The 66,615-nt window shown below is 41.1% G+C and overlaps 2 protein-coding genes across 5 annotated transcripts in view; both read left to right on the top strand.

Annotated features, from left to right (window-relative positions):
* Positions 1-8,011: 8,011 nt before the first annotated feature.
* MOV10L1 (Mov10 like RISC complex RNA helicase 1) lies at positions 8,012-39,280 on the top strand. Its single transcript, XM_042791872.1, has 26 exons — positions 8,012-8,152; positions 9,761-9,917; positions 10,332-10,444; positions 11,297-11,487; positions 13,641-13,781; positions 14,636-14,877; positions 15,011-15,206; positions 17,754-17,948; positions 18,642-18,750; positions 20,274-20,451; positions 21,081-21,151; positions 21,523-21,614; positions 22,355-22,413; positions 22,948-23,063; positions 26,008-26,104; positions 27,198-27,376; positions 27,884-28,030; positions 28,704-28,825; positions 29,656-29,755; positions 30,193-30,357; positions 31,306-31,479; positions 32,236-32,385; positions 33,974-34,081; positions 37,002-37,139; positions 37,919-38,010; positions 38,509-39,280. Exons 1-26 carry the CDS (start codon positions 8,027-8,029, stop codon positions 38,516-38,518), a joined length of 3,468 nt encoding a protein of 1,155 aa, XP_042647806.1. The 5' UTR covers positions 8,012-8,026; the 3' UTR covers positions 38,519-39,280.
* A 26,313-nt stretch (positions 39,281-65,593) lies between these two features.
* Positions 65,594-66,615, top strand: part of PANX2 (pannexin 2) — a 24,081-nt gene continuing 23,059 nt past the window's right edge. For 3 of the 4 annotated variants that reach the window (XM_042793092.1, XM_042793095.1, XM_042793094.1), the window contains exon 1: positions 65,594-66,615. This exon is cut by the window's right edge and continues 245 nt beyond it. The gene's annotated coding sequence lies outside the window, so the exon portion shown is untranslated. The other variant, XM_042793093.1, reaches the window with a different exon arrangement.

Here is a 66,615-nt window from a genome sequence, read left to right as displayed (position 1 = left end):
AAGAAACAGATCGACAATTGTAACTGATCTGCCAAGGGACAATATGAGAAAAAGGTACATAAGCTTGTCATAGTCTTACTTTTGTATCAGTAATTAATTAAAAAGCATACTGTCCTGGACCAGTATCCCTAGCACTGAACCCAGGCTCATGCCCATGTTCCCAAATCTAAACACAAAAATGCACACCACCTGAAGCTCTGGTGAAATTTGTGTTTACCATGCTGACCAACTCTTTCTGAGGACTTTTTATTAGCTACACTACCTATGCGTTCTTTCACACAGTATTTAATTACACTATTTAACTCATTACCTGTATTTCTTGTTCAATATTTCCAGCTCTTTTAAAATCAGCTCTTTGATCTATTTTGTTTCTCTAGAGCTGATTCCTCAGTAGTTGTTTCCCAGCTCATGTCTTGGGGCATGTACTGAACCAAGAGCAAAATGTAGGCCCAACAGCTTCAAAGGGATGACTTGCTCCCCCAGTGTAATATAAACTTCTTTGGATTTAGTCTTTTATGTTGTCGTGGTTCAGGCTGGAATCAAGTTCCTGTTGGTTTGGCAGCGGGAGGAGCTGCAGCACCCTGAGACCCCAGGGGCTCCCCAGGCCCGAGAGCCCTTGCCTGTGTGCAGGGGCGGGGGGAGCACAGCTGGAGGGCTGGGCCCCGATTGGCCGATAGTCCATGTCATGTGATGTTATGCTCACTATATAAAGGCAGGAGTGGGCCAGGAGGGGGTCTCACTTCTGGGAGTGTGGCTGTGGGGCCTCTGTGTTTGGGATCGCCAGCTGGGAGCAGGTGGGTGTCGGGTGGTGAGCAGCTGTATTGTACATTACCCGTTGATACTGCTGTCAGGGTGTTGTTCTGTTACTGTTATTAAACTGTTTTTCTCTCAACCCACGAGTCTCCTTTTGCCCCTCCGATTCCCTCCCCATTCCCAAGTGGGGGGAGGGTGGGTGAGCGACTGCGGGGCGTTTAGCTGCTGACCAGGCTCAAACTATGACACATGTAAACCATCATCTGAAAATTTCGAACAGGTTCAATCAGTATGTGTATTATCGATTGTGTGCTATTAAAATACAAGATACTTATAGTTTTCTGCATTTTAAAGAACATCTACATTAAATATTGGTCTTTTCTGCCTAGCTCATTTTCTTGCAATAAGACTTATGAGCAGCGCAGTCTCGGAAGGCTGTTATAAACTACAGGATTTTCAGGCAGGAATTTATGCATGTATAACTACTCCCCTCCTCCATAAAAAACATGTCTTCACCTGTCACATTTTTGCCAACTACCATTCCTCTGCCTGCACTCCACAGGAATCTTAGTGAAAGAAAACAGTAGTTAAAATGGTTTAAATCACAGTATCTAAAAGTGGAAGCTATCACTCCCTCAGCACTTTTCTAAAAAGATCACATAATATAGTCACTCATACATGTTTCTTGTCCCAGTAGTATCAGCTCAGTTTCTTCAGAGAACAACACTGGAACCTGTATGTAATTGCTGGCAACCAGAATTTCTTCTGGTCTAGGAACAGTATAGAACTCTATAAAAATGTTAAATGATCTGCAATGAACTTCTAGCCCTTCTTTGTCTAAATAATGCTGAGTTAACTGTACAAATAGAAAATAAAAGGTTGCCAAAGACAACTGCTACTGTAGTCTCAGAATCCAATCACAGACTACACTGCACTCCTACAACAGCCATAAAGCAGCATCCCACAAAAGTTTACACTGCTCGCCCCAACTTCCTGACACCATCTCCTCTAAGTCTTACATGACAGTTCCCATTGAAATTACTGGGATGCTGAACTCATCAACGCAAAATCTAGGCTTTGTGAACACTGTTTGTTAACAAAAAATTAAAGGGGGTTTATACAAGATACCTAAAGTGCATTGCATGAAAAGAACTCATAAAAATATCAACAATGGAATGGGAAGCAACAGTTTGTAAAATTTTATCTCCTCTAGAGCCACATCAGTTCCTACATCAACACTATTAAAACAAACATACTTCTTTATTCTGTTAACCAAGCTTATAATGTTCTAGAGCTTATTCTATCATTCTGAAACTGGCTGCTATTAAGATTATAGCAATCCAACAATATGCTGTTTGCATGTGCATACTGTCCCATGCACTCCATTTTACCACGATGGACAGGCTCCAGGTCTGACTTATTTCCAGTGCCACACAAGCACTGGGAGCCCTCAGCCCAGGTGAGATGATGGCAGCCTGCCTGGGGGTTTTGCCAACCGAGGACTCCTTGCTTACAGAAACCAGAAAACCTGTCATACACTACGGCCACAATTCCAGTCAGCACCACCAGCAACCAACATGCTGCACACACCCATTTTGCTTTAAGCTTTTTGTAGCAACCACGCGTGACACTACCTTTAATGCCTCCTCAACCCCTGACACCCTTAAGCCCCACTGGAGGAGGCCCCCTCACCCTCCTTTCCGTCAAGGCTCCCACCACTCGGCCCTGCCAGGAGAGGAGAGGTGACAACACCCCACCGCCACGGTCCCCTCGGAGCCGGGGGCAGGGCCGCTCCCTCGCGGCGGGCAGCCGGGAAAGCGGCCCCCTCACGGGGAGGGGAGCGGGCAGTGCCTCAGCTCGCACGTACCGCCCCCTGAGAGCAGCCGAGAGACAGCCGAGAACGAGGGAAAGGGGGCTGACGTCACGCCGCATCACGTTACATCACGTCACGTCACGACCTGCCCTCCAACCTGAGCGCCCCCAGCGGGAAAAGCCGCATCGCACCACACACCTTCCCCCACACCCCCCATGGCACGCGGCGTGGGCGCATTCACGTGACCAGGAGCGAGTAGCGTGATTGGCCGGCGGCGTCGCGGGGACTTGGAAGGCGGTGATAGGAGCGAGAGCTGAGGGGGCGCCTGGGACGGGGTGTTTGCTTGTTTGTTTGCTTGTTTGTTTGCTTGTGGGGGGGTGTCGGGCTGCTCCGGGATGTTCGGTCTCTTTTCGAAGGCGCTCTCCTACTTCTGGAGACGGGCGGGCGATGAGGAAGCAGAAGGCGAGCGGTGGGCGTCCTCAGGTAGGAGCTCCTGGGCCCGCTGTGGGTTTGCAGGGCCTCTGTGCGGCTTCTGCAGCCGGGAGGGCGTTGGTCTCGTCCCCCACGTGAGTGGGGCTGAGTGAAGACCTGTTTCCTTAAGAAAGGAAATCGGGAAAAGAAGACAGCATTTTGACTCCAGAGCATTTGAGTGTTCCTAGCAGTGCTTTTTTGTTACGCTTCCTGAGTGGGACAGGTAACTTGCTGCGTAGCATATGGAGTGAGGAGTAAGAGAAGCGTTGTGGTGGAGGATGCTTTGGGCTTTCCCTTGTGCTACTGTCTTAACAAACTTTCTTCATCGTTCTTGATCAATAGAATCGAGATGATAGTGTAGCTTTGGTGTTTTGAGGCTCCAAAATGGTGTACATTTAAGATAATTTTAGTAGCATTATTCAGTGTATCAAAAAGTGCTTTTTCATATTTATGAATACAGAAAACAAAAAGGGTTACTTACTGTATTAATAGTCTTGATTGTGAATGTAGCTAATAATATGTTAGAAATCTAAACTACCATTCTTCAGTCTATCTTTAAGCCTGATACTGGAGTGCAAAGTTGTTAAGTGGAAGTTTCTGTGATATGTAAGTAGATACTACTAATCCAAAAGACTTCAAACTCCATGGTCTCCGGAGAAACAGCACTACATCTCAGTTCAGAAGTGTATTAACTGTAATATTATATAAACAAGTTTGAGGAATTAATTTGTATGGCTTGTTTACTTTTCCTGCTTTTTCAGAATAGAAGTCTTAAATGTGTTGGATTCCCCATGCAAACAATGCTGAGAACTTTCTTTTGCTATGGAAAAACTTGAAAATAGTTGTTGGCCCAGAGCTTTTGGGAGAAGCTCTTTAGGTTGCAGGTATTTTTTTTATCTCAAGTTTTTCAGTAATATATGAGATATATATATATATATATATATATATATATATATATATATATATATATATATATATATATATATAATATCTATGAAATACGTCTATGATATATATATAAACCTATATCACGTATCTATGGTATAGATAATGTGATATATCTTCAAGCACTGGATTCTGCACCTGAAATGGGGTAATTCTGGCCTGGCTGAACAGAGATCTTTGGCTGGAACTCAGGAAAAAAAAAAAATGTTTATGACCTTTGGAAGAAGGGGCAGGCAAGGTAGGAGGACTACAAGGATGTCATGCAGGGAGAAAATTAGAAGGACCAAAGCCCAACTAGAACTTAATATGGCTACTGCCATAAACAGTAAGAAAAATATATTTCTATAAATGCACTGGCAACAGAAGGAGGGTTAAGGAGAATCTTTATCCTTTATTGGATGCAGGGGTGAGAAACAGTGACAAAGGATGAAGAAAAGGCTGAGGTACTTAATGCCTTCTTTGCCTCAGTCTTTCATAGTAAAACCAGTTGTTCTTGGGGTACCATCCCCCTGAACTGAAAGACAGGGACAGGGAGCAGAATGAAGCCCCCATAATCCAAAGAGAAATGATTAGTGACCTGATACACCACTTTGACACACACAAGTCTATGAGGCCAGATGGGATCCACCCAAGGGTACTGAGGGAGCTGGCAGAAGTGCTCACCAAGTATTAAAGTAAGTATTAATTAATTATTTAATTATTTCAATCATCAATCAGCAGTCCTGGCTAACCAAGGAGGTCCCAGGTGTCTGGAGGTTAGCAAATGTGGCATTCATCTACAAGAAGGGCCAGAAGGAGGATCTGGGGAATTACAGGCCTGTCAGTCTGACCCTGGTGCTGGGGAAGGTTATGGAGCAGATCATCTTGAGTGCCATCATGTGGCATGTACAGGATGATGAGGTGATCAGGCCTAGTCAGCATGGGTTTATGAAAGGCAGGTCCTGCTTGACTAATTTGATCTTCTCCTACAACAAGGTGAGCCACTTAGTGCATGAGGGAAAGGCTGTGGATGTCGCTTACCTGGACTTCAGTAAAGCCCTTGACGCCACTGCCCACAGCATTCTCCTGAAGAAACTGGATGCTCATGGCTTGGATGGGCATACGCTTCACTGGCTAAAAAAACTGGTTGGATGGCCAGGCCCAAAGAGTGGTGGTGAATAGAGTTAAATCCAGTTGGCATTCGGTCACAAGTGGTGTCCCCCAGGGCTCAGTAGAGGGACCAGTTCTGTTTAATACGTTCATCAGTGGTCTGGATGAGGGGATCAAGTGTACTCTCAGTAAGTTTGCAAACAGCACCAAGTTGGGTGGGAGCGTTGATCTGCCTGAGGAAAGGAAGGCTTCACAGAGGCATCTAGTCAGGCTGGATTGATGGGCTGACGGCCAATTGTATGAGGTTCAACAAGGCTCAGTGTTTGGTCCTGCACTGGGATTACAGCAACTCCATGCAACATTACAGGCTTGGGGAAGAGTGGCTGGAAAGGTGCCCGGTGGAAAAGGTCCTGGTGGTATTGGTGGACAGCTGGCTGAACATGAGCCAGCAGTGTGCCTGAGTGGCCAAGAAGGCCAACAACATCCTGGCTTTTATCAGAAGTAGTGTGGCCAACAGGACTAGGGAAGTGATTGTCCCACTGTACTCGGCACTGGTGACGGCACACCTTGAATACTGTGTTCAGTTTTGTGCCCCTCACTGCAAGAACGACATTGAGATGCTGGAGAGTGTCCAAAGAAGGATGAGAAAGCTTGTGAAGGGTCCAGAGCACAAGTCCTGTGAGGAGTGGCTGAGGGAATGGGGGTTGTTTAGTCTGGAGAAAAGGAGGCTTAGGGGAGACCTTATCACTCTTTACAACTACCTGAAAGGAGGTTGTGGTGAAGTGCGTGCTGATCTCTTTTTCCAAAGTAACAAGTGACAGGAGGAGAGGAAACAGCCTCAAGTTGCACTAAGGGAGGTTTAGATTGAATGTTAGGAAATATTTCTTCACTGAAATGGTTGTCAAGCATTGGAGCAGGCTGCCCCGGGGAAGTAGTTGAGTCACCATCCCTGGAGGTATTGAAAAGATGTGTAGATGTGGCACTTAGGGATGTGGTTTAGGGAGACTTCAGCTGTGTTAGGTTTACAGTTGGACTGTAATCCAGATGATTTTAAAGGTCTTTTCCAGTGTAAATGATTCTGTGGTGTCACATCCCAGTTTCTTGGGACAACAACTCAGATTTGTTGATACACAGGTAAGGATTAAGGTGAAATGATACCAGGGATTCTTCAGCTCAAAAACCTAGATTTATTTGTTCATAACAGATGTTGGCGTGAAACTTTAGCAGTAAGCCTTGCTACACCTGCAACAAGTGGTAAAACCCCACAATTTACACTGACAAATCGCAAAGTAAACATGCCCTGACAAGCCCTAAGCATACCTCGATAAGCATTGCCATATATGCAGGGATATAGGGATAAAGAATGGGAGAGAAAAGGAGAGAGAGAGAGAAAAGAGGGCAAGAGAGTAAGGAAGAGACAAAAAGTAAAGATTTCACCAGTCCTGGTTCCAGCATGGTCCAGTTCCAGAGGGGTGCTGCCATTTGCAGCTTCAATTCCTGTCCTTTTATAATCCCTTGCCCCTTCTATGGGCAGGTACCCAGACTCATTAGGCTAATTAAGCAGTCTGCTTCTAGAGTTCTCTTGGTTTTGGGGCATGAGTAGTTTGTACCTTCATAGTCTTCTGGAAATGGGTCAGTGGGCTTGGGCATTGTTGGGCAGTTACTGCCCCCCTCCCTGCAGGTATGACCAGTGCCTGACCTTTCTTCTTAGCAAGTTTGTTGTGGAAATGGCTTCTCTAGTGGCTCTTTGTGGAGTCACTCAAGGTAGGGAATTGCAGGCTCTGAAGAGTGCAGTCCCACCTCTGTGGCACCCACCGCATCTTCCCATCACAGCCCCAGCATTTTTATAGAGACCGTTCCTTTTACCAAAGTCCTTTACTGGATACTTGAGATACTAGTTGTGATTCTGTTGGCCCATCACATATGGTTATACATACAAAATGGGGGACAAGAGGCTGTAGAGCAGCCCCATGGAAGGAGATCTGGGGATTTGGGTTGATGGCAAGTTGAATACCAGTCAACAGTGTGTCCTGGCAGCCAAAAGGGCCAGCCATGTCCTGGGGTGCATCAAGCACAGCACAGCTCGCCAGTCGAGGGAGGTGATTGTCCCACTCTGCACTGCACCGGGGCAGCCTCATCTTGAGTACTCTAAGTGCAGTTTTGAGTGCCTCAGTATAAGAAGGACATCAACCTATTAGAGTGTGTCCAAGTAGGGTGACCAAGATGGTGAAAGGCCTCAAGGGCAAGACTTAGAAGAAGTAGCTGAGGTCACTTGGTTTGCTCAGCTTGGAGAAGAGAAGGCTGAGGGGTGACGCAGTCTACACCTCCCTCAAAGGGGGCACTGTAACGGAGGTGCTGATCTCCTTTCTTGGGACCAGCAGTAGGACATGAGGAAATGGAATGAAGCTGCATCAGGGGAAGTTCAGATTGGACGTTAGGAAAAGGTTCTCCACTGGGAGGGTTGTTGGTCACTGGAACAGGCTCCCCCAGGAAGTAGTCATGGCACCAAGCCTGTCAGAGTTCAAGGAGCATCTGGATGATGCTCTTAGTCATATGGTTTAGTTCTAGGTAGTCCTGCAAGGAGCAGGGAGTTGGACTTGATTCTTACGAGTGCCTTCCAGCTTCAGATATGTTTTGTTTCATGCAGCTTAAATAATGTTGTTTTTATAATGTAGTTTGTATTTAACTAGCATTCTTAATTGATTGAAACCATAACTTGCCATAAGACTTCAAGACTTAAATGTGAAACTAATTAGTTGGCAACTGTATTTTTAGTAGAATATGAGAATGACATTTTCATAGCAGGAATAGCACTTTCGATAGTATTCATTACTTGTTGCAAAGTTCTGTAAACAAGTGATTTGGTTTTATGTGAACATTTTTCTTCTGGATACAGGTGATAAAGAATTAAAAACAGTACAAGGAGTAGTGACAAGATTTTGCCATGATTATGGGATGATAGATGACATGATAATCTTCACAAAGGGTGCTGTTACAAAAAATATGCTGCTGTCTGTTGGACAGGAAGTTACTGCCACTGTTGAAGAGGATAAAACATCGGGTGGCTTGAAGGCCATTAGGGTAAGAAGTAGAGATAAGTACTAGTCTCACTTTCTCTGTAAATCCCTTGAGACTTTCTTTTGGAGATTACTATAGTTTTAGCCTCTAGAATTCTGCAAAATAAGAGAAATTCATCTAGTGGGGATAAGTTGTTTTGTTTGTTTATTATTTAATTCCATCTCCTTTAAAATGTTGTTCCTTTAATACTGACTTTCTGAATATAGATCTAGATGTAGTGAATGTTAAACTATTGGTTGAGATAATTGCATCAGAATTTGTTTAATCTTACCTAGTTCAAACCTGTGTGTGTTAACTTACTTTGAGCTTCAAAGTCAACTTGATGTCATTGTTATATGAATGGATAAGAAAATAGAAACAGGGGCTGCAAGTTTACTTTTTTTTTGCACAGAAGTGAATAGGAACATAAATTTCAAAATTTCCCATTGTAAAAAAATCACGATGTCATGGAGAGTTTTAAAACTGGATCTTTCATTACCTTTCTTGCTTTACACTTCATTTGTAAACCTACTTCAAGCTTGATTATACATTGTCATAACTTTAAACTACTGTAATTTTTTAATTATATAGGCTGAACTCAGGTGTCTGATGATCTAGCCGAGAAACTGAGTCAAGTGGCCCTTCTCCATTTAGATCTTAGATAAATATGGCTGGTGCTTCAAAGACTGACAGCAGTGCAGAAGCAGTTGATAACTGCATAGTACAGAACCCATCTCATCTTATATCTGCTTGGCTTAGCTGCATTATACTTTTAAGTACAGCACTAGATTATTGCAGTTCATCTGTTAAACTCATGCTGACCAAAACTCTGAGTCAAAGCTTAAGTTGCTTGTACAGAGGAAATCACACTAACTAGTTGAAAAGTTAACTTGAGTTTGCTAGTAAAGGGATGGCTTATGATTAAGCATCTTATAAGATCATGCTGTCTGTGAAGAATGTAATCAGCAAACAGTGGCTTCAAGGATCATGTTTCACATAATAGGAAGGTAATGATTAGCCAAAGTATTCTAGTGTGTCTAGTAATCCTATTAGTAAGGTTCTGATATGCAGGTTTAATAAGAGCGTAAGTTACCAGATAGGAGGCTTACACTTCAGGTGGTGATATGGAGAGTCTGTAAGCAGCAGCTTTTTAGGTTTTTTTTTAATTCAAATTATTAAAGAATGACTGAGAGGCAGTCTGAAATACATAATGTTTATGTATAGCGTCTTGAAAGCTTTTTTTTTTCTTTCTGAAATAGTGATGTTCCAGTTCCACTTGTGCACAGTCAGATTGCTGGGGGGTGAGGCAGGACAGTCCTCTTGTCAATATGAAGAAAATGCTTAAGTAGACCTAAAGCAAGGGAAGCATGAGAAGGATTTGACAAATTAACATGTAATTATAATAGTTGTCAGTGCAGCATACAGCAGACTTCTTAAAAGAGAATTTCCTTGCTGTTTATTGCTCATGGTTTTTGTGTACAAAAATGAACAGCTACAGTGAATATAGAATTATCTACTAAGGAGCTTGACTTCCATAAGCAGTTGAAATTCTAATACTTATTGTAGGAATATATGTTTAACATATAATTCTACGTATCAGCTGTTTGAATGTTTTGGTTTTTTGTATTATAGGTAGATGCTGTCCAGAATACATGGGGAGACTCTGATCCTACTTGTGATTCTTCTGAACTAAATATGAAAATATTAATTGGCAATATTACCTCTCTCTCTAAGGATGGTGGCTATATTAATCAGAATACTTTTTTTGCAATGGAAGATGTCTGTGAAGGTGTGTAAAGGCTCTCTTGTTTGCTCTTCCTTTTTTTTTATATGTACAATAGAAATATCTTCTGATAAACTTGCAGTCAACATCCCAAATGAGTTCTGATACAGTGTATGTAGTGAAACAAAGGTAGGGATTTGGGTGAAGAGAGCTACCTGTTTGTTTTCACTGAGCATAACTTTCATGAAGTCATTTAAGCATAAATTACATGTAAGCCAGTGTATTTTTCTGCTTGCATCTCTTACGTAGCTTGTCGTAACCTACTGTGGGAAGAACTGCAAAGAGAAGTTTGAACTCAGGGGATCTGAATAATGTGTTTTTCTGGCTGGTCGTTTGATTTAACTGAAACTAATTCTGTATGAGAGTAATACAAATGTCATCAGTACCAATTAAACTTAACAGATGTTCTGTTTTACATAGGTTTCATACCTTGTGAAGGTGATTGGGTGCAAGCAAAATATTTCATTAACCCGACAACATGGAACAGTGAAGCAGTTGCTGTAAAGCCTTTGAGATATAAGCAAGTAGACAAAGTAAGTGTTCTACATATTGTTTTTGGCAAGAGGAATTTTGTGTAAAGTAGGGTTTTGAAGATGATTTGAAGTTGCTAATATTGGTAGATCTTCCATAACACATCTTTAATTAAAAGATAAAACATATCAACTCATCCATTTATAGAATTATTTCTAAAATAACAAAGCTTTTTGAAAAGGCATACGCATTTTGGTTAGAACAAGAAGAGTAACTAACCTATTTACTGGATATAAATTGTTGATTTTTATGCTTACTGTTGTTTTAGTTACATTGGTTGCAATGAGGATGTGTGGATTGCCAGACTTTTTTTAAGTAGTAATGACTGTGGAATATATTATGTTTACTTTAATTTATCCAAATGTTTAGGCTTAAAAACAACCATTGTCCCTTTTTTATTTTAATGAAAATATTTGTTCCCTCTAGGAATACATATATTAGGTTTATGATTTATTGTATTAGCCTTAACTGTATATATTGAATAATTTTGCATATCAAGCATAGGAAAAAATTTCTTCTGTTGTGACTGCTGGTATTAAAGTATATATTAGGTAAGTTGGTAAGTCACGAGACAGGAGTCATGATTAAGTTAAAAGTATGTACTGTAGTGTGCACTTAAATGGAACCTAGTGCTTCTCTGATGTACATGTGTTTCATTATACTTTTAAATCTAAAGACAAGCACAGTGATTCTAGGTTAGAGCTGTGCATTTACCTCTCATGAATAACTGAAACTTTAGAATGCAGCTCTGTTAATGCTAGAATGAGCACTGCAGGAAAAAAATATGTGATGGTAGTATGCCTGTTAGCTGAAGCAGATAATATCAAGTGACACTGAATAACAAACTGTTACAGGTTCGCATCTCCAGCATCTGTGGAAGAAGTGGTACAGTAGATGAGAGTATATTTTTCACTTTGGATTCATTGAGACTTCCCGATGGCTATTCACCTTGTAGACATGATCTAGTGAACACGATTGTGGTGGAGAGCAATCAGTCATGTTATATTTGGAGAGCTCTCTGCTTGGTGCCAGTCAGTCAGGATGGGTAATATTCATTCTTTCATTCTCTTTCCATTTAATAACAACTAGAGATAAAATGTAATTACACAGCTTAAATTTTGTTGCATCTGTTAAGTGAGAAATACTGTGAATTCTTCACTAGTTGACTAGAAGACATGATAGATGATTGGGAAGATCAGTGTGATATGCCTGGGCCCTTGCTGTTTGTTCTTCCTTTCCAGAAGGTGGGGACATCTATGCTTAATCTGTGCTTACTACAGGTACAAAACTGGTAGGAGCTGAACTCGGAGATATTGCTAGGCAAGGAAGAAATTTTGCATGGCTTTGTTAGAAAAATGCCAAGCTCATGCTCTTGCCTTTTGTTTCCTCTATTCTGCATTCTTCTAGTGAGGACTTCACTGTTTGAAAACCATTCTCAGTGAAACTGATGTAAAATGGATGTTTCTTTAATCCATTTTGCTTAAGTTGTAATGATTCTTCAGATATCTGGCCTAAATAAAATAGGTTAATCATCTCATAATAGAGATTCATTAGGCTTGCAAATGTCAAACTGAGAGGGTCTGCAGGCACTTTAGATGGCATATGCAGTGTGAGGAAGATCTGGACAGATGGCATGTGCAAAGTGAGGAAGATCTGGACAGGTTGTGGAAAAGGTTGGAAAAAGTAGATGATATTCGGTATGGAGGAAAAGCAAAATTTTGTGAAATAATCAACTACACAAATGCAGAATGGGCAATAACTAGTCAGTAGCAGTTAAGTAGCAGCAAAGGTCTGGAATTTTATTTGAATCCAAGCATCTGTCCTGTGAAAAACACAGATACTGCCCAAATGTATATAAATAGGGCTATCACTTGTAAAATCTGTTACTCTCAGTGCTAACAAGACCTTGGTAGGCTTACCGAGTCTGATACTGCAAGCCAAAAACAAGCTATCAACAAATTGGAAAGTCCAAAGGAGAGCAAAACAGATATTTGAAAATACCTCTCAAGCATAGTCTGGGAGAACTTACCTTCTTTGGTCTCTAAGAAATATAGTAGTACATATGTCTTCAAAGGAACTATGAAGAATGGAATAAGCTGATTATTTTCACTGACAATAATGGATATAATAGATTTAAATTGTACCTAGATGGAGCTTGAAGTGTTTACATCACTTTGCACAACAGCACAATTTGTGCGTTTATTTATTTTTTCACTTGATTCTATTTTTAATGATGGATTTTATACAAAAAATTCTTACTAAAGCCAAATTATAAAAGTAGCCCTTAGGGCTGATTTCTCAGTTTTAGTTTATTTCCTGCCATATCAAAAAATTGAGAGAGCTTAAGCTGCAATGGGAGACATCTAGTGGGCTTTGCTAGTAAATTGATAGCTATTGAACAGCTGCAGTCAGTTTCTACTTTGTGTTAGATAACTAAGGAAAAATTAGGGTGTATAAATATTGGCAAGATTATTAAAATATTTCCAGATTATTTTAGTGCCAATTTATCTAACTGAATAGTTTCTTAATTGTAGAATAGGAACAGGGCTTTTTAGTGGTTTCTACAGTTAGCTGAGACTGAGAGGTCAGAGTTATGGTCCCTGTCTCAGACAGGGAAGAACATGTGACCTTGTTTTCACAGGCATTTTTCATCAGTGGTATGTGTGATGGTATTTTATTTTAAGAGTGCTTCTTGGTTTTCAGCTTTTTCCAATTTCTTCTTCAGTTTGCTGCTTTCAGATTGTAGCAGTAAGCAGAAGATGTAAGTGCTCAGGGTATATGTTGAAACACTTAGTCTAGTTATTTTACCTCTTGAACTCCAGTGCTAATCAGCTTGCTAAGGAGCTACTTTTTATTGTGTCTTGGTTCAGCTCCCAGAGAGATTCATAACAGCTTCAGTCACCATTTGATTCTGCTCTTCAGCAAAGATTAGCTAGCTATCTTAATCATTTAAGCCTTGTATCCAAACTTTTATGCTAGTCTATTACACTGCTGACAAAAGGCTTCTTGTTTTTAATTTGCTGCTTAAATTAGTAATCTCATTGTTTTGGAAGTCTAAGTAGCTGAGGAAAAAGTGAACCCTCTCACCTTGCTAGGTACTGTGACTATGCTTTGTTATAGTGATTCTTAAACATAGGCTGAATCAAAGATATTTGCTGAGTCTGTGTTTCAAAATCACTAGCTAAAATTACTTTACAGACAGTCACACTCTAATGGAGTCAATCTGGATGAGCCTTATGAAGACTTAATGAGAGACAAAGGAGGGTTGGAAGTATCAAGAATGACTAATTTTGGAACTCTGAAGCAGGGGGAATCTAAAAGAATGATCATTTGGATAGAGTAAGTCTTTCTGATTGTTCTAAGCTTTCTTACATTCCATCGTTCTGTAGTCTGTAAACCTGTCTTTCATACAGATAACTCTCACAGTTGAGCCTTATGGTTTATGGTCTTCAAGTAACCCCCAAATACTATGGAGTTAAAGAGAATTTCATACTGAATTTGATGGCTTTAGAATAGTCTTTTTATTGAACATATATCTTGCAGATAGTGCTTTGAGATGCCTCAATCCTACGTCTCCTTTCAATCCTAATAAAATCCTTTCTGGAATGATGATTAAAGTAAATGCTTTTACTTGTTAAGCGTGTTTAATTTAAACTGCAGATACACTTCCATCTTCAAATTTCAGAACAAGAGGACTGTTGCATGCTCATGTGTTAAAAGCAGACTAGATTTTTTTTCCTAATTATTTGGTTGGGTTTTTTTAACCTGGATGCTGAAGAACTGTGTTGGTATATCCTTGAGGGTTTTTTGGTTTGCTGTTTTTCTTTTGTTTTATGGTTTGGTTGGGGTTTTTCTTCACATCTGGGCATAGAGGCTCAAGTGAAGACACACCTAAATATCCTCTATTTGCTGCACTATGCTTTTTCCTAACAGTTAGTTGCCCAATTGTAAATTTTATGTTACCATAACTTTTTTTTATGTACAGTATTTCTGTATGCTTCATATGGTAGTTGATATGACCTAGAGATATTAACGTTTAGCAGAGTTAGAAACAGCAGTGCAATTTCTTTCTGATAGCAGTTATGAAATAATGGTGAAATAACCAGCTACAGACAATTATATTTGACTTCAGGTAGAATTAAGAACATTAGCTATGCATTTAATTGTGTAATTAATTACATAACTACTTCTAGGAATAAAGGGAGTGTACCACAGTCCTTAATCAGCTGCAGATTAGCTGGATGGGTGAAAGACAAGCAATTCAGTTTTCAGATACCTCAAAAATGTGAGAACAGTCCAGAAGTATATCTGTCATCTTTTCCAATAAATCAAGAAAACGTCTCAAAAGCTGCAATTAATTCATATAACAACAGTGGAGGAACAGCGTATGAGTCACTGAATAATACATTCATTATGAAGAATGGAGACGTTCCAGGTACAGTGAATTACTAATATTTGAATGCTGAGTGTTAATTCCTCAGAAGACCTTTAGGTTTGTTTGAGAAGACTTGCCTATGCTAGCCATAGTAATTGTGGTAACAGAATTTATTGTAATCTGTTTACTATAGAAGAAATTAATTCTCAGGATACAAATATATCTAAGACAAAAGAAAACTTTTCCTTGCTGAAAGATGAAAATCTACATAATGGAGAAAATGAGCAAAGAGAAGATGTGAAACAACCAGTAGAGCATGTCAATATTACTGGAGAAATTGTCATACCACCAGGTGGAAAAACATTCATAGTGATCATATGCACAGCTGCGTAAGTATTTCTTTCCATTGGTTCTGACCGATACAATGGAAACAAGTCATAAAAATTTATTTCACAGAATCATAGAATACCAGGGTGGAAGAGACCTTGGGGATCATCTGGTCCAACCATTCCTGGCAAAAGCACGGTCTAGACAAGATGGCCCAGCACCTTGTCCAGCTGAATCCTAAAAGTGTCCAGTGTTGGGGAATCCACCACTTCCCTGGGGAGATTGTTCTCACTGTGAAAAATTTTCCTCTTGTGTCCAATCGGAATCTCCCCAGGATTAACTTGTACCCGTTACCCCTCGTCTTTTCCATGCAACTCTGTGTAAAAAGGGAGTCTCCATCTTCTTTGTCACCACCCTTTAAATACTGGAACATGGTGATAAGGTCTCCCCTAAGCCTTCTCTTCTGAAGGCGGAACGAACCCAATTCTCTCAGCCTTTCCTCACATGGCAGGCTTCCCAGTCCTTTGGTCATTTTTGTGGCCCCTCTCCGAGCTCTCTCCAGCCTGTCCACAGCTTTTTGGTATAGTGGGGTCCAAAACTGAACACAATATTCCAGGTGTGGCCTGACGAGCGCTGAGTAGAGTGGGATAATGCCTTCTTTATCTCTTAATAGTTCCCTTATTCTCTTAATACTCTCATAATAGTTCCTGTATTCTGAGCACAGTTTTCTCTTTGGTATATGATAAAGTTAAGCCAGTACATACTAGCAAATGAGGTGGAAACCTATATTAGCTCTTGAAAGTAGTTAGCATTTTAATTCTTGATTCTGATTTTTGTTGAAAGAAAATGGTAGTAGTAAATGAAGAAATACAGTGGGAGTATATAATGTCTCAAAAAAAACCGCAGTAAGGTGAAGAGAATGCCTACGGCTGGTTATATTCTTTTCAGGAAACCCATTGCTCCTTGAGCTCGAGAGCTAATGTAGACTTCCTGGGAATTTTTGTGTTATGTCCAATATGTTTCTTCCAGTCTCAGTACCCTCACGTCTTATTTATGTTGCTGCATGACTTGATCTCAAACTTCCCTGTTCTGTGATATTGAATCCAGGTTATGTGTGCTGAAATAAGAAAGAAAAAAGTGTTCTTCCTTGAAGGTGTAATTTAGAGAGAAAGTGGTTTGCAGATCTTAGAAAACTCTTGCAAAACAAAAATGCTTTACTGTACAAAATATTTAGTGGATTTAGTTAAAAATAAAAAGTGGCTTTGTGTGAGCTCTTTCAGAATTCAAATGGGAACCTCATGCTGGAAAGCTTACTTTCCTCTACTTTCCAGTTACTTTCAGCTGTAGCTCTACAAACATTGTGTAACACAACCATTAACTCTTATGATAATAATTTGAAAATTAGACAGGGAAAAACAAGGTCAAATGGTTTCGTTCATCGAAGTAACAATGCGTTAACTTTCACACTACTTGTGTTACCATTTTAAATAGTGAGGCGAGGGGTAGAAATTTTCTTAAGAGGATGATTTAGCTGCAGTTTGAAAGATAAGTTGCAGTCATGGCTTGCCTTTGTGGAGAAAGACGTGTAGAAAGAACAATTTATATTTCACTGTAGATCTGTAAATGCCACCAAGTCTGAGAATCTTCTAATAATATAGAACAATCCACACAAAATACCATAGGAGGCTGCAGCATGAAGGTGACAAGTGCTTGATGGCCACTTAAGAGACCATGGAGACTGCCAATTTAGACCATAAAGCTGGACAGCTCAGTGTCTGCACTGAGTTTGTATATCTCAAAAAAACAGGCTGTAGCTTTAACTTGAGCAGGTAGTGTTAGCTGGCATGAAAAAATAGTACTTCTGCCAGAGAAGTAGTAAGCTGGAATCCTTCTGGGATGCTTTTGTTTCAGGCACATAGTGAGAGTGTTGCACTCTGTAGTTAGTGCTGAGGAGAGAATTGGGCTCTGGGTAGTTCTGGGATGAGTTCATTAAGGGATTTCAGAGCAGATGGTGTGTGTTAGATCTTTTGTCTTAAGTTCCTTAGAAACCAGTCTGAAGAAACTGTTCCCTCCAATTTATTTTTTTTCTTCCCCCTCTGTCACTTCCCAAGCACCACTTACACGTGTAAAGTGCATTTTTCAGAAATAAAGGATCTGTCCTACTTTTTCCATTTGATGTGCTTACAGTTAGGATTCAGTTCTGAGTAGCCTTAAGCAAGATGGAAGAAAGCTGGTGCTGCAGTGAAGAGATATGCTTCAGGTTCCTCTGATGGAAATGTTTGGCTAATCTTTTTCACTAATTCCAATATGTTCATTGTGACAGAAGTATGAATTCTGTACCTAGTATGTTGAGGGGAGGGATTTTACTCTTTCTTCAGGCTTTTGATTAAATTATATCTTTACTCTTCCCCCCCACCCCACCTTCCCCAATTATTTATTATACCTGGATTGAACTCGGGGTGGGGAGTAAGTGTGAGGAATTACCTGAAATTAGCAGTTCTCCTGTGTTAGTGAAATGAGAATCTACAATTTTATTTTTAAAAATATGTCTGGGGAAAACAAAGTGTGAGCGTGATGGTTTTAAGAACATAATTTCTGCTTACTTGAAGAAATCCTGGGTACAGTAAAGAACTCCTATTGCTTGGTTTTTCTGCTTTTACTGTTGGACGCTATATTGAAGCCACTGTAACAAATGAAGAAGAATTACTGATAGCACCTGTGGAACCATTTTCTCCAAGAAAGCCTAAAATTATTCACGAAACTCAGCCAAGGAAGACAACAGTGGTTGCCCCTAAATATAGGAGGTACTGTGAATTAGAGCAAAAAGTAACATTTACCTAATACTGCTTTATTTGCTATTGCTATCTCTGTTCTGTAATGCTGACAAAGGAGGTGTGAAACTGGGAGAGTCTGTACATGTTAGTACATGTTTGTTGTAAGCAAGATAATTGTGGACATTACTGATAGAAGAAGTTGTTTCAGCTATGATTGCTTGCTTTCTTTGTAGATCCGTCACACGAGCTCTTTCTATTATATAAGGTGATAAACAAGATTAAACACTTGCACAGGAATGTGCAAGTAACAATTGTGTTAATATGAAAAAAGATATAAAATTGGAAATAGTTTTCTGAGAGAGTTAGCTTCTTAACTCCTTAATCAACTTCAACATCTATATCTGATAAATGTTTCCTAACTTTCATTCAGAACTTTTCCTTTTGAGAATAAGCTTCATATACTTACAGTATTTGCTTAGTTATAAAAATATCTCTAAACTGAAAAAGCAGGCACGTGATGTTTTCAAATAATCTGTAACTGGAACATTTACCTATCTTCCCTGTAGAGCAAACTTAACACTTTGAAGAAATTGTTGGGTCTCTCGTGTGTGTGTGTGCACACGTGTTGGTCTTATAACCTTGATGCGGCTTGATCATTAGCTGTTTTTCACATATGTAATTTGAGAAAGCTAAATGGTATGTCATACATCTTTGTTTTAGAAGTCACAGAAAGTTGCCAAGCTTTCTCCCACATTATACCATACCAGATGAGTTAAGAAAATGTGCGGAGCAGAAGTTAGACATACTGACCTTTCAGCCTCTCCTAGCTGAGGTATGCAAGTATAGATTTATATAAGAAAATACATTTTATGTAAGTATGTTTGTTCAAGCTGGCCTTAATTTAGCAAAAATGTGTAGCCTTTAATGTAATAGAATATGATGTAATACTGTTACCAAATAGACCTAAGGCTTTAGTCAGTATCCTGTAACTTTCATGGGTTTCAGTATGTCACAGAATCCAATTATAAGAGCACAAAAGGGTTAATGTGAAAAACTGAGAAGGGAGTAGAAGTATGCTGGGGGGGGATGGGTAGGGAGTGTTACAAGAAGCTGAACAAAGATTCCTCTTCACTCTCACTTTTTAGGCAACATTGGAAGGGGTTTTTGGGGGTGTCAAAACAGTAGTCCAGCAGTTGTTTCATAGCAAATGAAAGCAGAAATTCTTAAGTTATTGCAGTATCAGGATTCTTTTCTGGTTGTTCAAAACTTTTTAAAAAAAATCCTCCAGCTTAATTCTTTATGGCTTGTTCAAATTCTTCCTGCAAGTGTAGCAACTTCAGAATATGTAAAAAAAAAAAAAAAAAAAAAACCAAAAACACAACAACAACAAAAAAAAAACGCACAGAAAAAACAACCCAAACTGAAGTCTAACAAGAATATTATGGTGATTCCTTATCCAAAACTTTGTTCTGATTTCTCGTAGAACATTGTTGCAATTCACTGGGTTTTTTTACCCCTAACTTTTTAAGGACTTGTAAACTGGGGTCGATAACCTTTTATGTTTTTGAAAAATTAGGTATATTGTCTGCTTTCTAAACAGCTCACAAAATCTGAGGTCACAGCATTAAGATAGCAGGTTAGTGATTCTCTTTCAAAGAAGATAAAACTCTGTAGTGTTTGAAATAATTTTATACTGAAAGCCTGCCATTAATGGTAACTTTTTTTAACCACACCTTAAGTTCTGTCTAGTGCTGGTGACTGTTTTAAGTCTGTTTCAGACTTAAAACAAGGCTCATTCACCTTGTATTTGAGTGGGAAGATATTAAATATAAAGCATTCTGTGCTATCAGTGATTGTTTAGGTAAAACTTTGTACAATTGGAGAATACCTCTTCAGTGGGATGCATTAAGTTCCAAGGGAGAAAGTTCAGTTTGTTTCACCTTGCCATCAGCTGGGTAATCATCAGCCAAGGCTGAGGCCAATGTGACTCTTCACCCATCTCTGCCCAGTTTACTTAAATTTTATGCTTTCTGGGATTGCTGAGCATAGAATTGGGTTTGTAGACTGCCCCTGAATTCAGATGTTGAAATTGCCATTGTAGTAGGGAGCGACTTGGTTAATTCTTTAGCTAACTGGCTATTTCTGAGTGCCAAGGACTATACTAATTCCACTTTAACTCCTGGTAGAGTTTAGAGTATTTGTTGGTGTATAGGTGCATGTATTTCGGTGCCTTAATTGGCAACCCAGTTGCTGTGCAGTCTGTCTTAAGAGTTATTTTATATAAAGTTAAGAATAGCGAGTTCTGTATCTTAGTGTAGAAGTTAGAACAATAATGTATGCTGTTTTGTTTTTCAGCATCTTAATCTACATAATTATAAAGCCAACTTTTCTACTCTCTTGTGGCTTGAAGAGATCCATGCAGAAATGGAGATAAAAGACTTTAACATGAGTGGAGTTATTTTGAAAAGGAATGGAAACTCATTAGTTTTGGAAGTGCCAGGAGTGGAAGAGGGCAGACCTCACCTGATTGCAGGTAGTAATTAATGTGCGATAAAGCCAAATAGCATGTTGATCAATGTTTTCAGTGCAATACAAACTCCATTGCTTAATCATTTGTTTAAAGAAGTCTTTCACATATTTCAACACAATTATTAATCTAGGCTACTAGACAGGTGAACTGCACTGTTAGTGTCTCAGTGTGAATCTTACAGTGGCTGCTGTCTGAAGCAGTGAGTGTGACGTGTCTGTTCTTACGCATGTTGTGATACTTAAGGATTTTTCATGTACAAAAATTGGTTGGACTTTCAGCAAAAATAAACTGTGCAATGGAGTAATAATTTAAGACAATAGGTATATCAAAAGCTGGCAAAGTAGTTAAAATTGAATTCAGAATCTCAAATAATATAATATACAAGGTACTGTGTTCAGGAGGTGTTATCTGATGGTGTCTGTAGTAGGTGCCTTTTAAAATGTAATACACAACTGCATATAGGATTTCAGAACAGGTACTCAGATACAGCAACTTTGCTGAAGTTAGTTAACATCTAGCATCCTGTAAATTCCTAATTTAATCATGCAAAAGAGGAATATATTAAGTGCTGCAGTGAGGATTTTACTATTGTTTGTAACAATATGTTGCCTTTTAACTTTGTTTACAATTAGGTGATAAGGTGATACTGAAAAGTCAGGTCTACTCTGAGCATATAATAGAGTACGTTGCCTATATTACTGAGGTAAGCAGAGTGTATCTCCTGTTGAAAATACTGGTCCACAGGTTTCAAAGAGGAATCTGACAATTCATGGAGTTACAGACTAGTTTAACCTGAGTTTTGGGAAGCTAGATATGTTTCATCTACACTCTGAGTGGTGATTTTGTATTTTTATTGTATTTTTGAAGATTTTGGCTTCCCTATTCTTTCTAGATTATAATCTTTAACTGCTCTGAAAGAACTCATAACATAATCTAGATATGTAGTATGTTGTTAGCAGGTAAATCTTGGTGTTCTTTTGGAGGTGATGGGAGGTTCAGTGCTTTCGCAGATGCTTCTTTGTCTTTGAAGTACTACACTTTCATCAGTAAACTGGCTTTTTATCTTTGCAACAGATATGTAATGAAGATGTTACTCTTAAATTTAATGCAGACTTTGAACAGGGTTACAACTTGGAACCCATGGATGTGGAATTTGTTCATTGCAGGTATTTTTATAAGTTTCCAAAAAGCTGCATTTAATGGTTCCTCTAGTAAAGTGACTATTGAAATACACATGACTGTCAACTGGTTGTTTTTCTGGATACAGACAGGAGAAGGACATAATTAACATCTTGCCAATTCTTACACCTCTTTTCCTCAGCGCACCTTTGCCACTACATTCATCGATAAAAGACTGCAACTGTTGTCATGGTGTAGAAAAAATTCTTAAGCCTCTCTCAATGATTGCACCAATGCCAAGCAATGAAATGGTGGGGGAGATGAGGTGGGGTGTTTTGGTGTGGTGTTTTTTTCCCTTGTTTTTTTTTTTAAAGAAGAAAATATACTAATATGGCTGCAAGACTATGCAAAAAAAAAAAAAAAATTACTGATGTTACCCACCCGTTGCTTTATACTTTTGTTTTATTCATGGGATGTTATGATCTGTATATAGTAGCTTAATCTCCTCTGTAAAATCAGCTTTGCAGAGAACTTCCTTGAAAGACTATCTAAGTCTGAAACACCAGGCCATCTTTGTCTCACTAAAGAGCTAGAGAATATGTATCAGTGTTATTGACAGTAAAGCTGTAGATTGACACTTTTGCAGCATATTTCTCAGTAGCTGCTTCTTATTTTATGGGCACTGGTACACAGTAAAAAATACCAGATACGTTGTAAGTGTATGCTGCTGTAGTTTATGGAAGTGTAAGCTTTTACTTTAATCTACAAATTTATATTCTGATAACAGGATTACTAGCAGGCGATGCCAGTTTGCAGTTGACCAAGCTGTCTACCTGGGTGAAAAAGGTACACTTCAGTTGACTTACGCTGTATTAAGGGGCTTGTGGGGAGTCTTGTATTTTATATTGTTTTCACATCAGGGCATACTGAGAAGAATGCATTGTAGTTTATTCTTAGAGAAGTTTTCTGTATTTTTTTTTTTTTCCAAAAAAAACAACTCTCTGAATCTAGAGTAGCTGTCATCAGAATGATTTCATCTGTTGGTCATCACAGGGGAGAAGAGTGGAAACAAACTTGTGAACTGTTTGAGCCAGTAAGAACTGTAGAAAACATACTGTTGTTATAATAGCAAGTGAAATGGCAACATTTTGTTACCTTAGAATTTATTAAAAAGCACTCTGATTTCCTATGTTATGGTTGAGTAGAACAATCCATATGAAATTCACACCGTTCTTTACCACTTTTGCATTAGTTCTGATAAACCAGTTTTGGCAACTCAGAGCAAGCTGATTTATCACCAGTGATGTTAATCAGTGAAATGTGCAAAGTGTTCAAGTGGCTTTCAAATTTTTTCTTTCTCTTTTTCCTCTACATTTGAAGTGTTATTTCCGGAAAGGCTTGTCTTACAATCACGACAAGTTGTCAAGACCCAGAATGCTACTGCGTATTGTGGTGTTGATGATGGCCTTGAACAATGTTCTCAGCAGGGAAATAAGGTATCTATTCTGTAATTGTTCCTTAAAATGCTGAATACCATTTGGATTGGTAACAGATACCTACTGTACAGCTATTTTTAGAAAGAAATTGTATAATGGTGTATCAAAGAATCAAGGTTGTATTCTGCTTTCTGATGACAGAAGTTTTTGTTTGCTGCCTCGGGATAGGGGATTTTATGATAACTGGTACTATTAAGCTAACACTCCCATCTCAAATTGAAAGTGCTTATAAAAGAACCGTAGTAGTATTATAATTGCAACTGTCAGATTTGCCTTAGACTAGTTGAGTAGATACTTAAGTCCTGTCACTGTGGCAGGAAATAATTTTATGATAGAAAATAGTCATCCTGTTCTGGGTAGATTTACTCTGGCTTATTAACTGCTAATATAATTATGTGAAGAAAATGTAGCAATCTTTCTTAGAAAGGAATTCAGGTTACCTAGTCCTCTTTCCTATTTGAAAGGAGGACTTTCAAATGGACTTTGAAAGGACTGTCACCAACACTATGTTAGGTCAGCTTGGGAGTAGGTGGGAGCCTCTGCATAACCTTTCCACTCAAGACTTTTTCCTAATTACCAGTATAAATCTTCCACCTGCAACTTGTGGATGTGGTCCCTTGTTACATCATATGTGACTACAAAGAGGAGATTGTGTCTCTTTTTTTTGTGTGTAACTCTGGTACCAACAACAATCCTGTGGTTCTTAGCTTTTGACTAGCTTCCAGTTGAGTATCGAACTACTGATTAATACACTTTGAGCCCACCCAGTAGTTCAGTCACTTTTCAACTTGTCTAATTATCTGTTGATCTAGCTAATATGTCCTCAGGCTACAAATAAGAATAACGTGGTAAATAAACCATTTCAGTAGCCTTGTTCAGGTCAAGAAGTGTTATAATGACTACTTTTCTTCTGTCCACGTAATAGTCTGTCTACATAATAGCCTCTTGATCACAGACGAAAATCATGTTGGTCATGAAAGGTCTGCCTCTTGGTTTAGCCATGTTGACTACTCCTGGTCACTCTGTTTTCCAATCATGTGAAGGATGTGGAACCCAGAAGGATGTGCTCAGTGATATTCTCGGGAATTGGAGTGAGGCTGACAAGCTCTAGTTCCTTAGGTCTTCCTTGTCTTTCTTTAAATTGGAGCAATATTAGCTTTTTCCTGCTGTCAGGGACATTCCCTGGCTTGTCCTGATTATTTGTTTATTGTATATGATAGGCAGCAGTGTCCACAATCATATCAACGTGGTGCATCATATCTACCGTATCGAGTATCTCTAATCATTTTGCAGCATGGTCTTCCACTTCTGTTACTTTTCAGTTTTCTTCCCATACTGTTACTTTTCACGGGAGTATGGAAACCTGCATGTGAGGCAGAAAGGACATTGAGTTCTTTCCCATATCATCCATCAATAAATTGTCTTCTCTTACCCATCTGTGAGCCTCCATGATCCTTGAACTGTCTCTCTTCCACAACATTTGCTAAATCCCTTCTTATTACTCTGTTCTTGTCCCATTTTAGCTTTAGCTGAACTTCGATGTCTTTGACCTTCCTGATTTTGTCCAACTGTCCAACCAATGTTTTATATTTTGCCTGTCCTTGTTTCTGCTTGTAGTAAGCTTTTTATAAATTCATCAAGAAGCTACAAGCTTGGCTATGCAGGCCTTCTACGGAAATTTCCAGTGATCTTGTGCAACAGGATGGTTTGTTCATAATAATGGTTTGCTCTAGAAGGGCCAGAGTTCTGACTCTGCTGCTTTACCCTCTTAGTTTTCTTCCAGTTTTTCAATCTCTGCAACAAAAGCTGGTATATGGACGCACACTCTTTCCTGTATATGAGCAGCAAGTCTAGTAGAGTTACTTCTGATCAGGATGTCAGCCATTTACATTAGGAACCTGTCACAAACTCGGTCTAGAAATTCTAGACGTTTCCTGGGTGAATTGCAACAGGTGTGTGAATGACGGAAATCTCCAGCAAGCTGCACACCCTGTGATCAGGACACTGATGCCCGTTGTTTGTCAGAAGTCTCATCCGTGTTGTCTTCCCTCTGGCAGGGATCTGTTACAGATCACCCGACAATATTGCTGCTATTCCATCCTTCTGTGGTAACAACTCAGACACTTCTCTGGTTTTGCGATTAATAACGTGCAATCAAGGCACTTCTGCACACAGACCCAGAGCCGTGCTGGTGAGAGCAGCAGCACAGCCAGTTACTGTTCTGCAAGATGCCTGCTTCTACTGGGGCCTTTCTGTTTCACTAGAAGGATGGTGGAGAACATCACCTGGACCCCTCATGGTTACCCCAGAGCTATACGATCCTCCCCTTGATCCATTCAAGGTGTCACTAGTACCCACATGGGTAAGCAGCAAAGGGAGTAGTCAGAAGGACTAGATGAGCCTTGCAGTCTTTTCGTAACATCATGGCACTGGGGAAGCAGCAAACATCTCTAGATGATACCTCTGTCCTGTACAAGAAGGAGTAATCACCCTCTTAACACTCATTGCTTCACTGGATCGGGTTCAGTATTAAGATGATTGAGGCATCTGGTCCAGAACCTTGCAAACACCACATCCCCTACAACCAGTTTTCTCCCATGCTGCAATCTGAAAGAGGTGGTATCATCTTGCTTAGTGGTATGTGATGTGAATGTTAGCATTTGTGGAAGGAAACAAATTATTCAGAAATGGCTTCAAAATCCTCATCAGGGCCTGTAAAGTATTTGTGAAGTAAATGTTTAACGTTAACGTAAGCCAAACTTTTAAAAATCTTAAGTTTAAGGTGGGAATTCCTAATGCCGCCTACTCTTCTATCTTTGTCTTCACAGTAGATACTCTATTTAATGGGAAAAATTAAAACCTAGGAACTTCAGAAGTGTTAGTGAAGATAGTTGCCTGACATCTTAAGGTTATAAATGCATTTATCTTCACTTGCTGTTTTCAGGTCAAAAAACTGCAGAATAAACAGGCAAAATGTATGGCATCAAGGGAGATGAACATAACAGATGTGATGAGAGTAGCTGCGCAAACAAGCCAACCTGGTATACTTTCATACTTTTTATTCAAGTACAGACAGTCCAGGATTGCAATCACTTCAGTAAACCAGGGCTGAGTAAGATACATTTTAGATGTCCTCGTGTTCTGTCTTAAAACAAATTCTAGAACATTACTAGCAGGAAGTTTGATTGGAGTCTTTCTGTGGATTACTTAAACGTTTATTTCCAGTTCAGAGAATCATAGAATGGTTTGGGTTGGAAGGAACCTTACAGATCATGTAGTTCCAACCCCCCTGCCATGGGCAGGGACACCTTCCACTAGACCAGGTTGCTCAAAGCCCCGTCCAGCCTGGCCTTGAACACTTCCAGGGAGGGGGCAGCAAACATCTAGTGATATATTTTATACTCAAAAAATTATCATTTCCCAGTCATTTACTGGAAAATTGTTGGTCATGTTCAAAGTTTCCAGTTTGTTGATGGGATGCTGTGTCTAATCCTTGGGATAGCTACGGTGCCAAAGACGCTAAAATTCTATAAAAGTTTTCAAAAAGCCCAGATCATTCCTATGCTTTTCTGGAAAGCATGGATTTAAATATCAGTGTACTTAATTGCCAGATAGGGTGATTTTATCACTTTGTAACAATAGGATGCCCAAATAAATACAGAATGGATTACCTAGAATGCACTTCTGTCCCAGGGTTAATGAGATTCTTCTGTGGAAAGCTAAAGCTAGACTAAATCAGACAGGATTAAGAAAAAAATTTCAGTAGACATGACTTACTACTGGTCATCTAGTACTGATACTATCCCTGAAGTACCAGTTACTGAAATTTTGCTATCCTAGATCAGAAAGTGAGGTCGATGCTAAAATAGAGTTTTTACACATTACTGGGTTACGTAATCATAGACCTTTTCTGGCCTTCAATTTTATTAAAGAAGCAATACACCTCTGAAATATTAATGGCTTATTTTCTATATGCTGTTCTATGAAATCATAATTTTTGATAAATTCGTTAGTTGTTACCACATAAGGAAAATTAACATTTTTTTGAAGCATAATGTGAATTGCAGTTGCTTTAATCTACGTATGTTACAAATATTTGTGTGGAGTTTTAATATATGGTTATCTTGATTATAGTTGGTGAAACTGTGACACTTAAACAGAAGGCTGGTGATTTTTTCAATCCTATGCTGAATGAACAACAGAAATTGGCAGTGAAAAGGATACTGAGTGGCGAATGTCGTCCAACACCTTACATTCTCTTTGGACCACCAGGAACTGGAAAAACATTAACAGTAATTGAAGCTATTTTACAGGTAATGGTGGATAACAAATCAGTCATCTCTAATCTTTTCAGTGTTGGAAATCTTACAGTAATTCTGTAAGTACTGTTATATTTTTTTCCCAAAGAGTTTTCAATATCCTGTTTTTAAGATCATTTTCTATCGCTCTCTGAAAGAGGAAAGATCTTGATGTGGATTTAACAGACTTCCTGAATGGCTTATTTTCAAGTCTTCATGTCTTTGCCTTTAAAGCTTTAATGAACAGTATCTAACTTGTGATTCCAGTAGTGCATAATATATTCATGAAGCACAGGTATACATTAATATGATAACCATGAATTAATTCTGTTGTTGGTACACTCAGTTTGAGAGTACTTAGTCATGACTGTCAAGACTAGTGTTCTTGAACTGTAAAAGGATGGATAAATATAACATGTATGCAAAACTCTTTTGGATTCTGGATTCAGTGAAATAAAATGGGCTTGTCTGAGCTATTGCTACTTTTCTAACCTTTTTAAATGTCCATCATCTTTAATGTAGATACATTATACTCTACCAGATAGTCGAATTTTGGTTTGTGCACCATCAAATGCTGCAACAGATCTGATTTGCTTGAGGCTGCATCAAAGCAATCTGTTAAAACCAGGATCTATGGTCCGAGTTAATGCTAGCTTCAGGTCAGCAGAGGTAAATACTATAGATATCTGCCAATTCATATTTCCCTTTTAATATTTTGATGTTAAAATTCTGATTTAGTTATGTAACTGTCGGTGGTTATTAGGCTGGTTAGGTTTGTTTAGGATCCAAAGTATGAACGTATTTGGCTTTTCCAGAAGATTAACTGGAAATGTTGATCATAGTCCTTAATTTGATTTGTATGAGCATAAAATCTTCACCTCTTTCCTTCAGTGCTTAACTCCACAAGCAATACATACAGATTGGTGGGATTTTTAATGTTGTGAGATTCTTTGACTTAAAAAGCAATCCTAAAATTTGTTACTGAAGTCAAGCCTTTGTCTCCAAATTTAAGACTATTTACACAGAAAAGTAAGCAAGTAGGATTGTCATCTTTATACAGTGCGTGCACATTGTGTGTGCCTTTTACTTGTATATTTATATACGTCTATGGAACCATCCCTATGTTCAGTTTTGATCCTTACAATAAAAAAACCACAAATGTCTTGCATATGTACTACTTTGCTTAGGCAAATTAAGAATTCATTTCAGTGTATGAATGGGTCTAAATCTAAGTGTTTTACTCAGCTTCTAAAAATAGTTTTCAGTGGTTTTTTTTTATTCTAATTAAAACATTTAGTTGGAGCAGCATTCTGTTTTACAAAATAGCTTTTTGTTTCTGCAGCATATTGATGACGTGGTGAAACCTTACTGCAAAGATGGTGATGATATTCGGAAAGCATCATGGTTCAGGATAATAATAACCACATGCAGCAGTGCAGGAATGTTTTATCAAACAGAAATACGGTAGAGTACTATAGATAGGAATATCACTGAAATAGACAGATGCTACAAAACCCAGAGCTTTTAGATACCCTATGTACTGTAACTTGAGCTGTTTTAATACAGTTTATCGCATGTGCCTCTATTTTGAAATTGTCTTCCTAGCAAACCACTTGGTTTTAGTAATGTTTCAGCAGAGACTCTCCATGTTAAAATTAAGAATTATCTTGAATAATGGTAACGATTTTTGACACTAACTTCTCCACTACTAAGTGGGAGCCTTGAAAATTATGTTGCTGTTGACAGTCATTTTGGCTCAAAATGACTGCTACACTGAAAATTATATTGTGGCTTTTTTTTTTATGAAGTCACCTTTACTAAATGTAAACAACCACCATGTCAAGTGCTGTTAAATAAAGATTTCTCTGATTTTGATTTTAACTTTGTAAAATGACCTTCTGAAGCCTAATTGGCTTGAGTTGCTTCGTAGAAACAAAGACTGTGTGTTGTCTTTGCTACACTAAGTGCATTGTTCTATTCACTGAAGGAAGCTGAGAACAAGGAAAGCTTTTCTAAGTGTCTTAACCTTGGTATAAACAATGCTTTAATTAAGATAACCAGTGGTTGTGTATATCAGAGTATGGAAGCGAAATCAAAGATGGCAAATTAAAGTTACTGGGTTGTTTTTTCTATATTCCGTATTGAAAATATCCATCTTTGCTCTGTGTGTGTGGAGTTAGTTGCCTGGCACACTTGATAAGCAAGTTAACAGAATTGCTGAGGTCAACCACAGGGTGGCAGAGCGAACTAATCTGAAAATAGCCCTGTTTTGGGTTCATGTTGTTTAATTCTAGGCTTGGACACTTCACTCATGTGATTCTGGATGAAGCAGGGCAAGCAAGTGAACCGGAGAGCCTGATTCCTATTGGGTTGATTTCAGAAGCTAATGGACAGGTAGTTGTCTTAGCATCATTTACTGAAAGGAAAAAAGTTTTGGGTTTCTGTTTTTGTGAATGATGTAGAATGCAAGCAGCCATTTCCTGGTAATGAGTATGGAATTCTGAGTACTTGTAATAAATCATACTCCTGCACAATATCCATTTCCCACACTTAACCGAGTTGTTTTACATCTAAAACAAGTCTGCATTGGTAGGATTCAGTGTGTGGAAGATGTCAAAATAAAAACATGCTTTCTTAATTCAAGACACCAACATACTTCTGTCCTGGGCTTAACCCTTCTTCGCAAACAGATTGGATGGTTGGAGGAAAGCAGAATACTTGGTATAAAATGACCTTGGAATTCCGAAGTGTGTATGTTGTTACTGAAACTACTTTTTTTTTAATAACTGTTTTAATACAAGATGGATTTTTTTTTTTAATTGTATATACAGATAGTTCTTGTTGGAGATCCAAAGCAGTTAGGGCCAGTAATAAAATCTAAACTTGCACTGACTTTTGGATTAAATATGTCCTTGCTGGAAAGACTGACATCAAGAGAGATATATCTAAGAGATGAGGATGCTTTTAGCGTCTGTGGAGCATATAATCCTTTGTTGGTAAGTAAAACTACAATTTTAATTACTTTTTTAAATTCAGATGAAAAAAGGAGAAACTGGTTCCTGCTGTTTCTTTACTACCTTTTTGCTCCCTCATGCCTAGTGACAAGTCTAGCTTGAGCATTAGTTCTCTAGGAAACCTTGATTATTTTGAAAATATACTCTGAATAGCAAGGATGTTGAGCCCTCTGGCATGTTAAAACCCTTCTTTGAAGGGGTTCTCTATTCTTAAGCAGAATAAGTCCAATATGGTGCACAAAACGAATTCTAAATAATGGCTTAAAATTCCCTTCCATCTCCATTGTCCATGTTTACCGTAACTTCATAACTTAATTTTCCACAAATGAACAACTACAACTTTTAACATAAAAAGTCAAACAAAGCCTCGTCTTTAAACATAAAAATTAAATTTGCAAACATCATATTTCAGGAAGGGGAAAAAATAAACTGTTCCTGTTTCTTTATCACTTCTTCCTCTCAAGGATAGCTTCCCAAAATTCTTGTATGGTGAAGTACTACCTAAAGTCTATGTTAAGTGTCAGAGGTATCGTGGTACATAAACAAGCACAGATGTTTCAGCTGCTTTAGCTTATTGTTTGATTCTGAAATTTAGGGCTAAAGTTAAACATAATATGCCTTCCATTCTCATGGTAATATACTTTGAAGAATTAAACTGGGAACGAAAGATGACTAGATGACCCTGTAAGCAAGGAGGGAGGAAGTCTGATGGCAGACTCAAGGGGGAAGGTGGAGGTATTTGGCCTTCGTCTTTAGGCTGGGTTCAACCTACTGGAGAACCGGGTTTTGCCTTTAGTACAGTTCTTTGGCAGCTTTAGAAAAGTGAAACGCTAGAGGATGGTAAGGTAGTATTCCTGGGAGCTGTGTACTGTGGGGTCTGATGAATAATTACCTGGTTTTAGTGTTAGATTTAGATTTTTGTCTTTGCAGATCACAAAACTCGTAAAGAACTACAGGTCGCATTCTGCATTGATTGCCTTGCCATCTAAATTGTTTTATCATAAGGAACTAGAAGCTTGTGCAGATGCTTCAGTAGTGACTTCTTTGTTGCACTGGGGGAAATTGCCCAGGAAGGGATTTCCACTAATTTTTCATGGAATAAGGGTATGTAAAATGTTCATGTAGTGAAAGTATGAATGAGGAGCCCTGATAGAAGTTTGCTGACGTTTTAGATGAATTTTCTTTAGAATGAGTTCTAGAAGGTATATGAAAAAAGAATAAACTTTCTTTTGCAAGTAATACGACTTCCTGACCATCTGGTTTTAGAAACAACTACTGAAGTCAGATGTTTGCTAAGAACTTGAGCAGCTGCCCATTGAAGTGTATTGTGGAGACATTTTGATATAAATTTAAGTTCGTAGCAGATTGGTCAAGATGGAGCTACAGAAAAGTTTGCTGCATTAGAATTAATACAAGCCTCTAAAACTAGAGAATTATTAAGGCTTAAGTAGGCAGAGGAAAAATAGTACTTTGGAAAAAAAGTTTTTCTTTAGTCTTCCAAGAAGTTAGTAAACAATGATAACATCCACTGCTTGGAGAGGGTTGGTTTTGAACTCCTCTGCTTTGCACAAAAGCAAGATACCAACTTGCTAATACATACCATTCTGAGTTGAGAGTTAACTTCTTTGTTGCACGCTTAAAGTAATGTCATATAAATTATCCAGCTTAAAAAAAAAAAAAAAAAAAAAATTTTAGGTGATGCTTGTTCATTGGAATGGGCGTATAGTGAAGAAGATAAATTGTATGTAACATTACATCACTTTTTCTTGCATTTAGTGTTTATATGAATAATCTATTAATAAATACATGGTCACTTCTACAGTTAGTCTTAATTTTCTCATTTCCTCTATCCCAACACAGGGCAATGAAACACGTGAAGGTCACAGTCCTTCATGGTTTAATCCCACTGAAGCAGTTCAAGTAATGCAGTACTGTTGCCACCTTGCTAAAAATGAAAACACTGCAGTGTCAGTGACTGATATTGGAGTGATTACACCATATCGTAAGCAGGTATAACTGCTGCCTAAGAACTTCAGAGTTGCTGTATTTCATCTTGTGATTTTACACTGGCTGTGGCTTGTTAAAGCAGGGAGGCATATCTCAAAACCTCACTGTTGTGTGTTGTAGTGCACAGTATTATCAATCATTAATGATGCTTCCGCTGAAATCTAAACCTAGAGAAAGACAGCAGTAATGACATTCTACTTGGGTTTGGTTTTAAAGATCAGGAAATTATGAGATCTGCTTGCAGTTTTGGAGACAGAAGCAGATATTTTCAGTTGTTGAGAGTAAAGAGTGCAGGTCAAGAATTACTATCCAACAACTAGAACAGCAATCTGATTCTGTCACCCTCTGCACTGGGGAATGGAACAAAAGGGAGATATAGTGAAGTAGGTGGCATGTCACCTTGTTACGACTTTGAGGAAATGAGGAGTTGGGACTTCTTAGCTGTCCCATAGTCAGACTTGGAAGTTTGTGCTGCTGTTAAACCTGTAGAGGATGTTGAATGTCAACTTCAAATGCTGTGCTTTATTTTTAAAACTATTTATATTCAAGTCTGTTTAGTTTGTGATGTCTGCTTTCATTTTAAAAAGAAGATTAAATTTCCTTTAATTTCCAGAGGATGCTCTGGACAATGTGCATATTGTTTTTCTTGATATTCACATCTCAGTTTTCGTGGACTGGCATGCCTGGGTTGGGAGAAACACTATGAGATTTGTGGAAAAGACCAACTCCTTTTGAAGAAATCTCACTTGTAAATTAGAGCTCTGTTTGTACTGATCCTACTGGTCATATGTATGCACCTGCACATGTTTACAGTTACTATTTATTTTTCAACTATTTATATATAGTGTTGGTGTGACTGAACCTCTTATACTCCCTAAAACACTTCACATCATTTGATATGATTATGTCCTTCATCTGCCTATGATGCAAGACATACAACAGCAATGTCTTCTTCAAAAAGTCACCTTGTACTGTAGGAACACTGATGAGAAAGTAGTCATTGACTGTAATCCTCAGCTTAGCCAGGTGTAATTTCCTGATAAATTTATTTGAACTCCAAACAGCTTTTAGCAGATGGTAGTATATTGATCCTGCACATACCAGCAGTCCCGTGTGTGAGACTCCTGTTCTTTTCCTCTTCTGGGGAGGCTACTTAAGTTCACATCTCACCTCTGTCTTTCACTCTGCATGATGCAGCTGGCGAGCAAAGGTGGAATCTCTGCACAGTCTTCTTGAGGGGGCTGGGGGAAGCTGCTTGCCCTACCACATCAGTGGTAAGCATGCTTTGGGACATAATGTACATTGGAAGAAGAGATTTTACAGACCTAAGTTGTTCTTCTCATTGAAATCTAAATTATTAAAAATCTGTTGATTTCTGTACTTCACCTTTTAAGTTGTGTAATAAATTTGATACTTCTCAGGAAAAGTTACCGGTTTATTTTAAAACCTTACTAGTAGATGATGGCTAAGCTTGGTGTAGACATTCCCTGTGACATCTTTGTGTTAAATCACACATGTAGGATGTTTTCAGTTTTGAAGTAATCCACTCAAATGTAAAAAGAAATGCCTTCAAACACTTTTTCTTTCGTAGGTGGAAAAGATTAGATTTCTTCTGAGAAGTATTGATTTGGCAGACATTAAAGTTGGCACAGTAGAAGAGTTTCAAGGGCAGGAGTACACAGTTATCATCTTATCAACAGTATGTATATTTGTTGTGGTCCTATGGAGAGTTTTTGTATGTGTCTAATTCTCTGTTTCCTTTTTGATATAGGGCTTTTAAAAATTAAAAATAAAAATTTAAGAGCTACATTTTTGTCAGTCTGTCACTGTATGTGAAAACAGTTTCTGTTTAAGTGCATGGAAACAGTACAGCATCTGTGATTTTTGAGGTAAACCTTAAACTGTTGTAGATACTCGTGCTGAATTTTAGTTTCATGCAGATAATGTACCTTAAGTGTGCATAGGGAGAATGGAAGCTGGATGCATTATAGAGACAACTGTGTAAATCACAGTACTAAAAAGTAATTGTTATTTGACTTATGAAAGCTGATACAGGTTCACCTTCAGTTTGAGAATCATCACTTAATGGAATACAGCTGATTTCCCAGATGCCAATGCTGACTGTGCCTAAAAGCTGAATACCCTTTATCACAATTTATTTTGCATTCCTTTATCACAATTTATTTTGCATTGGTAGGAGAGCATTTGCTAGTCTTTCGTGATCATCTTGATGGTGCACTTTAAGTGCTGTGCTGGTTGTGTTATCAGGATGTTGGTAACCTTTTCTAGGTGCTAGCTTTTTCAATCTGAAGCTATCAGATGCCTTGAGGAAAGCGTCCTGGGGGGGGAAAAATAATCCATGTTATGTTTCTACTTCAGCAGTACAGTAATCACAGGCCATCATTTTAACAGTGCATCACCTCCTTGATTCAGAGTTGGCTTTGGTTGACTGCACATATGTAAATATGAAGGTATAGGGGCATAAACTGCATCAGTAGAAATTTTTAGATAACCATGAAATTGCAGAGGTATTTAGTTTCACTCTTTGCAATAAATGAGTCTTTCAGAAAAGTGCTCACAAAAGGGGGCATTCAGGAATGGTGGGAAGATGCACGTTTGGAAAAGTTGTCTGTGGATTTGTGTTGAGCCCATCCCTTGCATTTGACAAAGGGAGAAAGAGGATTGTGTCATGGTACTGGGAGGGAGTCGCTGTTATTATTTGGAAGCTGGTAGCCCTTGTCTCTTACCTTTTACAAACTTGATGACCAATATGCTTCAGCAGATGTCAGTTTTTTCTGAAAGATCTCAGTGCGTGTTATCTGCAGATGACTACATCTTTGTCTGTAGGCAGTTGATTAGACTGGGAATCCTGTCTGTAGCAGCTGAGACATCGGGCTTCAGAAGGCTCTGAGGTTGAGCTGAGGTTAGATGCAGGCATATGCCAGTTCCCTCTCTAAATGCTAGATATTACTCCAGTGCATGCACATATCCCTGGTATTTTAATTTACATGAAAGCCTCCTGAAGGGGAAAAACTACAGCAGCTTCTTTATGTCCTACTCTTCTGTCCTTTGTCTTCTCAGGCATGGAAGATTGTTGGCTGGGGCTCTTGACAGTAGACTTTTCTTTGTGCTACTAAGGAGAAATCAGTGTGGAGTGGAGAAGTGTAAGCAGTAGCTGATAGAGATACTGAAGCTTTTTGCAGAGAGCTTCTTGCTACCAGAATATGTGATACCAATCTTTTATGTTTTGAGACGTCACCCATCAAATGTGTACTGTTGTAGGCACGCTGAACTCCTAGACAGAAGTAAAAATCGGTGCCAGGTCCATGGAAAAGACAGTTGAGAAGCTTTAGAGAAAGGTTAACTTAATACTTTGGACATCAGCAAGTGATATAAGTTCAGTGTACATGATTGTATTTGAGAGTTTAGACTTTCTTTTGGTGGGCATTATGGGCCTTATAGCTGTATTTCTACAGTGTGGAGTTCAGTTCAGACTACAAAAAACATCGACATATGTTTGCTTTTTTTCCAAATGGTAATGTGGGTCTCGTGCAGTAAGCTTCTAAGTAGAAATTTATGTGGAACGTGGAGTTCCTGAGGTGTTTGTGACCTGGGATCCCTTAGGGCTGGGTTGTTCGAGTATGTACAGTATGGGCAGAGCCTGTGTAAGTCTGAGTAATGGCATATAAGGCAAACTGATCAAAGGAGGCAGTATAGACCAGGAATTTGTAGCTGAAGATATGACCAGTACTGGGCTACTTTTAAAAGGAGTACGTAGGATTTCCAGGAGAGAGTAGGATAAAACAGCTATGTAAACAACCAAAGCACTAGAAAGCCAGATGAATGAGGGGGTGGAGGAACAGTTGTGGTTTTGGGGGTTCTTTTGTGGCTTGGGGGAAGAGTTTGTGGGCTTTTTTTGCTTGTTTTTTTCCCTGAGGGCAGTAATACTATGCTTACTTTCTTTGCTCTTCATCATACCATAGCTTTTCAGTCCAGCATTGTCTCTCTCTTAAAGTAGTTCTAGGTATGTACTATGCTCTTATAGACAACAACTAATTCTTTAGGTGATGACATTTTTCTTTTGTCAAGGATGGATTCAAATATAGATGAAATAGATAGAGGTGGAGCAATAGTCATAGCACATTAGTTGCTATGGCTGTTTTTTCTAAGCTAAGTCAAAGCACACCGGTGAGACTACTGAATAACGCTTGCAGAAGGGCACATTGTGAATTGTCATTCAACTGTCAGAATTAGGAGACCAGCAGCTCTATCATTTCTTATATTGAAATGGTAAAATCACTTTTTTAGGAAGCAGTTTTGGTATCTTATGTTTTAAATTGCAATGGATAGTCCTGATGCTGAAATAAAACTAGTACACCATTCTCTTGAAATTGCTGAAGTTGCATTAGTAGCCTGTTGGAGAATATACCTTCTCTGGGAAAGCCAGTGGTGGGAAGTAGCTAGCTACCTGAAATTTGGATTATGATGCTAACTTGTGCATTGCTGACAGTGAGCTGTGGGTTGCTGCAGTGGGCAAATATTGCGTTAAAGTTACACTACGGCTAGGTAAGTTGCTTTCTCATTATTCTATTTCTAAAATGATCCATAATTAATTATAGGTGCGATCTCATGAAGGCTTATTTGCTGATGAAGAATACTGCTTGGGCTTTCTCTCTAACCCAAAAAGATTTAACGTAGCAATTACTAGAGCGAAAGCTTTGCTGATCATCGTGGGGAATCCTCATGTTCTTGTGAAAGTAAGTTTTGGGTTTTTATCTTTGAATTGCATGTGATATTTGCCATGGTAAATGAACAGTTTGGGAAGTTAATCTGATTTAAGGGAATATCAGCTTGTTAAGAATTGGTATGCTGTCCTCAGTCTCAGTCTCCATTTGGGAATATCTGAACTCTATAGGTTCCTTTCTGTAAGTATGGACAGTTCAGGCACCTACACAGCAGGCTTCCAAGCACAAAGCAAATTGTAATGCTGATCTGTGCATATGGGCTCCTACCTCCCTTTTCTCTCTGGAAGAGGTCAAAACCTCAGTGTTGAAGTTCTCCATCAGCCTGCAAGTCCAGTAAGCATGTTCTGAATAACGTTACGCAGTCAGATTCTTGACAGAATGCAGTTGCTTCACTTTTTAAATGGAGGGTGGGAGAAGTGATTGTTCCCAATTAATGTAACAGCTGCTAAGGGGGCAATCTCCTTTGGAACCCATATATGGTCCTTCCATAGGAATAAAGGTGAGCTTTTCTTAATACCTGGTAAGATGTTATGTCTGACTTTCCAGATAAGAAAGAAAACAGTATTCCAAAAATGGTCTGAATAGAAAGTTTAGTCTCCCCACACTGATGTGCAACAAATGTAACTTAGAGCAGTTACAGGTATCTTCCTCCCATGTTACACCATGCTTGCACCATTTGTAGAGGTTCTGTTTCTGGAAGAGGTCTTACTAAGTCTCCTGCATTCATGTGCCATGTTAATTCACTTCACGGTGCAGCATGATGTAAATTAAACATTAATCTTCTCTTGTAGGATCCCTGTTATTGTGCACTGTTGGAATACAGTTTAATGAACAGAGTTTATATAGGTTGTGACCTACCTTCAGAGCTGGAACGCCTGCAGAAGTGAGTGTCTGGTCTTCACTTTAACCTTCCTAGATATGGATCAGTTCACAGTGATTTTAAAAATAGTATCATTTGAAAGATTGATAAATAAAACAACCTGTGATATCTCAGTAGGATTGGATTTTGCATTCTTAAGTACTGTAAACGTAACGTGATGTAACCACATTTTCTCCCACCCCATAAGAAAAGTCTGAGCATTTAATATTAAGAGCTGTTGTTGACTTTGTTGTTTTACATATCCCCAAATGATGCATTACATATTTGTTGACCATAAGGATTTGGGGATGAGGGCCTGCAGGGAAGATGTTTATGGTGACTTTACTGTAATTAAAGAGATTTGCTTAAAGGTTGATTTAAACATGTCCCTTCTAGTAACATGTAATACATTGTTAAATGGTTATTATCTATTAGATGAAACTTTTTTTTTTTTCCCTTAATCAAAATTGTTGTTCATGGAAAGGTAAGCAAAATTTTCATCTTATTCCCTTTAATTGACAGGTGTGACTAGTTTTTCAGTGTTCAAGATGCATTCAGTCCTCATCTGTTTTGAAACTAAGAATACTTAACAGAAATTCGTTCCTGAGAAAATCCAGCACCTTTTCTCCTCAAAGACAGACACGTGTTCTGAAATGGTTGGAAAGTTTCTGCAAAGAAGATTTTTAATATTTGAAGAAGTGAAAAAGTTGAAATTTAACAGTATAAAATGTGGCAACTTGTTTTCTTTTCTGTTTAAAATGTATATGACGTTATGCCTCTGCATAAAACAGTATGCCTGAATCTATAACAGTGTGCCTGAATCCTCCAAGCTTCAGAAGAAAAAGATCATTGAAATCTTATGTTAGCTTTTCTTTAGTCTATAATTTTTTCAGCTTCTCAGTTTCCTCAGTCTTTTGTAGTGCCTCCTAAAACCAGACCGCCCCAAGAACATGTGTCTCGTAATTTTGTTACGGGAGTGTTACACATGAACAATGTGAACTGGAATGATACATTAATATCTCTGCTTTACTGATGTTGAGTATCTTAAGCTAAGCATGCTTAAAAACCCCTACTTCCAGTTTTTAAGGCCTTTCTATATACAGGTGAGGTCACACAGGATTTTCTTGGTTGTCCAGCTATGTGCTGTGGTGTTTGTCAGAACAATGTTTGTTTGAGATGGTGGGTTAAAAAAAATAAAACTGAACCTATGTTTTGCGTTTCTACGAGTACACTCTAGAATAAAGCATCTTGGTTTATTTTGACAAAGTTAAAAATAAATTATGGGTTAGCAGTATTCCTGCAGTCAGCTTCACTGGGCACTGTGCTGTCCCCTTAAACGATATTTTTCTCTTTTTCTTGTCCTCTCCTTGGTGACGAAGTCTTGCCACACAACACTTTAGGAACAGTTGGACAACTAGCCACTGCGTTTAGGAACTGCCACTACACGAAGATGGCTTTTTGTAACAGACAGAAGTATCTTGGATAGGACTGTAGCCTACAGAGAAACAAATGGAAGGGTGAAAAAAAGATAGCAACCTTTTGTTGCTGGTCTGCCTTGTACTTCTTTCCTCTGCAGTGCACAGTATGTGGATGCTGTAACTTACAAGATGACAAATGTGATACACAGTGTCTGGCTTCGATATTTTAAGGGTACACTGTACAGTGACTCAGTGTGGAGAACCCAGAATTGCCTCAAACAAACACCAGGGTGTGAGTGTATCCAGTCTGAGTTACAGCACTCTGTTCAGCCCAGCCTCCCTGGCGTGGTGGTACACTGCTTAAATTGTGTTCCCTCGTTACAGGTCAGAATAGATGATTTGTGTTGCTGAAAGTACCAGCGTCGATGATGCCGTGCCAATGTTCTACATCAGACTCAAGAAGTTGTTTAACTAAGAATCTGTCCTAGTTGTTGCCTGTTGAAGGACATCCTGCCTGTTGAAGGGTCGTGTTATGACACACTGTGTTTCACAAACCCCTGTTCCAATGTGCCACTGCTTAGGCTTCCTGCCAACCTTGCTCCTCATCAGCGTGCTTGTGCTCTCTTCAGAGAACGGTGAAGAAAGCACAATGGAGATGGACAGTGCTCACTGTATTGCAAGATACAATCCAGAACTTCTGATGAGCATTTCCATGACCTCTGCATAGCAAAGTAGCAGAGGATTGATTATATTGTGATACTTAATAGGTAGAAGTTAATAATCTTTTAACTCTAGTAGTTTGTGTGTTGCCATCAGTTTCTCTAAAGACAAAAAAAACTGCTTGATTTACTTTTGAACACTGTGCTTTTATTACTCAGCAAAAGTCAAATGATAAATGCCTGTTATAATACATGGTATTTATTTTTCTAGAGGAGTTCTTCATTTAAAGGGCACATACACATTTTTGAAGGAAATAAAAAAAAAAAATCAGCCAACTACTATATTTTGCCAATGGACAAACTCTCATATTACTGTAACTCATATCATCCACAACTAAAATGTGGAAACCTTTTCCCTGAGTTACTAAGAATAGTATCTAACAATCTTAAAAAGTGCTTCCAGAGAAGTGCTTACGCCTTAGTGAGATGGCTGCACAAAGCAAGCTTGCACACTCTTTATGCTGAAGAATGGAGAGAAGGGGGATTTCTGTTCCTGCTTCTATTGTTATGCATTTAAAACTACTTTTTTTTTTTCTAACCCTGTCACCTCACCCTATATGCTGCTGCCTGTTAATGCCTGAGCAGCTGTACTGTGTGATATAAAACAAGTTTGTCTTCCTCCTTCTCTTGATAAGTTTCTCATTTCTTTCTGCCTACCCACCTGCTACTGAAAACTTTATTTAAAGAGAGACCTACCTGTCAGAATTGTACAGGATTAAACGGTGTTTGCAACTTTATAACAGTTTCTTCTGGCAGCTTGATGTGCAGGCAGAGCTGGTTCTTCCAGAGGTGTTAGCTTCAATATTCTAGTCCTCTCTTTCATGAATTCATAGGGCCTGATGAGCTGGAATGAAGAAAGGGGAGAAAACTGTTTGAGTTCTCACTATTGGTTAAAATAATCATTCATTTTTACATAGATTTCTTTTGGGATAGGTGAAAAAAGAGGATCAGCTACTTCATGTAAAAGTAGCAATGACAGAGACAGTTGAGAGCCAGTCTCTTTCTTTTAGAGACAGTCAAACTAAGTCTTACTTTACATGAAAGCCATGGTCCAGTTATTCAGTTCTGCTTACAGGAACAGTCTTTTTCCAAAAAAGAAAAAAAAACAAAAAAAAAAAAAAAAAAAAAACAAAACAAAACAAAAAAAAAAAAACGCAACATTCTTTGTCATGTCTGTTTTGGATTTATTAATTCATTGCCTTACTAAGAAACTACAAAAGCCAGACAGGTTTCCACTACCTCTTGAGGAGCATGTCAGAGGTACCTCAAGTCAGAGAACACAGGACCGCTACTACAAATTTCTCTTTCCCCACTTCCTTCTAAATATTGTATTAGACACTGCGGGCTTAAGAAAAGCAAGAGACTAAGGAAGAGGTAGTCTGTAAACCAGATAATTCCTGAGCCATTTAACATAAACAGTGAAGAGTTGAAATTTAAAAAATACATTTGAAAGACCAGTCAAGCTGTCAGATAAGCCCAGAGGTTTCCTTGACAGAAACAGAGCTTGTAGTCCTCAACTGCACGCGGAACAGGTTCTTCATGTTTTCTCAGTGTGTTTCAAACAGTAGTGAAGGTCTGAGAAGGGTGTTCTGCATTGTGGTGATCTCAACCTTACAGCAGTCTCAACAGCTGAATTCTGTGCCCTGGCAGCAAGAGTTCCCTCAGTGGATGGATGGTCTTTGCTTTTTGAAAGAAGTACCTTAACTTGTAGGTGGCTGCACATAGATCACAAGTAAAAGTATGCACTTTTAATAACATTTCGGAATATGAAGGCTTCATTAGGGTGGCAGACCTTCATATTGTTTATTATAGTCTTCCACTGACTATTTTTAATATTTTTAAGTTCCCCTTAAATTGCTGTTGTTCATGTGCCCAGTGGTGCAGTGTAGGTCAGGTCACACTCAGTCACTAGTTGACGCAGGAGTTGCTGGGCAAGTATTTTTATACGTTTCATTTGTTATTTCTGCTGGTTATACATTTTTTTCATAACAGCTGTTTAGCTGCACTTTATCTAATAAAAGTTACATCCCTACTGACTACATAGCAACATTTTGAAGATCAAACTGTGGGCATCTGACATAAACCTAATTACTCAAGTCTTACCAGCTCAGTAGTCCAAGGCGTGTGGCTGGATGCTGCCCAGTGCCATGGGGATCAGGCTTCACAGATAATGCTGTGTGTATTTTTCCAGATAATGGGAGTGGGAGCCCTGTTAATAGTTTCTGCCCTTCCTTCTCCTCAAAACAGATCAGTCTACACCCAAAGAGAAAAAAATTGAGGCTATAGTTACAACCTGTGTTCAACACCTTGTTTAATTGTGGTTTGTTTGTTTGGTTTTTTTTTTTTGATTTGGCCCATTATCCCAGTAAGGACATTAGACCAATAGGGCAAGAAATAGAATTCAGAGTGTGCAGGCAACTGTACCCACCATTTACTGTCTTCTGCAACTTTGATTTGACAATGTTATGAAAGTTTAATAGACTACTTTTTTAAGATAGCTTCAAGGTGTCAAGGAGTATTGTTCTGCATGTTTTGGAGCTCAGATACCAGAATAATGAGTATTCTAAATCTTAATAAGAAACAGAGTCTTTTAAAAAGCAATATTGGTTTTTTGCAGCTAACAAAAGAGAATGTCAGCATTCATTCACAGATTCAGAAACAATTCCTTTGTCTCAGCTTTACCAGGCTTGTTAAAATTATATACTCTGATTATTTAAACAATTGGGTTGTTTTTTCTTTTTTTTAATAGTAATGGTAAGGAAAACGCAGTATGTCTCTAAGCTGTGGGGAAGGGTGTTCTTCCAGCACATAGTGAACAGTAGAAGTGTAAAATAATCCTTTTAAACTTCTTAAATTTCCTTACAGCTTTAAATGTCATTATGTTTCAGTATCTCTTTAAAGATATTTCAGCACCAGCTTCTTGAGAATTTCTCTACAAGAGCAAAGGAAGCACTTCCCCTGCAGTGTCTCACAGAAGTACAGTAAGCAAGGAGGTGATGTGCTGTAGAAGGACAGAAGTCAAACTGCAGACCATGGAATGAACAACTGTACGTAAATAGAGAACAAAGTACTGTTGAGATGTTAAATTTGGAAAGACTTAGAATTTGTACAAAAGGCACAAATGAATAGTTATAGTCTAGAAATTATAGTTCTTTTAAGGAGTACTGATGTCAGGGAAGAAAAATTAGGAGCCTGAAGAGACTGTAGGTAATGGAAGAGTCCAGTCAACAAAGGGAAAATGGGGAAACAATTTCCAGTTAAAAAAAAAACCAAACAAACATATACACACACACAAACAAACAAAAAAAACCCACAAGAATTAGTCACTTTTCTAACCTTTACTTGTTTTTTCTTCGGTGCTCTTTATATGTCACTTCTCCTTGCCTAACTGGAAGGTGCAGATGACATGGAAGTGCTAGAACTGAGCAGAAGATTCCTTTCTGTCATCTGGTGCGTGCACAGCTGCTAATGTAAATGCCGGAGAGCTGTGTTTGTCGAGATTGACTACCTCTGTAGCTGATAGAGAGAAGTGGCTCTGGAAGGTGGTTTACTTCATCCTAAAATGTGTCTGGAACATGCGAATGAGGCCCCACAGGTGCCTGTCCATTTCCACTGACCGGAGAGGGAGCCTGCAAGCTGAGACAAGCTAAGTTCTGGGGAACTGAAGCTGGGTGAGGGGAAACCTGCCCTAGCTGCTCGCATCCCTTTCCTGGAAGCGTGGGAGACAGCCCTTCTAGAAGATAATGAAAATCAGTGTAGCTAGAGGGGATAGGACAGTGTTTGGGAAAATGACACGGCTGGAATTTTAATTTTTTTCTTGTGCTGAAAAAGTACAAGTTGGTGATGTAAACTGGTTTACATCTGTGGCATGCAGTAGCACAAAATGAAATGCTTCAGTGATCGACCACTACTGAAAAGCCGCATTAGTAAAAGAGTAATTCTGAGGCATGGTGGCAGAGCTCAGCACATCGTAACGTGAGGAAGTATGTTACTGTGAGGTGTCACATGTAACTGATATCAAATTAGTCTCATATCAACAGCGATCACATGGAGAATAAAATAAGGCCTATTTAAGTACAGTCTTACTAGGTTTGTGAAGAAATTTAAATTTTCAAAAGCCTGGTGCCAAAGACCTTGGTTTGCTGATAAATGCAGGGAGCTATTCATTATGACAACACTCCTCAAATAACAACACCCACACTGCAAGTCCAAGAGACTTGCATGAATTATCTTAGATCGCTTTAAAATGAATGAACAGTTTAAAGTGTTTGTGATGCAAAAGAAACATGGGAGTTCAGCACCTGTTGGAATATACACCCTTCCTAGTGGGAAGTAACATTCCCATGTAGACAAGTCCTGGCCAGAATTTGGGTCCTTTTTCATTTGCTTTTAATATGCTTTAATAGGATAGAATTCAGTTGCCATCTTCAAAGAATAATACTGCCACTTTTCTCTTTGCACTTTGGAGTATGCACAATCTAAAAGTGTGTAAATACTGTGGTTCATGGTTGACCCCTTGTAGTTCTTTCAGCTGGAAAAAAAAGTGCATCCAAACAGTATAAAAATTAAGGGAAAGTGAGAAGTGGTGGAAATTCGGAGTAGGAAAGATAGCAGAAATGAATAAGGGAGAAGTATTTCCATGTGCACTCTCCTTGAGGAGAAGTATCCAGCAGTAGTGTTGTATCTGCACATGGGTAGCTAAAGGTGCATCTGGTGCTACTCCAGCTTTGTAGTGCTTTGTGGCTTCTCAGTTCCTTCAAAAAACCATCCAGGTGACAGTGCAGGGGGGGAGGCCCATGAACCATATCCTGCGTGTCAGGTTTTAGCATCGTTAGGCACGTCTTTAGTGTCATACAGTAAAGCTATGGTCCCAAAAAACACTTTGTTTCAATAAAAGCTGGGTTATTTGGCTGCTTATTTGTGAACGGAAAGCTCTCCTTAATGTGCCTTTTAGTACAGTGATGCTTAGCAGAAGTGTGTGTTTTCATAAGCGATCCATGTATTCCTGATAATATGTTTGAAAAAACAACAGAATGTGTCCCTGTGTGAATGCCAGGATGATCCCAGTGACTGGCAACCTGGTGGGTCATCACTGTCATAATATTTGAGTGTGTTGGAGGGGTCATAGCGGCCAGAAGAGCCGCCCTGCTACTGCGCAGGGGGCAAACGGGAAGCGGGGTTGTCCCTAAATAGCGAGACTTCCTAGGCAACCACATGTACCGTGTTGACCCTAAGACAAAAATGTGCTCCAGAGGAAAATCCCTAATGCTGCAACCCTTGTTATTTCAGTTGGCCCTCTTCAGCAGGGTGTCCCCAGGGTGAGGGAGGGTGCGGGGCTGCAGCCCACAGCGCAGCCCTGCAGAGCAGCAGTTGCCTGAGCGAGGTGCGGGGCAAGTGGGCCAGGCCATCTGGGGCAGAGCAGAGCAGCACCCGTACAAATCCCTGACAGCAGGGTGGGTGGAGGGAAGAAGCACAGAACTATGCACGCTGTCAGCTCTTGGCAGTTTGCTGAGAAGAATTTTTGGGGAAGTCAGCGGGCCTGGTGGTGGTTTCCATTCTGTTGCTAACAGCCGTGCCCCGGGGCAAGGAGGAGGACAAGATAGTAAAGACAGAAGGGTAGTGAAAATTTCCCTTTCGGCTTCCCTTAAATTAATGAGCAGAGAGCACAGATGGGATAAGTGAGGCAGAAGAAGAAATCCAGCATAAGTGTTCCCTGTAGAGTGCCTAAAATGAAGACATTCTTTGTGTGGAACAGGACAGTGACCAAAAGGCTTTTTCACCTCTGTTGTTTCTGTTTTGGGGAAGAGCTCTCTGAAGACTCTTCAGGTCTTGCTGCAGCGAAGGACGGTGGCAGTAACGATCAGCCCTGTGACCCTCCAGATGTGTATCTCCATCCTTGAAGCAGCATGCTGGTTTTCCTGGGTGCCCTACCTCTGCCCCTGGCCCGTGCTGGAAGGGGCGAGTGCCAGCCAGGCTCTGCAGGCGCTGCACTGCGTCACGCTGGCGGGTGATGCAATCCATTTGGCCTCTCCAAATCTCCCTTCGCTTGAGGTTCTGCTGGAGTTGCCTGGCTTAAGGCTTAACGTTTGTGAGATGTGGCAATCTTTAACTTCAGACTCGAGGAAGGGCTAGTAAATAGCATGCAATTAGCTTCCTCAGGTGGCTCGTTAATTTTAATGAAGCCACCACCCATTTTTAAAAGCAATTTGTTTGGCAGTCTTCAGTCAGATTTCTTCATCCAGTGTAACACTACCAAGCTTTTAAGTGCATTGTACTAGGTACCACTACCCAGGTAATGAGCCATCCCAAATACATTCCAGGTGGATGTTACAGTTTCATTTGCACTGAAAATGGTAACTGTAATATTATCCCTTTGTACTTAGGTCTTAAAAATGATTGTGCGCTATAAGCATATGTGGCCTGTATGGTAGTGCCCTGTACGTGAACTTCATTTGTGTGTGGTCATTGCTACCACCGTGGAAAAATCTAGCAAAAGAAAATTTAGAGGAAGTACACGTGGAAGGAAGCAGATTTAAAAAAAAAAAAAAAAAAAAAAAGCATAATTAAATTTTACATGATTTATTAATAATAGAAAAAAAATAAATTAATTGCAGGCAGATTAATGCTGTCATTTGTAAATTGCTATGTAATCTTTATCTAGGTTAAGCTGCAAATCTGCCTGGGATTGAAGTTAGCAAGATTTGGTCTGGATGCAAAAGCCAATCTTTATTGTCCTGCTGCCTGCTTGTAGAGATCTCCTGACATTAACATTGTTCCCTCAGTATGAAGTGTTAGCAGTTCAAGACAGCTTCTCCTTACGGTTTTCATTATGTCCTAGTGTTTGCATCACCCTGTGTACGGCCAGGCAAAAGCAGAGTGCTACCTTTAGGCATAACGTACTAAGGAAGGACTAACACTCCATGAACACAAATCGGCCTTGCATACGCCATACCTGAAGACACGGTAGCGAACAGTCTGGTGGCAGTGGTGTGAACTGCACTTCAATGTGGTCTCAGACAAATTCATTTTTAAAAATATGTTTCGGACTTTTTAAGAGTCAATTATTCAAAGGACTAGCTGGAAATCAACCCTTACCTCATACAGTAGGTACATTTTAAAAATCTCTTGAAGGCGATGAAGTGCTTTACAAGTATTTTCTCCTCTCTTTTCTTCTGTTAGTCACCAGTGCATCAAGCTCATCATTATTTCCTACAAAGTAAAATTATGTTTGAGATCCTGGAGCAACTGTGATACAAAAGTGTCTATTCTAATAATTCTTTGTACTCCTACTGTAAAAGGAATTTGCCTTTTACAGGTTTATAATGGGAGTTTTTGCATTGGACTTGTGCCTGGAAACCCATAGCAAGCCATACCTTGTAACCCACAAGCCTGAGCTTGATAGCAGGTATCTGTATCCTGACAACATTCCAAATAAAATTCGCATCAGCAAGCCTTCAGCTGAATGACAAACAACTCCACAAGGAATTATCTGGTGTGATCTGCAGATAGGGCCTAGACACAAAGAAGTAAATTCACTCCTGTGAGCAATGCCATTGAAACTCAAGCATTTTCCTAGACCCTGCTGAGCACTCCAGGCCCAAAGAATAATGTCATTTAGGCTTGTGAGTTACTTCATGGACTTCTCAGACTTTTTGAACATGCTTTGAGAAGCAAAGGGAAACTAGTTCTATTTATTTCAAGAGTTTTAACCTTTTTTTTTCCACTTACCCTTTTTGTGCAGCAGGTTAGGGATGTATGCAGAAAGCCTCACGGTATTTAAGGAAGATACTGATTCAGTGTCTTGAGTGTCTGAATGTAAATGTGCACAACTAATGGTGTGTTAAAAGTGTGAACAAACCCACAACTTCCACGCAGTGAGACCCGTGGGACTGTCAGTTTACTTACCTCATTATAAAGATGGGGAACTGCAGAACTGGTTAAGAACATGAGAAATTAAATCATCCCAGTTTCCAGTTGAAGGTTATCCCAAACACTAACTTTTTTAAAGTATCTGTGTACTGTTTGCATCTGGAAAGCCAAGTTCTTATTTAGCGTTTTTGATGCGTTGGAAAACAACTGCTTTATGTAATGCAGATACAGGCTCTGTATAAGGACATCATCCACTCTCCACTGACTGCAAAGGAAGGAATGCCATTAAAGGCTCGGGAGGTAATACAATTAAAGAAAAAAAAAATCAGGAAGTGCATTGTCTTTACATCAGTGTGTATTTGCATGCATTGGGGCTGAAAACCTTTAAATTACAACCTTCTGTCGGGTACTTACTGAATCTCTCCCCTTTTAACAGAATATTAGAGATTTAATGGGAATTTTTGAGCGGCTGCCTGCGTATTTTGTGGTAGATGTATGCAGTGTAATAATCCATCAACAGCTGAGCAGTTCCATTAGCACAGATGGAATGAGACAGGTACCTCAGCAGTTCTTCCACCTCACTGACATTTGTGCCTGGGGAGGCATGTACCCCACTCTCCCTCACAAAGTAAGAAACGGCTGCACACCCTCTGCAGTGCCTCAGACTGATCAAATCTATCGCCTTTAAAGAAACTGCGTAGCCTGATCTAACTCCCCCTGCCAGCAGTTTCATGCTATGAATTTTAGACTTCGGTGGAGTCACTCCTGCGTTCCATCCGGTGATGCAGAGCAAGGTTTACACAGGCACCTTGTTTCTTTCTGCAGATAACAGGTTTTTGCAGGTTTAATCAGGCTGTTAAAGATTGTTGCCACTGTGACGTTCCTTTAATAATTTTTTCCAGTTTCATTTCTTTTACTAATCAAAAACATGTATCTTACATTCAGATAAGAAAACACATTACAATATAATATTGCAAAGACTAATTTTCCTTTTGTGGCTTTAGGATCATGATGAATAACTACAGCCCACAGATACTAAGCTGAATGCCCGAAGGGCAGCATCAGATTTTCTGCAGATATTACCTGTCTTGCTTGACTTGACTGTTTTTTACTTGACTTTCTTCTAATGTGAGAATGTCATTATATACTAATTTAATTCTGCTCCAGCAGAAGCTTTATGGAATAACCTAAGCCTATAACCTTCCATCAAATATCTATGCTGTTGTTACTGTCCTATATCTAGCAGCTTGTGAGTCAGCATGAAAGTTATTCATACGCTGTAATTTTCTGTATCAAAAAGTTAACAAGTACATATTTAATATGCCTTCAAAAAGTGTATTACATCAAGAAATTGTTTCAGTTTATCAACCAGATTTGTCATTTTGTCCAAATGTATTTGATACCATTTGCTTCAGAAGTGGATTTCTGGATTCCTGGTGTAACAGCTGGTCTTCTCTTCGGCTTCTCAGCAAAATGCATGAGTTATAAGGACCTGCAGAGACGTTATGGCACTGTGCAGAGCTGGAAAGCCTTCAGATCCTGCCAGCAGACACTATTACCTGATCTGACATCCGCAGGACTAGGAAGAAGCCGCATCCATTCCACGGCCTTCATACTGGGGCAGCATCTGCCCTTCTCCTGTTGACTGGCATTAGTTATGATCCTCTATACAGCACGTTCTCTACAATTTCTCTTCGGCAGACTACATGGCCTGAAGTTTCCCATGTCACAGCACCCACCCACTTTAATTAAGGGTAAATTAGTACCTTTTTTCAAGACTTAATAGAACTTCTTCAGGTTTCAAGCAGTTGTTTAAGTTAAAAATTATTCAGATTATATTTTAATTAACCCCTTAATAAACTGTCTGCAGATTAACTAGTTCCCTTAATTTGGTGGGGGTTTTTTCACAGGACTAGTTATTTTTTAACAAGCTGTAGTAGATAATGATGGAATATAAAGTATCTTCCCCTTACCGCAATATATTAATTTTATCTTCCTGCTACTTTCTAAAGAAAATGCTAATTTAGTGTAACTCCACCTGCATCATGACTGACAGTTTTACCCTCCCTGCCCACTATCTGGTCCGTTCAGCGGTTAGGATTTCATCTGTTCCAAGTTTATATAAGGAACTTCGCCACTTCTCTTTATCCCCACAAACAAAGGGGGTTTGATCAATAACTTTAGTTTGTAGCTTTAGCAGTAGGGGCTTATGCCAAAATCAGTATTTTGTAATATAAATTCAGCATAATGGGAAACTATTCAGCCATTGATATTCTCTATTGAAAGGTCAGTAGCTCAGTGTAGTCGGGTAAATATTGGAGACCTCCACGTTATTAGACCTAAATTACAGCAGCACCCAGCGAGAGCTCGGCCAGACTGGAGCCCGCTGCGCTAAGCGGAGGACATATGCAGACCATCTGCAAACACGTGTGCGGTGGCTCAGCCTTACTAATGCCAGTATTCCCACTTTTTTTAATATGGCTGACTTCGTAGGAGAATAAAATGAAGAAAGTGTGTCAGGGTTAACAGAACCAGGGGCACGAGCAGCAGCACGTGCAGGTTTGCCAAAACTAACAGACCAGCACATGAATTAAAAGTGTTTTGCCCGAGGCTACATCAGTTACATTCGTAGGATCACAAGAAAAAACTGTTATGTTGATAGATGAGAACACAGCTCTTTAGGAGATGTGTTGCTTGTAATCTTACCTTAATAGCTCTTCAGGGTGACATCACTTACAAAGCAAAATGTTTGCAGCCAGGGTTGGAGGGACATGATTTGCAGCAGCTATACAGCACTTTACACCACAGTAGCTCTCAAAAGCGTCGTTTCTTTCTGGGTTTGGGCATCTTTCCAGATGTAAGAGACGTGAAACGCTACCTATATAACATAAAGCTATAGAATAGGTTTAGCTTGGCAGGGACCTCTGGAGATCGTCTAGTCCATCCCCACTGCTCTAAGCCCATCCAGCAGGGTCAGGTTGCTCAGGGCCATGCACAGTCAGGTTTTTAATAGCTCCAAGGATGGAGAGTCCACAGCTACTCTGGGCAACCTCTCCCAGTGTTTGACCACCATAACAGTAGCTTTTTTCTCTTACACCTAATTAGAATTTCTATTGTTCAAGTGTGTGTCCTTTTTCATAGGAAAGTGAAGAGAAAAATGTTTCTTTAAAAAAATTCTGAAATAAGACAAATAAAATGAAGCCAAATAAATTAAACTTCTCTAAGCTGTCTGAAGCAAGCAGAAATTCCTTATAACATACCTGGGAAGATCTGTTTGCAATTTTGTCCTTTACTTGAGGACTTACAATTACCATCTCTGGAACAAGACAGAACTGGTATTACTTCAAACCTTTATTAGTTTAGTTTGCCTTGTGATAATTTTAGGCAACAAATTTGCTGGCACACCATTTTAACAATAAATCAATAGAACTACTCAGAGGATGTAAATTACAGAAAGTATATTTATTATTCAGGTTTTGAACTGTCGTTTTACTTAGTTTGAGGGCACAAGAGGCTAGGATATTCCAGATAGATAGGCCAAAATTCTAGATAACAGAGATGCAGACAGCAAAAACAACAGTCACACTAATGACCCTGCGTGGCCTCACGCAGCACTCCAGATTCCTGGGGAACTGGTTCCTGTTGCTCCTCAGCCCACGCAGGTTTCTTGCCTTTGTCCCACCCTATGTCTGAGCTGCTGAGCCCTGGGGAGAGCTGGGACAGGGCTACTGAGTGGACTAGAAGGACTTTGCTGTTTGTCGCTTGCTTCTAAGCGCTGGGCAGTTTGGTTGCGGGGATGGTTCAGACCCAGCAGCTGCACATCCTGAAGAAAAGGACTGTTGGGCGTGTGCAGATCAGAGCTGCAAACTCTTGAGTTTGCAGACACAAACACGGTGCTGTAGCAGAGAGCCTGCTAGCACAGAGCAAACCTGACTTATCCCAGAGTCGCAGGGCTGGGCAGGTGACGGGAGCAGTGTGCACACAGAAGTTGTGAGGAGTCCCGTCCGTGCCGCCTTTCCCGCACTTGCGCCCCAGGAACGCAGCAGTCCTACCGCAGGGCGCGGTGCGGGTGCTGCTGCTGCTGCTGCTGGACTGCAGCCAGTTCTGACAGGGGCAGAACCACGTTTTCACCGTGCTACATAAAGTACTAGCCCGGGCACCGAGACTGATCTTTGCTCTATTTCTCACATATATTTGGATTCCATTTTTTTTTTGAGAAATGCTGCAAGAATTTTTCCCTTCTCAGCGCTTTACTTCTGTCACTTCTGAATCTCTGAGCTGAAACTAAGCCAAAATATTCATGTATAGGCTGTAGTCAAAGCTCATTCAAAGGGGAAAAGATGATTATGAGTTCCTGAATAGTAAAAACAGATGATTTTTCTATTTTAACTCATTCTCTTGTTGCTATATTATTATTAAAACCAGTTTCATTATTAACTAGGCAAAGCACTGGTTTTATTCAGTTTTTGTCCAACCTTCTTGTTCCAGAAATTTATGTTTTGGCATCCATGAGAAAATATGCCCATGTCTGGAAATAAATGCCAAGAAATCTCCATTTGTATATGCCCATTTGCAAACATTAGACAGCAAAAGCCACTGAAGATTGTATTCTGGTTCTGCATTACCTTTTCTGTGATATTTTCTTCTAACAGTGAAGAACGTCACCACCTGAAGTCTTCCGGACACTAAGTCCTTCCAGTATGTGGTTCAGTTCACACTGGAACATCTCTTCAGGATAGGCAGATGCCCAAATTCATACCCAGCAGCACGTGCAGAGAGATGTGACAAAGGCTGCCTGACCCCCGTAACTCAATGCATGAAAAATAATTGACCTTAAGAGGCAGGTACATATTAGGCAGTATCCACACATCCACATACATGGATGCCAAGCTCCAGATGGGTGAACTTCCTTCACTCCCACGCATGCTGTCTTGCCTAACAGGCTCCAGTCAACAGTTATCAGTGTTCATGCTGTGCCTAACGGTCTTACGGCGGTTGGTAGGGGCAAATCCACCCTTTCCATGGGAATGCAGAGCTGTTCCCAGGAGGACACTTCCCTGTGGTGCATTGTGAGACTTGCTTTTTCTTAGCAGGCTCAAGGGCAGAAGTTGTGTTAGTCTGCCAAGGCATATGGCTTTGCAGGGCCTGCACACTGTTTGGTTCTGTGTTTACTGGCAGTTGTGGTTTGGGACACCAGATCAGAGAGACAGTTCATCATTATGTGAAGGCATTGAGTATGGAGACGGAGCACAGAGCATATGATAAATCTGGCAAACAAGATGAATGCTGCATTCTCATCCATCAACACTTAAGGAGCAGCAGAACAAGATGCAGAGTGGTAGGTGGGATTATACTGCCTTGCTGACATGGGATGACCAGCAACGGCTCCACAATGTCTGGAGGATGGCGTGGCTATAGGGGAGGTACTCCAGCCTTGGGGGGCCACGGTACTTGACTGAAGAAATCCACTCAAGCACTGAAGTGAGCCCTCAGCAATTTCACTTTGCAGTCCAGTACATTTAGAAGATTCAGGATAGGGTTGGCCTGGGTATGTGGATCACAAAAGCAAAATGGCATTGGCTTGACAATCACCTGGATGTCAAGATTACAAAAGCAGATACACACAGCCGTGACCGGCTTCTGTCACAGGCTGTAACTGGAACACTAGAGGCGAATATTTTTGTGTAGGACTGAGCCTACATACTGATGGATCCCTCAACCAAACCATGTGTTCTCGTAAGAACTATAGACTTAAGGTTAAAGCAGGCAATGGAAATTAGGGATGCCATATGTGCTCAAATTCATGCCACGCCTGACAATTCTAATGAGTAATTATTCACTGCAAAGCATGTGCTGTTTTGTGGATTGTGAACTGTTGTTAGACATGTTGTACTGATAGCTTACAGATTTTAAAATGCTTCTTTTGCCTTTTGGGGTTTTTTTTTTGAGTGCTCCTGGGATGAGGGCACTGTTAATCTTTATGGAGTCTTTTGTGCCTAATTAATTGTAAGAACTTAGGTAGCTGAGGGCTCTTATTTTCCTTTACAAAATAAAATATCAATTAAAATGTAAATCTCTGCGATTGCTGGCTTGGGGACATGGGGATTCCTATAATTGAACTGTGTAGATTACTCACTGTTTCCAAGTGCATTAATAATAATATGTTGGCACAGTTGCTCATTCTCATTCCCTTACAATTAAATGGACAATATCAAGTGTTGAAAACAAACGATGACCTGTATTAATTTTGCCAAGGTATGCAAGGGGGTTGCAATAGTTGTGTAGTTAGAACTGCTGATTGATAATAACAGTTAACAGTCCCTATCAAAAAGACTGCAACCTGCATGAACAAAAACTGATGAAAAATGCAGTTTAACTTACTTCCTTGCCTCTCCTCGTTTCCTTTCCCTTTCACATCTTTACCTGGACATGTGATGCAGTGCTGGCTAGAGACTACCTGGATGAGAACTATTTCTCCCCTTCATTTGCTTGAGCTGTCTGTCTCCCTGGGATCATCTTCACTCTGTGGTAGCAAAAAAATGGAAGGGGCCAGATTAACTCCCTGCTAAGCATCTGCAAAGGAATCTCTGCAGTGAAAGGCACGTGCATCTTCCCAGAACAAGACACGGAGGTCAGACCCATGCTGCAGGGAGAGGGGAGCTCTGTACTCATCACTCTGTACAGAATCACAGACACGCAAGAAAACGTGCTGGAAGTTGTTTGTGAGCCAGCATTGCTGTCCCTCACCTCGACCCTCTCCACCGCCTTATTCTGCAAACCTGTGTGACGTTCTCTGCTCTGTTCCTCCTGCATTTCCCTACCTCCTGTAACATGGCCTTGCTCTTTCGCCTCTGCGGCAGTATCCTCCACAGCTCTCTTCCTAAACTCCCTCCAGGGTAGCAGCAGTATGCTCAGCCTTCTGGCAGCACAGCTTTTATTGCAGATCTCGGAGCCCCATGCAGAACCCACCCAGCCAGAATATCTTAACAAACACGCAAGAGAAGGAATCCCTCAAGTACTGCTTCTGTATGTCAAGATGTAGGGTTAAAACATTCACTCCTCTTAGTATACCGTTTATTTGAAGGCTGATGCACAGTAATAACAAGACGACACCTGACCATAACTGAATGCTCTGAGCAACTGTAAAATTACAATGTTAGTGTTTTGCTTTATTTTTTGTTAAAGAAAATTCTGAAATCTAGAGACAACATGATATCCTAGGGGTTAGAGCATTTCCCTGGGAAGTGAAAAATCTGAGCCATAGGCCCTCCTCAGCCTGAAGCATTTGGATCAGTGTTCTCCATCCGTCCTGCTGAAGCAGAGCCAATGTGCAGCAGAGACTGCAAGATTCATGGGACCAAGGAGAGGGGACAAGCAATAGGGACCTGTGTGTAGCACAGCTAGATGAGGACTCCCAGCAGCTTATGAGTCCTGGAGAGATTTATTCCTTGCTCCAAATGATATTTATGTATTTTAGCTTGTAATGACCAAACAAGCAGGACTAGCAGCAGAATTCAGGGCTCTTACCCCTTCACTCAGGGTTTAATGGAAAACAAACAAACAAACAACCAAACAAGCAAAAAATGCCATCATCATCTCATCTGTACTTCCTTGTTCATTTGCATTATGAGTTTACTTCGACTTTAAATGATCCTTGTTACACTGAACTGGAATTATGACAGCCTTCCATGTGATACTTAATACCAACCACCTCCTGGCAGGATGAAGCCTTTAGGTTGCAAGCTTCAGAGTGGAATTTGAAAGAATGTTACTGATTGCAATCTGTACTGAGTAAAGCAGTTAAGCATGTGCTTTGTATTCTTTTGTCACAATTTGAAATTCTGAAGCATGGGACTAAAACAAGAAACAAGCTGTCTTCTGGCAATAAAAAGATAAAAGTATAAAGACACCATCAACTCAATACACGATATGTTTATGTCGTTAGTCTCCTCTGAAGTAATACAAACTGCCAAAAATACATTAAATAAATTTTTGAGATGCTGCTTTCTTTATTTTTTCCCTTGGTGTTAGTTTCTGTATTTTGGTGAGCTCCATCTGAATGACTCTTCAATCTGACATTGGTAATTGCATCTCCAGGCCCTATGCACTACCATGCCCAACCTTTCTAATACAGCAGGCATTTCCTGCCATGAGCAATCTGCACGCAGCTGCAGTCTCTGCTCCTGAAGCACTTCAGCACCGTGTCTCACTCTCTTCAGCCACAGCCAGAAGCCCCCCACAAAACACCTGCATTTGGACTCCATACAGCCTTTGGGCTTGCACCGCTCTCTTGACTCCACAAAGATCAATCCATAACAGCATTAGAATAAAAGCACTAGGTCAGTGCTGCAAAAGCCCCACATCACAGGACACAAAAGTACTCCCTGTTCCATTTTCTTGGTTGTTGTAGTTAACCAGTTGGGAAGTCTTCAGGAAATAAAATGGATTTAGCTTTTTGCATATACAATAGCTTTTAAAATAATGATCATAGCATATATGTGTCTAACTCTTCTCTAGATTGGAGACCTAAGATGTAACTGATTAACAGTTATGATGTTTATTGATGAATCAACACAACTCTAAGAGACTGGTAATACTTTAACTGGCTAATGAACAAATGCCTAATATTAACAGTACTCATTCACAGCTGTATCACTACAAAAACAACAATTCTGAGTTACAATTATATTGCCTGTTACTAGTAGTAGTGATTCACAATTATATTACTATGAAGAAATCATATAAATCACATGCAAGGTCTATGATGTTGCAATTCTATTGCCTTCCCCTCTGTACTTAGAACTCGGGCACAAGCTTACCCCTTCTCACCCCACCCTCGCACGCCAAGTCTTTTGGACATGGACCTGATTAGAGTCCAGCAGGTTGTTCCAAGGCTGCTGTCCAGCATGAGGGGAGGGCTTGGGGCCACAGGTCTGCTTTACCACTGGAGGTGTCCACAGTTCTGTGACCAGAATATCCCACCCTTCCTTGTTCTCCACTGGATTAAACCTAGTGCCTATTATTTTAATTATTTAATGTTTTCTTTCTATTTAACTATTTTAATTCCTACTGTTTATTTTCCTGATCCTAGCTTTTCACCAACCCTGCACCTCCCTTTCTCTGCCTAGATTCCTCCCTGACAAATGGAACCTATTTAATGACCTGCCCCTAATTATATTTTCCTCATTGGAAGTGAGGAAATTCTGCTACATCTACACCCAAATTTGGTGTGTCTAACACTGTTACCTGGGCAGTTTTGATACAATATGGTATTACTCATACTGCTGTCTAGCTAGTCCCAAGACTCCCTTCAGAACCTTTTGTTCAAGCTAGTTATATTTCATCTATACCATATGCTCTTAGTACAGAATTATGTTATTTTAGCTTAGCCTTGACGTCCATACTAACTCTATTTAAGCCAAGCAGTTTCTTGTTTTATGCAGAGACAGCCTGCATACCAGAACAACAGAATAGCCCATTTTGAGCTCACGCAGTCTCTTTGCCCTCAGTTTCAGTCACGCTCCTGGTTCCCATGGCTGCGTTTGCTGGTTTTGAAGCCCAGTGTTTGAGCAGGGCCTCTTACTCACAGTATGGCCCTGCAAACGCCAGTGCTTCCACCCAAGTGCATCCTGCACACGGTGCTAAGAGAATGTCTTGCTACTTCAAAGCCTCACCCCAGGCCTTTCTTACCACAAGAGGACACAAGGAAGAAAGTACATAAAGAAGGAGGCAGAAATCAGTCTCCTACAGCCTGTACTGCTGACACGGTGGCAGACAACCAGTGGGAAAGAGCCCAAGCCACCTTCCTGCAGCAAACTCCTCCTCTGCACAGCAGAGAGAAGCCGAAGCAGAAGCAGAAGGGAGAGCAAGCAGCCAGCCATCCCAGGACCTTGCTGTCACTGGCCAGCCCTGAAGGGCCAGCACCATCTCCTGCCACCTGCATGAGTCTCTTTTACTTGAAAGGGTTACCAACACTGAGTAGACAGGAAAGGGAAAGGGACCTGGAATCAATAGTCCTTCTACAAGCATTGTAATGAGGCTGGTTGTATAATCTCCTCATACCTTCTCACTTAATCTGAATGGAAAGGAGCAAAATTTGCATGATTACTCACTTCTGCTTGAGAAATAATATATAGCACAGTCAGCTGAAACTTTTAAAGTCCTGTTGAATAGGATTTCCCAGGGAACTGCGGGACTGGGAGGCCAAGAGACATACAAAAGAGGAGGTCTAAAGAAAGCATTGAACTGATACTTGTTGAAGATGGTCATCTGACTAATGGGGATGAAGAAAAAATGGAGACATTCAATGCTTTTTTTTTTTTGCTTCAGTTTTTAATAATACTGATAGACCTTGGGCTGCCCAGTTCCCTGATTTGGAGGACCACGAGGGCAGGAACAGTGACTTTCCATTCATGGACTCTGAAATTGTCAGGGACCAGCTGTATCAGCTGAATGATCACAAGTCCCTGGGGCCTGATGGGATTCGTCCCAGAATACTGAAGGGGCTGGTGGACGGTGTGGCCAGACCCCTCCCGATCATCTACCAAAGGTCTTGGGAGTCTGGGGAGATCCCCACTGACTGGAAACTAGCCAATGTTATTCCAATCTACAAAAAGAGCGTGAGGAAAGACCCAGGGAACTACAGACTTTTTAGTCTAACCTCAGTTCCCGGAAAAATGATGGAGAAGATCATACTGGGTACTATTGAAAGGCATTTAAAGAATTATGCAATCATCAGGCACAGTCCACATGGGTGCACAAAGGAAAAGTCCCATACCACTAATTTGATATCTTTCTATGACAACATCACCTGCCCAGTGGATGAAGAGAAGGCAGCGGATGTAGTTTTTCTGGATTTTACTAAGGCTTTTGATACTGTCCCTCAAGCATCCTTCTGGACAAGTTGTCCAAGTGCGGGATAAGCAGGTTCACGGTGCGTTGAGTGAAGGAATGGTGGAAGGGCAGCACTTTAAGGGTTGTGGTGAATGGGGCTACATCTGGCTCATGATGGGTCACCAGCAGTGCTCCTCAGGGCTTAATTCTAGGGCCACTTCTGTTCAATACATTTATCAACAATCTGCATGCAGGAGTTAAATGCATCATTAGCTGGTGAAAGGGCTGGAAGACATGTCCTATGAGGAGCAGCTAAGGACTCTGGGCTTGCCTAGTGTCATGATTTGAGCCTACAAGGCAACTGAACACCACACAGCTGTTCGCTCACTTCTTCTCGCTCAGAAATGGGAAAGAGAAAATAAAGCAAAAGGCTCCGGAATTTAGATAAGGACAGGGAGGGATGACTCACCCATTATGGTCACAGGCAAATGCAGACTCATGAGAGATGACTTCTTGCTCCCAAGAAACAAGACTGAGAGAAACAGCCTGAAGAAAAACAAGGACGAGAAACAAGACTTGGTAAAGATAAAGGATGGGGGGAGAGCAGAGGCCCTCTGAGCCAGGGAATGTCTCAAACACTTGCAAGTAATGAAACTACAGTCATGGTGTGGCTAATGTGGAGGCTGGAGCTGATACGGTGGCCGAATTAGTACAGGATGCAGGGGGGGAGGGAGCCCTGTGAATGCAGGATGGTTCTGCTCTGGTACCCCTTGTAAAGTTTCAAGGGCCATCTGTCTGGCGAATGACATTTGCTTCATTATCCATGATATGTATAATAAAGTTGATACCCTGAATATGCTAATGAAGATTAACAAGATCATGCTAATTACATCATCCCATGAAACACCTTACTCCTCCCTACACATGTGATACGTAGATGTGTGGGCTGACCTAGAGAAGGGACCCAAGGAAAGTGTGTATAAATTGAGGGGCAGCAAGGAGTGAAATATAGAAAGAAAAAAGACATGAAGATGTGAAGAAGATGGATGCATCCCTGACTAATTCAGACGGGACCAATGCAGGAATCTGGATGAGTGATCTCTATTTCTCTACTCCCTCTATCTCTCTACTCTTCTTTTTTTCCCTTATTACCATTAAGTAACACAAGGCATACTATACTGCTTGCTATAATTCATCATATACTTAGCCTGTACTCACGTACCCAATTAGTACATTGTGGGAAGTTAATAAATATCTGTGCATGGACTTTGAGACTTGTCTCACCATTGTCCACTCCACTGGGGATTTACAAATCCAAGTCGCTTGTCTCCCTCATCTGAGTGGGATGTGAGTCTCACTAGGGGAAGAAAAAGAACATCAATTTAATTCAAACACCACCAACAGCACTTAACAGAGTAGGACAGTATATAACCACTTCTTAAAAACACCTTCCCCCTACCCTCCCTTCTTCCCAGGCTCAGCTTTGCTCCTGATTTCTCAACCTCCTCCTCCCCGGAGCAGTGCAGGGGCAGGGAATGGGAGGGTGTGGTCAGTCCCACCAATCCTTCCTCCTCAGTGGTAGGACTCCTCTCATTCTTCCCCTGCTCCAGCATGGGGTCCCTCTCACAGGGGACAAAGCTCCTCAAACTTTCTCTGACATGAGTCCCTCCCACAAGCTGCAGTTCTTCCCACACTGCTCCAGCATGGGTCCCTCCTGCGTGTTGCAGTCCTCCCAGCACTGAACTACAACAGTAGAGGCTTCCCACATAGTCCTGACCTTCTTCAGGTACAGCCACCTGCTCCAGTGTGGGGTCCTCCATGGGCTGCAGGTGGGCATCTGCTCCACCATGGACCTCCATGGGCTGTAGGGGATGGCCTGCCCTCTCACCACGGGCTGCAGAGGGGTCTCTGCTCTGGCAAACCTCCCACCCTCCTCCTCCTCCTTTCTTCCACTGACCTCAGTGTTTGCATAGGTGTCCTTGTCGCAACTCGTCTTCACAACTCCAACTCCTCTTCACAGGTTCCCCTTCTTAAATACGCTCTCGAAGAGGCACAGCCACCACTGCTGACTGTCTTGGCCTTGGCCAGAGGCAGGTCCGGCTTGGAGCTGGGGGAGCTTTGTGAATCTTCTCACATGGGCCACCGCTGTAGCTCCCTCCCCCGCTACCAAAAACCCCACCATTCACACAAAACCAACACATCTAGTTTGGAGAAAAGGAAGCTGAGAGGCCACCTCATCGCTCTCTACAGCTTCCTGAGGAGTGGAAGTGGAGAGGGAAGTGCTGAGCTCTTCTCCCTGGTACCCAGTGACAGGATGTGTGGGAATGGTTCAGAGCTGTGCCAGGGGAGATTTACCCTGGGCATTAGGAAGCATTTCTTTACCAAGAGGGTGGTCAAACACCGGAACAGGCTTCCTAGGGAGGTGGTTGATGTTCCAAGCCCGTCGGTGTTTAAGAGGCATTTGGACAAATCCCTTAATAACTTTGGGTCAGCCCTGAATTGGTCAGGCTAGATAATTGTTGTAGGTCCTTTCCAATTGAAATAGTCTATTGTATTCTAAACAATTCCAGAAGAGATCCATTAGCAAGGAGACATGCATTTCTGCAAAAAAAAAGCTTCACCAATGTCAGCATCAGTATCACATCTTACTGTTGAGAGTCACTTTTTTCTTGACAAGGAGCACAAAACCTCCTCTTACTGCCAAAGCCTCATCTCAGTGCCAGCAGCCACAGCCAGGCTGCATTGCCAGTTGCCACTTTCCACTATCATCTGGCATCTCACTTCACTTTACTGCCAAAACCCTCACCTCAGTGCTAAGACCCACTGTCACAGCTCACTGCCATCTGCCAGTTCCCACTGCCAACCCCACATAGCCTCATCTCGCTGGGTGCATCTGCAGAGGCAGGACCGCTCTCACCAAAGGCAGGACTGCTGCTCCCGCAGACAGGGAGCAGTACTTGCAGAGCTGTAGCAGCCCTAACTGCACACCTAGCCTAGTGAGAGCATCCGTGCAACCATGGGAGTAGCTGGTCTGCGCGAGGGCCACGCTGTCCCCACGCCACTGCTCGATGAGTGATGTGAGTCCCAAGGTGGGCTGATGGGGTAAAGGCTACATGGATTAGAGTCACAGTCTCAGCTGAAGGCAAGAAATGCCCCACAGCTGCTTCCCAGTCGTTCGGCTCCTCGATGATGTTATCAGAAAAGCTGAATCTTTTCCGTAAAGACATCCCAGGGACTGCATGGTAGCATGACTGATCCTAAACCCACCAGATTCAAAGTCAGCAATTCCAAAGCGACGGAGCTGACAGGGACAAGGACAGCACGCAGTCGCCCTTGGGGAAATGGCTAGGCTGGGACAAGCTGTAATGTAAGAGACAGTGAGTGGGATTCCTGTGTAAACTCTGGACACCTACGATGTGGAAATGATTCATCTCATTTTGAAGAGGACATCTGCATTTGGTCACATGAACTGCACTGTTACATTTAGTTATTTCTCCTCCTACATGATTCAGGAATAGCACTCTGCAATATCTAGCTCAGATGCCTTCATGTTTGAATAGATAAATCTCACCCTGCATCTAGAGGTAGTGTACCCTCTGCTTAGAAGGCGAATTCTAGATGCTATGGGTCTCCCTGTTAGAATTTGCAATCAATCTATCAATTTTATTAATTTGCTTTTAAAATGCTGAGCTTTCAGAACTTCAGAAAACAAGATTTTAGAAAGCCACACACTTTACCTTCAAGAATCAATATATTCAATATGATAACACCAAATGATTTATTCAAAATGTCTAAAAATAATACTCCTTTTTTGATCTTTTGTTAGAATTAATTAGAATTCACTCCCATGACTTTCCACTTTGATCTGTAAATCAATTTCTGACCCTACCAGCAACTCGTGAAATATTTATTAGCATAGGGTTATTATCACAGCCTGATTATTGTCTAGATTATCCAGCAGCATACATGCCAGCATGTCATTGCTGAGAAACTTGGCTGTGGTGTTTGTCTGTAAATTATGACAGTAATTTTCCATGTTCCAGTCTCTGCCCTACTACAGGTTTCTGTTTACCCACATGTTTTGGTCTGACAGTAACCGTTCCATCTTGACTGTCTCTTTGGCTTGCTATACAGACATAATCTTGCCAAGCAAGATTACAAAATCAATATGATTAAATCGAATAATGGTATTATAATGAATCAAGGTTCAAGAGAAATTTAAATTACTCATAGATGTCATATTTATTTTAAAAACAGAGTGCCTGATTTATGTTTATTTTTCTATGCCAGTAAGACTCCTTGCATATTAAATGTGGAACCAGATACAATTTAAGGGGAAGATATAATAGATGTCTACAAAAGTGTATGCCTCATGGAAAAGATGGAGAAGGATTATTCCAAATACCTTCCCATAACTAGGGCCCATCAAATTAAATTAGGCTTGAAAGAAAAAAGAACAAGGTGGGTTTTATATGACAGGTTGTAAGCCTGTGGAATTCCTTAACAGAGAGGCTGTAGGTGCCAGAAATTTGTACAGTCACAACAGGAGACCAGAAAAAATACTCTGAGAAGAGACCTTTTGGGGGTTATTACACCATCACAAGCTCAGGAAATTCTCTGAACGTAGATCAAAGCTGGGACAGTGTTAGGGAAAATGAATCAACACAGGTTGCCTCATTTTTATGCTTCTTTAATTGTCCAGTTACAGCCACGCTTGGAGATACAAGAAGGGACTGGACAGACACAGGATGGCTGCTCCTATGTTCTAGACATTTGTAGATGTTGACACCAAGCTTCCTCAGAAATTATTACTAGAGACTGGTATTATTTCCTCATGGGAGAACATGAGGAAGCATCTACAGTCAGCAGCTAGACAGCAGACAAGTGGTTAGGGCTTAGGCAGTGGAAGATAGGAGGAGAAATACCACAGGAAGCCTCTGAAAACAAAAAGCAAGCAACTTGTTTTGGATTTAGTAACTGGACAGGCAAAAGAGAGGATTCAAAAAGGAGATAGCAAAGTGAGGATTAGAAAAATGGTCTTTCAGCAACATTCTCAATGAGCAGGACAAGATTGTCAACAGGAAAGAAAAGCATGGTGAAACGATAATGATGTTGAAAGTCTGAGCAAAAGTTTTGCAGATTAGCTGTACTGCCTCGGGCTGTCAGTCCACCTTATTCAATATCATCCCTCTGGCAGCAGCAGTAACAACTGCATAAGGAGTTTCAGTTGTATTGTTGGAGTGCAAAGCCTGTGTATTAGGGGCTGATAAAATACACACATAGCCCAAATAAAGCTATGGCGGGAGAATTTGGTGCACCCATCCCTCACTGCAGGTTGGAAGGACTGTTGAGGCTTGAGGTCTAACCCAGCAACTGTTCCCCCCTCTCCTCACGAGTGGGAACGACACTGGCCATACTCCCTTCCCAAGTTCACTGCACCAGGCTCCTCACTGCTCTGCCTGCTCTCCTGCCTGGGATACAGCTGCGCTATATCGCAAGAACCCACTGTACCTGGACAAGGGAGTGAGAAGATGGTTCCTCTTCTCCCTGCCTTCTGCCCATCGGGCAGATACCACGTGCTGGTCCTTACAACAAGCCACAGAGCTTGTGGAGGGAGGGAGCAGGGAAAATGAAACAAGTGATGGTGACAGCTTCAAGGTTTAGGCGACAGCTTCAAGGTTTAGGCTCTCCTGCCTTCTCATCCTCAGTACTCTTCAGGAGCTTGTGGTACCACCACCTTTCTGTCTGCTGCCTGGGATCCTTCATCAGGGTTGTCACCATCAGGACATCCCTTTTGCCTTGCTCATCAGATAGCTGTCTGGATGGAAGGACCCCTGCCAAGAAGTATTATTTAAAGCGTGCACCAAATATTTAAAATTGAATAACAAGCAGGACAATTATATTGTTTGCAATGACTGGGGAAAAGGAAATTTCAAGGCAAAGATTAAAATCTCTGCCTTACTCATGCTGCGTTGCAGATGACAACTGCAAATCTTTGAGACAAATGTCAGCGGTATTTGTTTAAGCGTATCTGTTTTTCATCTAAGTACTGCTAAATATAAAAATCCATAAACAACTTGAAAATGAGGAACTGTGACCTGAAGCCTTTGTCTGAAAGCCATAGCTGCTGACTATGATGCAGTACGTATGTCCTCTGATGCTGTGTGGTCCAGCTTTTGCCCAGAGTGATAATGTTCCCCATTCCCAGCCCGTTCCAGAGATGGACAGCAGGGTCTGGTCACCTCTGTGAAGATACAGGCCTGAACCCCATTAGGCTGAGGCAAGCTGAAAGCTGTCCTCCGCATTTCTGGCAAGCTCTCTACCCCTTAGGCTGTTTTATCAGGCATGACTAACCCCACACGAGCTTTAGACAGCAAGCGGATGGAGGGGTTTCTAACGGGAGCACCTAAATCCTGACGAGCCCGCAGGCTGAAGACCTTCAGGGCAGAGACTGCCTGGGTGAGGGTCTCCCTTTCCCTCACCACCACCCCCTCACTTCTCACAGTCCCCGGGCTGCGGGAGGCGCCGCCGTACCCGGGCCCTGAGCTCGCCTGTGTGCGCTGCGGGGCGGCCTGGGGGAAGGAGAGGGGAGGGGAGCCCGGGACTCCTCCTTGCCGGGGTCACCCGTCCCCGCTGCCTCCAGGTCCCCTCCAGGGCCTCCCCCCGCCATCCTCCTCCTCCGCCCCCCGCTCCCCTCAGCGGCCGCCGCGCCCGCCCGGCCCCGCGCGCCCCCAGATCCGCGCCGGCGCATGCGCGGTGGCTCCGCGCGCTGGCTGCTGCGGGGACGCGGCCGCCGCCGCCGCCGCCGCCCGGGGCCGCCGCCGCAACGTGTTGCTCGCTGCAGCCCCGCATGTGTTGTGCCCGCACCGGCCGCCCTGCTGCGGCTGCCGCTCCCGGCCCCGCAGGCTCCAGCTGCTCGCTTCAAAACCTTAAAGGACCTCTGTGTTCCCGCAATTCATTCCGGTGCTGCTCTCGCCTCCTCCTCCTCCTCCTTCTCCTCCCCACGGCTGCTGCAAGCCCCTTCTTGAACTGCTCTGCACGTTACTGCTGCTCGGTGCGGGCGGGCATTTCCATGCAAGCGCCAGCCACCCTCTGCAATAACAAGCATCAACACATCATTCGCCTCCCGCTCCGAAGCCGGAGTGATTTTATTACTTGTGGAGGTGCAGGGACCTTTTTCCGGCAGGAAGGTCCAGTGTAAGTTTATTTGCGGCTTCCGCTGTTATTTACAAGTCATCGGTTTTGCTCACCATCCCCTGGGAACCGAGGGAACCGAAGTTGCCAGGTAAATGCCCTCTTCCTTGTCTGCAGCACTTTAAGGGAGGCAGCTCCAATCTGTCTTGTTGCATGGCCGCTTCGCCGCTATTGCACAGCATGGATTGCAAAGCGGGGGCAGCGTTTAACCGCATAGCTGTCACCGGGCAGCTCTTTTCGTTCCCCGCCTCTCGTGACATTTCTCTGCACGGCTCTGGGGAGAGCGGGGCTGCCTCGCCCCGCACGGCTGCCGCTGCACCGCTGCCGGGCTTGCGGCCGCCTCCTTCCTCCGGCCCGTTCGCACCGCTCTCCGCGGGGCTGCGGGGGGGCGGGCGGGGGGAGGCCGGGGGTGGCGGCCAGGCCCCGCAGGGGCAGCGTCCCGCCGGCCCAAAGATGGTGCCGCTGCGGTAGAGGAGCGCGGCCGCGGCCCCGCCGTTACCGCTGTCGGTGTTGTCCCCGCAGGCCGGGCGGGCGCCGCCCGCAGCCAGCCCGCCGCAGCGCGCCGCCCGTCCCCGCGGAGGCCCGGCGGCGTGAGG

The sequence above is a fragment of the Tyto alba genome, unplaced genomic scaffold, assembly GCF_018691265.1.
Source record: "Tyto alba isolate M040663 unplaced genomic scaffold, T.alba_DEE_v4.0 Super-Scaffold_2, whole genome shotgun sequence".
Lineage (NCBI taxonomy): Eukaryota > Metazoa > Chordata > Aves > Strigiformes > Tytonidae > Tyto > Tyto alba.
Note: the sequence above shows the minus strand (reverse complement) of the source record. Positions and strands in the feature narration are given on the sequence as shown.

Bases quoted from the DNA above. Each gene is read 5' to 3' on its own strand.
- MOV10L1 (XM_042791872.1), top strand. From the start codon at position 8,027: ATGATAGATGACATGATAATCTTCACAAAGGGTGCTGTTACAAAAAAT. The intron at 8,153-9,760 runs GTAAGAAGTAGA...TTTGTATTATAG, and splicing joins GTGGCTTGAAGGCCATTAGG to GTAGATGCTGTCCAGAATAC. The intron at 17,949-18,641 runs GTACTGTGAATT...TTGTTTTAGAAG, and splicing joins GTTGCCCCTAAATATAGGAG to TCACAGAAAGTTGCCAAGCT.